This window comes from Syzygium oleosum, unplaced genomic scaffold (assembly GCF_021117445.2).
Source record: "Syzygium oleosum isolate NSW1041296 unplaced genomic scaffold, Sole_v2.1 Sole_v2.20, whole genome shotgun sequence".
NCBI classification, from domain to species: Eukaryota; Viridiplantae; Streptophyta; class Magnoliopsida; order Myrtales; family Myrtaceae; genus Syzygium; species Syzygium oleosum.
The window spans coordinates 3,374,890-3,446,825 of record NW_026607504.1 but is presented as its reverse complement, the minus strand read 5'-3'; the positions used below and the strand labels follow the sequence as shown (position 1 = coordinate 3,446,825).

Sequence of the window (71,936 nt, the reverse complement as noted above, 5' to 3'; positions counted from 1 at the left end):
ATATGTGGTGCCGCGGCTGGTTCGTGTGATTATTGTGGCTTGAAATAGACATGAATATGTTGATTTTATGCTCATATTAGTGGCTGTGATTGTGGGTCTAGTGGCGACCTTGCATGCTCGTCGGATTGTGGAATAATTGGTTGAAATGTGGACCCGTTTATATGTCCATGGGCTGAATTGGATTGGCTGGAAATTGGCATGTTTGCATGTCAATTGAGCATGTGAAATGTGTGAAGTTCGTGCGTGCATGGACTGATTTGATTGGTTGGGATTTGAGCATATTTGTATGATGTTTGAGCATGTGGATGGGTGAAAAATTTATGTGATATGTCGTGCGTGTGGTCACGGAAGTCCCTGAGGCGTGTAATGTAACGCGGGGAATTGAGCCGTCGTGAGGCGTGTACTGTAATGCGGGACGATGCTCGGTATTACCGGAAAACTGCCAACCTGATGCATTTACGCGGGTTATGTCGTAGGTGGAGGATGTTGAGCCTGAGGCGTGTACTGTAACGCGGGCAAAAGACATAGCCTGAGGCATGTACTGTAACGCGGGCTAAGGAGTGTTGTGAAAATGAGACGGTTGTTCATGCCGTAGGTGGAGGATGTTGAGCCTGAGGCGTGTACTGTAACGCAAGTAAGAGACATAGCCTAAGGGGTATACTGTAATGCGGGCTAAGGAGTGTTGTGAATTTGAGATGGTCGTACGTGGATCGTGAATTGAAAGTAGACATGAGGCGTAGATACGCGGGTCGTTGGCAAGTCTAATGAAAATAGTGTGGTGGTGCATGAACGAGTGTGTGTGAAATGCGGAGTTTGGAAATGACATATGTTCGATTTTGTTTTTGGGCATGAAAATTTATTTGGAATGTGCATGGGGTTGGGATTTGTGTAATTGAGACTAACGTGCAGATTGTACGCATTAAAAGTCCAGGTAAGTACAATTGTGTGCATGTTGTGTGTTTATTGAGTGATAATGTGTTTGGACTTGTCTGGAGGTACGTGTTAGCCTAGATGGGGTTTAGGGTATTTACTTGCTGAGACGTGTTCTTATGGTTGTTTAACCAAGCCATTTCAGAACCCCGGCCTGAACCATGAATCTTCCACCGCCCCCGCCACCGCCACCGCCACCGCCTCAACATTTTGGCATACCGATGCACACCGATCATGACGTGGTAGAGTACCCGATAGATGATAATATGGCTTAGATCAAGCATACCGCCGTAGTCTGGGTAGACATAGGATAACCCCTTTGGCAAGCCCACACTTATATCGCCTAGTGTTTCCGAGATGGTATGGACGAGTTCGGTCCTGTTAGAGGTTTTGATGTCCCTTTTGACGAAGTGGGAGATTGGGATCCGTCAGCTAGACCCCCTCCTGATGGTGAGATGACTAGTCTTGACACCAGCCTCACACAGTCAGGACATCAGCATGTACCTGCAGTACCAAAACCCATAGTGGCTGAGCCCAATCCGGAGCCGGAAGAGTCACAAGTAGGGTTCGACCCGATGGATGTGGATTTAGGTGCAGTGCCAGAGAAGGAACCCGAAGAAGAAAAGCCCGAAGAAGAGCCTGAGGAGGAACCAGAAGAAGAGCCAGAGGGAGAACTAGATGAGGAGTCTGAAGAAGAGGAATGACTTGAGGTTCCGTTAGAGTCGGGGGATGAAGACAACCCGATTGAGATCGAGGCGGATTCGGAGTCTTCAGAGGAGCAAGTGGCTCAGGGGGAATCAAATTCGGGTTCTGGGGAGTCCGACTCGGAGTGGACGCCGTCTAGAGGGTGTTGGGGTTAGTTCAGGGGTAGGGTAAACCTTTTGAAGTGTCCCATTTTTGGAGATAGAGTATACCCAGACTACTGATCTTTTTTTATATCGGTGGTGTAAACTTTAGAAGCCGGTGTGCATGTATATTATGTGTATTGTAAATGGTGTGTATTGTATAAGTTTGACTTGGTAATGAATGTATATTCTCCCTATTCTCCCTTTCTAATTATTGTCTGGGTGTTTGTTACTTCCGCTAGTGCTTTATCTCTGATGTGTGGGGTCGGCGACATCGTGGGACGTCACGATAATCGACCAAAGAGGTATGTCGCGAGCTCGATGGGGTTCGGGGCGTGACATCGTTAAAGAGATGAATTGAGAGTATCAAGATGATTCCTATTTCAATTAGTAAAGAAAGGACCATATTCATAGATTGAGACAAATTCTTTCTAATGAAGGTCTTCCAAATGATTGTCTCAAGCATTTCTTGAAAGATTGCAAGCAAATTTTCTCAAATACTTCCTTTAAAAGGAAATTTGGTTGTCAAAATGAATTAACATAAAGAATGCATGGTTTCAAAATCACCCAAGTTTTCAAATAGCTTTTGGTCAACTTAAAACCAAATTTTCAAACAAGTTTGTGATAAACTTAAAACCACGTTTCAAATAGTTTTTGGTTAAATTAAAACCAAATTTTCAAACAGTTTGTGGTAAACTTAAAGCCACATTTCAAATACTTTTTGCTCAACTAAAAACCATACAAAGTCCTACTGGTGAGGAGCCACTAGGAAAACTTCCAAGTCCTACTAGCGATGAGCCAATAGGCAAATCCTAAGTCTTATTGGCGATGAGCCACTAGGCAAATCCTAAGTCTTACTGGCGATGAGCCATTAAGCAAATTTCCAAGTCTTACTGGTGAGGAGCCACTAGAAAACTCTTAAGTCCTACTGGCGATGAGCTACTAGGAAAATCTTAAGTCCTACTAGCGAGGAGCCACTAGGCAAATTTCCAAGTCCTACTGACAAGGAGCCACTAGGTAAATCTAAAGTCCTACTGGCGAGGAGCCACTAGGCAAATTTTGAAGTCCTACTAGCGAGGAGCCACTAGGCAAATCTTAAGTCCTACTGGCGAGGAGCCACTAAGCAATTTTCTAAGTCCTACTGGTGAGGAGCCACTAGGCAAATCCTAAGTCCTATTGGCGAGGAGCCACCAGACAAATCCTAAGTCCTATTGGCGATGAGCCACTATGTAAATTTCTAAATCCTACTGGCGATGAGCCACTAGACAAATTATCAAATCCTCAGGCGATGAGCCTCAGGTACTCATGGTTCGTGGACATGTCCTTAAACCACAAGATCAGAATTCAAGTATCATAATCATCACCATCATCAATTCACACTTTTGAGATAATCAGCAAAGAAACGCTTGTAAACAAATAAGTTTTTCTTTCTCTCAATCATTAAGAACCTCTCATATGCATTCAAAAGAGAAAAAACTTGGGTTGGATCATGAATTTCAAGCAAGATTCCTAATCAGTTGTTGTGAAATTTTCATTTGTTTTGTCCATAGAGTCAACTAAAAACTCAGGTGTCACCTTGTCTTTGAGATTAACCTCTAACGAGCTCAATCTTAAAGAGAGGCAACTATTGACACTTGGTTTTTAGCCTATTTTTCAAATTTTTCCCAAAAATCACAAAATTAGGATTAGGAACCTATTTCTAAACCAAAAATAATTTTTTAGAATTTTTCCTTAATTTCTTTTGGTCAAAATAATAAAGAAAATGAAAAAAATAGTGAATATAGTCCAAAAATTCCATAAAAATAGTCATTAGTCTTATTTTAAATCTAATTTCATTAATACAGCATCAATTTTATAAAATTTCAATTGGGAATGTGCTTTTCCCAAAATAGGGTAAAAACAAGCCTAAATTGAATCAAAAATTCAATTGAGTCATTTATAGTTATTTCTAGGCTATGGTTTCTTCACGACAAATGATTCTGGAACCTTGAATTACATAATGATCAATCCAACTGCACAATTTACTAAAGGAATCGAAAAGCCCCAAAATCCAATTGGAAATTAGGGATTTTAAGCCCAAATTGGGGATCATTATCAATTCAAAATTGTTGAATCATGAGACCATTATTTCTAGGGTTAATCAGTCATGGGTAATCCAATTTTGGCATTAATTTTGCCCAATCATGTCATCTAGATATCAAATTGAATGAAAACCCTAGTGATCCGAATTTGCAATTTGAGAATTTTGGGTTTAATTGTGACAAAAATTAGGGCACAACACGTATTTGGGTACAAAATGTGATGGGGAATCCAATTTTGGGGTTAAAATCAAAAAATGGGGTTAAAATCGGGTCAAATTTGTGAATTTAGACCAACCCGGGTCTGTCGGGTCAGTCGAATCGACCCGATCCAACCTGGGTTGGCAATCTCCCTCATCCGACTCGCTTAAGGCATTCCAAACCCAGAAAAAATCAGCTCGTACCTACCTCTTTACCAACTTAATCTAGCCAAATGAGCACGTTTTACACTCCGATTCCAGTTGGAGAATCTCCGGCTGGCATCGGAGATTCGATCTAACTGATTCAAAGTCGGAGAATAACAAACTTTGGGTGAGAAAATCTAGCTAGAAAAACGGAGGAAACATTATCAAACGTAGACAAAATGCTTGAAAGAATTTTAGAGAGAGAAGAGAGAGAGAGGAGTGGAGATCCCCTGATCGAGTGATGAGCGTTGGTCGATTGAACGGCGCCGGCGAATCGATCAACTAGGGAGGATCTCCTCCTCAGGCAACTAGTGCAAATTTGACCGCAAAGCTCTGAAAATCAACCTCAGCCAATCGATCCAGAGGTGCTCTGGCGAAGCTGAAGCTATCAACTTAGAGTTTAAGTGTCAATGAACCACTTCACGATTGCTGGTTGGTCCATAAACTATGATTTGCTCTCCATTAAAGAAGGTAAAGTCAGTTTGCACACACGATTTAGCAAAATTTCCAGAAAAGGAGTTTGAACTCAATATTGTAGATCGTGTGATTCTTTTTATGATTTTGAGCTTCTTGATGCTTAAAAACATGTTTTACTCACATTTTGTATTGTTTGATTGCATTTGGGTTGTTAAACGGGATAAACCGAGTCAATCCGACATTGAAACCTCCTCGCCGGAAATCGGAGACATTCACCAGTGCGTCAAAATGACTTAGGCTATCCAAGTCAGTGATTCCCAACATTTGTTTGATGTTTTGAAGATTGTTTTGGATCGATTTAGACGGTTAGGGCGATGAATGTAGTGATCTGAATACTAGAGGAGCAGAGTTGATTAGTTTTCAGGTTAAGGTTTTTTGATCGGTTTTTCGCTGGCCGTCGGTGGTCTGTGTGACAATCTGAAATCTGACCCACTTGGGATTTATGAAATGAATGGTTTATGAACGTACTTGTAGTTATATCTCACCCGAAATTGATAACTCCTGGGATACTAACCGTTAGGGAAAGGCTAATTAGGGATTTAAATTCGCGTGACTAAAGAAACTCGATCGTGAATCGACTTTTGACCATAAAAATTGTCGATGTGACATTTTGAGCCAATGTAGGCCGATCCAAGGATAGTTAGGGATCAATTCGCCGTTGTCATATTAGTGGATCGCGGGTGATTCCGCTTGACCACGAGATGAACTGACGAATGACCCTAAACCTATACCAAACGATCGCGCCCGTCGAAACTAGCGATCGATCCTCGCGATTAAGTGACAACCGAGGTCGTCACGATCCGAGTGAACTTGAACGTGGCTTGATTCAATATCGGCCACGGGTCAAATATGCGAATTTCCCCAAAAGCCACCCGTTAGTTCGAGATATGCTCAAGTTACGTTAATTAAATTTGATCATTAATTAACGATCAAGATTGGGCCTCCGAAATTATGAATGTTACGACAGGATAGTTGGACGACGTTGTTATTGGCTTAGTCAGCCTTAGAATTGTCAAAATCCTTCAGAAAAATCTGATTTCGGCGAGAAATGGAAAATTACCGTTTTACCCTTGAGACTTTGTTAAGGCCAAGTGTAAATAGACAAGGGCATTTTGGTCATTTCACCCTTACTTTAGAAATGATAATTTTTGGACAATTTTACCCTTGGAAATTTTGTGAAATTCCAATTTTGCCCCTGGATATTTTTGGCAAGGATTAATCCGGACCGTTGATCTTAGGATAAGATCGAATCTTGGCCGTTGATTGGAAATGTGAGAGAGGAGTACGATGGTCATTTAGGCTGGGGCAAGACACCAATTATTAGTGTTCTTCATATTTATTTCACATTTCTATCTCTCCCTCTCATTCTCTCTCTCTCTTCTCTCGGCATCTCTCTCCCTCACTCCCCCTCACCACCGAGCCACCCCCTCCCCATCGTGACCGTGGCCATCCGGCCCAGCCAGCAGCCACCGCCGTCCTCCAGCCTAGCCGGATATGCCGCGCCCGGAGCCGCCGCCACCATGGCCACTCGCCTCACCACCGCCGCTCACCTCACCGCCTCACCCTCCCCTGTTTTCCCTGCACCGAATCACTTTCCTACCAGCCTTCACTCGACTCAGCTCAGCCAAGACAAGCCAGCAGACCGCCAGCCACCGTCGCCCATCGTTCAGCCACTCGTCGTTGCCGTCCACTGCCGTGTGGCCGCTAACTGCTGCCCCTTTCCCTTCAGCCGAGCTAGCCTAGATTTCCCAGTAAGTCGTCCCCTAAACCCTATTTAGGATATCAGGTACCGATGGACATAATTAAGGGCTGAATCGGGTTAATTATGGGCTGTTTTGGACTAATTAGTGGCTGTTAAGGGCTGTTTTGAGTGGACTGAATTAGGGGCTGATGTTGGCTAATTTATGGGTGAAATGGTGATGGTTTGGGACTGAATTGATGCCGACTTGGGTACTGGAAATTGTGGCTCGCATTGATGAGCATATGGCTCGATTTAGGGATTAAATTGTGACGGTTTGGTGTGTTGTGATGTGGCTGGTTTGTGGTGTTTGTTATGGCTTGAAATAAGCATGGAAATGTTGAATTTATGCCCATGATTGTGGCTGTGATTGTAGGCCCAATGGTGGCCTTGTATGTGTGTCGAATTGTGAATTGATTGATTGAATTGTGGACCTTTATATGCACGCATGGGCTAAATTGAATTGACTGGCAATTGGCCATGATTAGATGTTGATTAAGCATGTGAAATGCGTGAGGTTCGATGCGTGCATGGGCCGAATTTGATTGGCTGGTGATTTGGCATGTTGGTGCGTAAATCAAACAAGTGAATGAATGAGAAATTATGTGAAATGTTGTGCGTGTGGTCATGAAAATCCCTAAGGCGGTACTATTACGCGGGGAATTGAGCCGTCTTGAGGCGGTACTATTACGTGGGACGATGCCCGGTATTACCGGAAGACGGCCAACCTGAGGCGTGTACTTCAACGCGGGTTGTACCGTAGGTGGTGGATGTTGAGCCTGAGGCGGTACTATTACGCGGGCAAGATACATAGCCTGAGGTGGTACCATTACGCGGGCTAAGAAGTGTTGTGAAATTGAGGTGGTGGATGTTGAGCCTGAGGTGGTACCATTACGCGGGCAAGATACATAGCCTGAGGCAGTACTACTACGCGGGCTAAGGAGTGTTGTGGATATGAGATAGTCGCAGTGAACCTGAGGCGGTACTATTACGCGGGTCACTGGCGAGTCGGGTGAAAATAGTGTGATGAGGTAGGAACGAGTGTGTGGAATGTGGAATTGGAAATACCATGTGTTCGACTTGTGTACCGGGCATGAAATTAATTTGAAATGTGCATGTGATTGGAAATTATATAGTTGAGACTAACCTGCAGATTGCGCGAATCAAAAGCCCAGGTAAGTGTAATTGTGTGTATGATGTGTTTATTGGGTGTGTCGCGACCTACCTCTCGAGGGCCGAACTCGATAAGGCGGGTTTAGAGGTAAGTGTTCATGAAACGGTCCATACGGTATATCATAAAAGATGGTTCATCCGTACAGTCCATTATTCATGAACGTGAATCTTCCCTAATTCATACCTCGCGTGACAGCGGATCAATTTTATCTTTTTTGGGAGTCGCCACTAGCCTAGGTCGGAGGTCGGCTAGAATACCTAACCAATACGTGGGAATTTCATATTGGTTTCTACGAAAACCAGAGATCAAAGGTTCGGGGACTAGCTTACGTTAATATTTCTATTAACGCCCTTTCAGTACCGCTAAACTTAACATGGTTGTTATCTAAGTAATCATGCATTTGTTCTTTACCATTTTCATGTCAAAGTTTTAGCCCATAATGTGATCATGCATCTTGTTTTTTGTGTTTTCATTTAAGATTCTAAACTAATCCTATCTTAGTCTAGAAAAAGAAAGAAACAATCGATTGTATTAAAAAAACATTTCGTAAAGTAAACAATCAAAGTATTGAAAAAACGAGCTAATTCTAAGTACGAGAAAGTAAAATCCGCAACTCGTCGGGTATTTATTACAACACAAATTGAAAACCCGAGACATGATCGGGGATGAATGAATTGAATACAATTTGAAACCGGATCGGACATCGGTCTATCGCCACCGTCAAGTGAATACAAATTGAGACCGGATTGGACATCGGTCAAACGTCTTGATCTTTTTCAATTTTGGATTATCCTCCCATGGACCGCCTCTCAGGTGTCGGCATTTACATTCACAACATACATTCACAACAAACGATATCCAAAAGAATAACCAAAGAAAAACAATGGTGCAAACAATTCACTAATCAAACACAGGCCTCGGGATCGGCTTTTGTTTTTCATGCATTTCGATTCACCACCCACCGAATCATCTAACATTATTTGATTAATAGTCAATGATAATGGGCTACCATTTGCATTCACAAAACGGCAACTCATATCGATTAACCCCTAAAGTCGGGTTCTAAATGACCACAATGGGCTACCCACCGAACATGCACCGGGCCTAACATTCATCTAACAAACACATGCATAGCAATGGAATAAGCATGCATTCAGGCCCATGGGCCTTATATCAAAGCCAATCAAGCAATGAGAAGTGGGCTTCACATGGAGACCACTTATTCAATTATTATCTAATTCGGATTGCTTCTGTTCAGATGTGATTAACTAACCTAATGATGTCCAAATGAACTGATTCAGGAAAATGACAAATTCTCACCGATTTTTTCAAAATCCCCACCGATTTTCACGAAAATGACAAATTCTCCCTCAGTGACAGACTGGACCCGGTTCTGTTAGGGATTTCAAAATAATGGCGGGAAAAATAACAAACCTTATCAAAACCGCGTGAAAATTCTTAGACAGTTAGGATTCTCCGTGTGCAACAACTTTCATGTTTTGAGTTTTTGCTGATAAGTCCTCCAAAATTTTATAAAATTCGGTTTTTACGAAGGACTCAATCGCAAATCAAATTTTAATCCGAGGAGGCCTTATATGAAATTTTCAGCAAATTGACCCTCTAAAAATTGTTATTAGGCCCTCAAAATTTCCAGTCAACATAATGAGACCCCAATGAACAACTTTGTAATTTTGATTTTTTGCAAAGGAGGACTCTAACGTTATCAAATTCTGAAAAACATCTTCTGAATTCCAAAGGAATGAAAATCAGATCTAAACACAGATACTGATTCGATCATAAAAATTCCTTTTTAAAAATTCAAATGAACTCCGATTTTGATGAAATTAGTATCAATGGAAAGATATCGATCTTAGTGTGAACTTTTGTGAAGAAAATGTTTTCATATTTTGAACACATGAATTTATGAAAATCGAAGAACCCACGAAGGTCAATCAGAAACTAGCCTGTCACCAGATTTATGCATAGATGACGTTGCAGATCGTACAATTTTAACATGCTTGGAATTTTATGAAAATTTTATGATGAACAGATTAATATGTGTCCTACGACTTTCATGAAGAAAGTTTCTTCAAAAAACGATCGTAGAAAATCAGAAAAATTATAGAACAGCAGAACGTCAATCAGGAAATCATCAGAGCAGACTTGAACATCACATTCCAGATTCTGATCCTAACTTTCAAAAGAGTTTTGACATAGCAAACTAAGTCTGATTGAGGCATGCAATATATCAAATCGAAGCTTGAGACGTGTTTTACGATTCTCTAGTTCATCACTTCGCAGGATTTTGACGGTAACGAGCTGAAATCAGCATCCCAAACATGCAGGTTTCTCTGTACACGAATTTACAGAATGGCATCCAAGTGTACTTACCTTGTTTAATGATGCTTCGACGCGCAATCGAGCGATCCGGTCTCCGTATCCAGATCAAAAGAGGCACGGAGAAGCCTCGGAAAGCTCGACAAACCTATGAGAATAGATTGCACAAACTTTAGTGAGAATCGATTCGATTTCGCGCTAATGAACTAATAATGGAGAATCAAGTCAAAAGACACAATCCGGTGGCTGTTCAACGAGAAACCGGCCACCACAGCGACATGAAAACGCCGAAGAATGCTGCTGGAGTTTCGGGATCGCCGGAGGGAATGCCGATCGGCCGGTTCAGCCGCTTAAACCGGTTGATTGAATCACCGACGACCAAACCGGTGATGCTGCCATGGAGGAAATCTCGCCGGAATGAGGAGCTCCGGCCACCAGCAAGCTTGGCTGATCTTGCGACTGGCTTTGTGGCACCGTGGGGGACGATGGTGAGGCGGTGATTCGCCGGAAAATGGCCGGCGAGGAGGCGGGATGGCCGGTGGCCGAGAGAGAACGAGAGAGAGAGAGAGAGAGAGAGAGAGAGAGAGAGAGAGAGAGAGAGAGAGAGAGACGTGAGTTTAGAGAGAGAGAGAGAGAGAGAGAGAGAGAGAGAGAGAGAATTCAGATCTGAAAAATGAGAGTCCCCCCCAATTTTGGAGGGAAAAACACTATATACTCCTCTCAACTTTGAATCTGAGCCCTTAGATTAATCCAATGGCCTAAAATGCATCCTTAATGATTAAGAATATTCTTTAAGGGCTAAGGATTGGTGACATGGCATCATGGATGGACATGATCAATTTTAAATGAATGGCCATGATTGATTTGCTTATCCCCTAATTAATTTGCTTAATCCTTGAAGAAGGGCATTTTAGTAATTTTTCTTAGGGGCATTTTCGTAATTTTCATTTAAGGGCATTTTTGTCATTTTTTTGGGCTCAAAAGGATGTGGCCGGCCTTGGCTGGTCGGAATGGACCGTCGATCGCCGGATTTTTGATTGGAAAATGGCAAATCTGATCAAACCGTTTCAATTTGAATCAAACTGGGTTAAGCCGGTTAGCCTCGAATTTGGCCTGATTGAACTGGTTCAATCCTTGATTCCATTTGTTCCTATTTTGTACAATTTAATCTCTATCATGATTAATTGACCCCATTAATATCGAATTCGATCAAATTGAATTGAACCGATTTGAAATTCATGTACAAATTGATCCAATTTAACTTGTTTGGCTCAATTGTTCTTGAATTTGGGTAATTGCATGGCCGAACTAGACTAACAAATTTAATTGAAGTCCAATTAATCAAATTGAGTCTCAATTCATCAAATTGAATATTAGTCTAGAGTGGGTCAAGTTGAATTGCACTAATTGGACAAATTACTCTTAGACTTCTTAATCATTGGATCACTAAATTGATCAAATTGACTCAAATTCATGTGAATCTTCCAAAATTGATTTTGAATTTGGATTTGATATAAGAAATTAGGCTCATTCGTGCCTCAATTGCGCAAATCATGAAGAATTAATCCAAATCACTGATCAGGGCAAAAATTGGGGGTTTTTGTGTTTGGCTTGGAATCACAAAATTGGTTCCAAAATTGAATATAAGATGACCTCTAGATCAAATTTCGTGAAGAAAACTAACCTAAAAAATGACTAGAAATGAAGTAATTTCATTTTTGGCCGATTTGAACCAAATTCCGCAAATTGGGAAAAAGTTGATTCTAAATCGATTTTTGTAAAATTTCAAATGCCAAAGGTAAATTGAATGTAAAATAAGATGATTTTTGGATTTTTGGATTTTTAATTTTTTTGGTCAAAGGTTTGACCAAAAGTCAAACCCTAGTTGACTTTTCACTAGGAGCTTGATTTTATGATCAAATCTTTGAATTTTTATGAAATTTCCACTTCTAAAGTGAAATTAAACTTGAAAGGAATCTTTTTATGCGAAAAGCCCCAATTTGACCTGGGGTTGACTTTGGTCAAAGGGGTGACCAAAAAGTCAACGCGAAAGTCAACCATTTGACTTTTCGGGTTTTTGCATGAAATGAATAGAAAATTGTCTATAGAAGCTAGGCCAACAAACAGAATTAAAAAACGACACTTTTTGTTCAAGAAACGGGTTCCGTCGCGGTCAGAAATCATAATCTCGAATTTTCTACTTTTAATGACGTGTTGGCTAAAAATTAGGTGTCAACAGGGTGATATCATGTTTGGTCTTGTCTGGAGGTACGTGTTAGCCTAGGTGGGGTTTAAGGTGTGTACATATTGAGACGTGTTCTCATGGTTGTTTCAACCAAACAATTTCAGAACCCCGGCCTGAGCAATGAACCTTCCACCGCCGCCGTCGCAGTGTTTTGGGATTTCGATGCACACCGACCATAATATTGTAGAGTACCTGATAGATGAAAATATGACCTGGGTCAAACATACTACTATAGTCTGGGTTGACGTAGGACTACCTCTTTGGCAGGCCCACACCTACACCGCCTGGATGTTCAGGGACGGGTTGGACGAGTTTGGCCCCGTCCGTGGCTTTGACGTTCCGTTTGATGGAGTAGGGGATTGGGATCCGTCAGCCATACCCCCCCTCCTAACGGCGAGATGACTAGTCTCGCCCAATCCGGACATCAGCCTGCGCCTGCAGCACCTGAACCTCGAGTGGCCGAGCCTAATCCAGAGCCGGAAGAATCCCAGGCGGGGTATGATCCTATGGAAGTAGATCTAGGTGTAATACCAGAGGAGGAACCCGGAGAAGAAGACCCCGAAGAAGAGCCTGAAGAAGTACCGGAAGAAGAACCCGAGGACGAGCCAGAGAATGAGCCAGAGGAGGAGCCTGATGAGGAGGAGCGGGTAGAGGTTCCACTAGAGTCGGGTGATGTGGATAACCCGATCGAGATCGAGGCTGATTCAGAGTCCTCAGAGGAGCAGACGGCTCAGAGGGATTCAGACTCGAGTTCTGAGGAGTCGGATTCGGAGTGGACGCCATCTCGAGAGCGTAGAGGCTAGTTTAGGGGTTAAGTAAACCTTTAGAAGTGTACCATTTTTTGAGATAGGGTATACCCAGGCTACTGATCTTTTTGATATCGGTGGTGCATAGTTTAGAAGTTCGGTGTGCATGTAAATTATGTGGATTGTATATGGTGGATATTGTATAAGTTTGAATCAATATTGGATGTCTATTCTCCCTTTTACCCCTAGTTGATATTTTCTGGGTGTTTGTGGCTTTTGCTGGTGTTTTATATCTTTGATGGTTTGATTTGGGTCGGCGACGTTTCCTGGGACGTCGCACTAATTCGACCAAAGAGGGGTGCCACGAGCTCGTTGGGGTTCGGGGCGTGACATCCAGGTTTGATTTGGTATCAGAGCAAGGACAGCTCGATCTAAGTTGGTCGAAGCCTGGAGTGATAAGGAGCAGAAACCCTGGGGTAGTCATCTAGGTAGGCTTTAGTGAGTCATAGGGTGGAATGAGCTACGCGTGTCTCTAGACTGTTTGTTGTGATTGCTGGGTGAATTGATTGCTATAATGATTGGAATGTAGGTGCGTCTAGACCTGACGTAAGTGCACAGACCTTATTGATTGTGGCCTTGTGCTGTTCTGAGTGATTGCCTGCTGAGTGAATTATTGTGTTAATTCACTGCCTAGGACTAGACTGGTATAGTTGGCATAGGTCTCTAATTCCTGAGTGGAATTATAGCAGGTAGACTAGTGATAGAAATCGTGAGGATGAGTTCGCAAGGTAGAGGAACTAGGGGTCCATCCAGCTCACGAGCCCGACCTGCAGGAGATCCGAGAATGGATGCGGTCATGAGGACCCTGGAAGAGATTGGCAATCTGATAGGACAGCAGACTCAGGAACGAGCTGCCACTATTGCCCAAGCTGCCAAGGCCGCCGTGGCCGCTGCTGTCAATAATAATAATGGGAATCAAGGGCAGGGGCAGGTGAATGTGAATAGGCAGATGCACCAGTTAGTCGAGCAGTTTCTGACATTAAAGCCCCCTAAGTTTGATGGTAAGGGCGACCTTGAGGTTGCATCATTGTGGATAAAGGAATTAGAAAAGGCTTTTGAGGTATTGAGGTGTACAGATGAGGAGAAAGTGACATTAGCAGTGTATCAATTGCAAGGAAATGCAAGTGATTGGTGGAAAGCCACCAGAGGAAGGGTGTTCCCGGCTGGTACTGCCCAGACTTGGGTGATGTTTGTGGAAACCTTTAATGGTAAATACTTTTCTGACAGTGCCCGGGAACAAAAGTTAGCTGAGTTTATGAGGCTTCGTCAGGGGCAGAGGACAGTGGATCAGTATGAGGCTGAATTCACTCGATTATCTAAGTTTGCCCCAAAGATGGTGGAGGACCCGTTGGATAGGGCTCGGAGGTTCCGAGACGGCTTGAAGCCGGACCTTCGCAGCCAAATGATTTCATTGAATTTGAGAGATTATAATGAGATCTATGATAGGGCTCAAGCGATTGAGCGGGACTTGGTGGATAGGGCTGCCGCTAATGGGTCAAGATTTACCCAGGGTAGGGACAACCGTCACTTAGGAAAGAGGCCAATGACGGATAATCGACGTTTCATCCCTCCTATTAGAAGGAATATCGGGAAATTGACCCGTTTTCAGAATGGTCCATGTCAGGTGTGTGGGGAAACACATGGAAATGGACCTTGCCCAAATCGAGATGGAACATGTTTCGGATGTGGCGGATTTGGTCATCATATAAGGTTTTGCCCCAACATCAGACAGAATAGATTGCCTGCGTTGCCGCCACCCCGGAACGGGAACCAAATTAGAGCTGCCCAGACAGCTAATCAGAATAGGCCACAAGCCCAAGGACGGGTTTACGCCATGGCCAGAAGAGAGATTGAGAACGCGCCTGGGGTAGTCACAGGTACGGTTTCTCTGTGCGATCAAGCTTCGTATATTTTGTTTGACCCTGGGACGTCACATTCATTTATATCATAGCAGTTTGTTAAATTAACTGGTATAGAACCGTAGTTGCTTGATGTTGTATCGTGTGTTACAACTCCCTTGAATGATAAGGTGTTAATTTCGTTGGGGTGCCCGAATTGTAAGATCTTAATTGGTGATAGGGAAGAGAGAATTGATTTAGCGGTTTTAGCGATGTATGACTTCGATGTGATAGTGGGTATGGATTGGTTGACTCAGCAGAGGGCTGTTATGGATTGTAGTAGCAGGGTGATCCAATTTAATCTGATCGGACATTCGGAATTCAAATTTGTGGGAAATCAAGGGGGAACCTCGATCCCATGGATTTCGTCGCTAAAAATGACTAAGTTGTTGAACGAAGGGTGTCAAGGATTTCTAGCGGCTGTGGTTGATTCGACGGCTGAGGAGCCGAGGCTAGAGGACATAGCCGTGGTGCGCGATTATCCCGATTTTTTCCTCAGGAATTGCCGGGATTGCCACTAGAAAGAGAGGTAGAGTTTGTAATCGAGTTGGTTCCTGGGACTGAGCCAATTTCGAAGGCACCTTATAGAATGTCGTTGTCGGAGTTAAAGGAGTTAAAGGTGCAAATGCAAGAATTGTTGGACAAAGGTTTCATTCGTCCAAGCGCGTCTCCATGGGGAGCGCCAGTCTTGTTTGTGAAGAAGAAGGATGGGTCACTAAGATTATGTATTGATTACCGACAGTTAAATCAGGTGACGATAAAAAATAAGTATCCCCTGCCAAGGATAGATGATTTGTTTGATCAGTTCTAAGGGGCTTCGGTGTTTTCTAAAATTGATTTGAGAATGGGATATCATCAATTGAGGATTAGGAAAGAGGATATACCGAAGACGGCATTTAGGACGAGATATAGACACTATGAATTTACGGTAATGCCATTCGGATTGACGAACGCTCCTGCTACCTTTATGGACTTAATGAATCGGGTGTTTAAGGAATTCTTGGATCAATTTGTGATAGTTTTCATAGACGATATATTGGTATACTCGAAGAGCTTGGAAGAACATGAGTTCCACTTGAGTAAAGTCTTGCAGACCTTAAGGAAACACGCACTGTATGCTAAGTTTAGTAAGTGCGAGTTCTGGCTCAATCGAGTAGCCTTTCTTGGACATGTGATCTCGGGGGATGGAATTTCAGTAGATCCGGCAAAGATTGAAACCGTGATAAAGTGGCCGAGACCGACGACGGTAATTGAGGTTCGAAGCTTCTTGGGTTTGGCAAGATACTATAGACGTTTTGTGGAAGGATTTTCGGCTATAGGAATGCCGTTGACATGTCTGTTAAAGAAAGAAACGAAGTTTGAATGGACTGACAAGTGTGAAAGGAGTTTCCAGGAGTTAAAGCATAGATTAACGACGGCACCGGTATTGACTATTCCGTCAAGATCTGGAGGTTTTGAAATCTATAGTGATGCGTCGTTGAAAGGATTAGGATGTGTGCTGATGCAGCATGGGCGAGTAGTAGCCTATGCATCAAGGCAGTTGAGGCCGCATGAATTGAATTATCCGACGCATAATTTGAAATTAGCTGCGATCATTTTCGCCCTTAAGATTTGGCGACATTATTTATGCGGAGAGAAATTCCAAATATACACGGACCATCAGAGTTTGAAATATTTGTTTTCTCAAAAGGAGCTGAATATGAGATAGCGTCGGTGGATGGAATTACTTAAGGATTATGATTGTGATATTCCATATTACCCTGGAAAGGCCAACCGGGTAGCCGATGCATTGAGTCGGAAGTCAAGCATCGCACATTTGATGGTCAAGGAATGGACTTTGTTGGAAGGAGTGCGACACTCGGAGTTTAGATTCGAAGTAAGTCACGTCTCGAGCTTGTTTGCCACTTTAAGAATCGAACCAGAAATCCAGACTAAGATTAGGGCTTTACAGTCTACGAACCAAGAAATTCAAAGGATTCTGGAAATGGATGCTACCAAGAGAAAGTCGAACTTCCAGATATCCGAAGACGGGATATTGAAGTTCCGTGGACGATTGTGCGTGCCTAACGATGCGAAACTTAAGGAAGAAATTTTATCGAAAACGCATCGTAGTAGTTATAGCATCTATCCTGGTAATACCAAAATGTATCAGAATTTGAGACAGTATTATTGGTGGAATGGTATGAAGGTGGACATAGCTAAGCACGTGGCCAAGTATTTGATGTGCCAGCAAGTGAAGGCACAACATTGTAAGCCCGGAGGATTGTTGCGACCTTTGAAAATCCCATAGTGGAAATGGGAACATATTACTATGGATTTTGTGATGGGATTACCAAGGAGCCAAAAAGGCCATGATTCCATTTGGGTGATTGTCGATAGATTGACAAAGTCAGCACACTTCTTGGCCATGCGAATGGACTTTGCATTAGATCGGTATGCTAAGTTGTACGTACAACAAATAGTTCATTTGCATGGGGTACCAGTGACGATTACTTCAGATCATGATCCTAGATTTACCGCCAATTTTTGGAAAAGTCTGCAGACGGCATTAGGATCAAAGCTGCAGTTTAGTACAGCTTACCATCCACAAACGGAAGGCCAGTCTGAGAGAACGATTCAGACTTTAGAGGATATACTTTGGGCATGTGTATTGGATTTTCAGGGTAAGTGGGAAGAGCAATTGCCCTTCGCAGAATTTGCGTACAATAATAGTTTTCAGCAGAGCGTCGGAATAGCGCCATTTGAAGCGATGTATGGCAGGGCTTGTAGAACGCCCGAATGTTGGGACGAAGTGGGAGAAAGGAGTATAACTGGGCCAGAGTTAGTCCAACAGTCAGTTGAGGCAGTTAAGATAATTCGTGAGAGGCTGAATATAGCTCAAAGCCATCAAAAGAGTTATGCAAACAGAAGGCGAACACCTTTGGAATTCCAAGTAGGGGATCACGTATTCCTTAAGGTATCTCCCATGAGAGGGTTGTCCCGATTTGGTAAGAAAGGGAAGTTGAGTCCGAGGTACGTGGGACCCTTTGAGGTTTTAGAAAGGATTGGAGACTTAGCTTATCGCCTTGCACTTCCGCCAAATTTGTCGCAAGTGCATAATGTGTTCCACGTATCGATACTGAGAAAATATGAACCGGACCCAACTCACGTGTTGAATTATGAAGAGATAAAAATTGACGACAGGGTGTCGTATGTCAAGAGACTAATAAGGATCGAAGATCGAAAAGAACGAGTTCTAAGGAACAAGGCGATCCCGATGGTCAAGGTTGTTTAGGAGCATCACGGGACAGAAGGCGCGACTTGGGAAAGTGAGGAGCTAATACAACGTCAATACCCCTATTTATTTGAGTAGTTAGGTTGATTTGTAAATTTCGAGGACGAAATTTTTATAAGGGGGGAAGAGTTGTGACATTCTGAAATCTGACCCACTTGGGATTTATGAAATGAATGTTTATGGACGTGCTTGTAGTTAGATCTCGCCCTGAATTGATCACTCCTGGGATACTAACCGTTAGGGAAAGGCTAATTAGGGATTTAAATTCGCGCGACCAAAGAAACTCCATCGTGAATCGACTTTTGACCATAAAAATTGTCGATGTGACATTTTGAGCCAATGTAGGCCGATCCAAGGATAGTTAGGAATCAATTCACCGCTGTCATATTAGTGGATCGCGGATGATTCCGCTTGACCACGAGATGAACTGACGAATGACCCTAAACCTATACCAAACGATCGCGCCCGTCGGAACTAGCGATCGATCCTCGCAATTAAGTGACAACCGAGGTCGTCACGATCCGAGTGAACTTAAATGTGGCTTGATTCAGTATCGGCCACGGGTCAAATATGCGAATTTCCCTAAAAGCCACCCGTTAGTTCGAGATATGCACAAGTTACGTTAATTAAATTTGATCATTAATTAACGACCAAGATTGGGCCTCGGAAATTATGAATGTTACGACAGGATAGTTGGACGACGTTGTTATTGGCTTAGTCAACCTTAGAATTGTCATAATCCTTCAGAAAAATCTAATTTCGGCGAGAAATGGAAAATGACTGTTTTACCCTTGAGACTTTGTTAAGGCCAAGTGTAAATGGGAAAGGGCATTTTGGTCATTTCACCCTCACTTTAGAAATGACAATTTTTGGACAATTTTGCCCTTGGGAATTTTGTGAAATTCCAATTTTGCCCCTGGATATTTTTGGCAAAGATTAATTCGGACCGTCGATCTTAGGATAAGATCGAATCTTAGCCGTTGATTGGAAATGTGAGATAGGGGTATGATGGTCATTTAGGCTTGGGCTAGATACCAATTATTAGTGTTCTTCATATTTATTTCACATTTCTCTCTCTCTCTCTCTCTCATTCTCTCTCTCTTCTCTCGGCATCTCTCTCCCTCACTCCCCCTCACCACCAAGCCACCCCCTCCCCACTGTGACCGTGGCCATCCGGCCCAGCCAGCAATCACCGCCGTCCTCCCGCCTAGCCGGATCAGCCGCGCCCGGAGCCGCCGCCGCCGTGGCCACTCGCCTCACCACCGCCGCTCACCTCACTGCCTCACCCTCCCCTGTTTTCCATGCACCGAATCACTTTCCCTACCAGCCTTCACTCGGCTCAGCTTAGCCGAGACAAGCCAGCAGACCGCCAATCACCGCCGCCCGCCGTTCAGCCGCTCGCCATCGCCGTCCGCCGCCGTGTGGCCGCCGACTGCCGCCCCTTTCCCTTTAGCCGAGCTAGCCTAGATTTCCAAGTAAGTCGTCCCCTAAACCCTATTTAGGATATCAGGTACCGATTGACGTAATTAGGGGCTGTTTTGGACTAATTAGTGGCTGGTAAGGGCTGTTTTGAGTGGACTGAATTAGGGGCTGATGTTGGCTGATTTGTGGGTGAAATGGTGATGGTTTGGGACTGAATTGATGCCGACTTGGGTGCTGGAAATTGTGGCTCGTATTGATGAGCATATGGCTCGATTTAGGGATTAAATTGTGTCGGTTTGGTGTGTTGTGATGTGGCTGGTTTGTGGTGTTTGTTATGGCTTGAATTAAGCATGGAAATGTTGAATTTATGCCCATGATTGTGGATGTGATTGTAGGCCCAATGGTGGCCTTGTATGTGTGTCGAATTGTGAATTGATTGATTGAATTATGGACCTTTATATGCACGCATGGATTGAATTGAATTGACTGGCAATTGGCCATGATTGGATGTTGATTGAGCATGTGAAATGCGTGAGGTTCGATGCGTGCATGGGCCGAATTTGATTGGCTGGTGATTTGGCATGTTGATGCGTAAATCAAACGAGTGAATGAATGAAAAATTGTCTGAAATGTTGTGCGTGTGGTCACGAAAATCCCTGAGGCGGTACTATTACGCGGGGAATTGAGCCGTCATGAGGTGGTACTATTACGCGGGACGATGCCCGGTATTACCGAAAGACGGCCAACCTGAGGTGTGTACTTCAACGCGGGTTGTGCCGTAGGTGGTAGATGTTCAGCCTGAGGCGGTACTATTACGCGGGCAAGATACATAGCCTGAGGCGGTACTAGTACGCGGGCTAAGAAGTGTTGTGAAATTGAGGTGGTGGATGTTGAGCCTGAGGCGGTACCATTACGCGGGCAAGATACATAGCCTGAAGCGGTACTACTACACGGGCTAAGGAGTGTTGTGAATATGAGATGGTCGCAGTAAACCTGAGGCGGTACTATTACGCGGGTCACTGACAAGTCGGGTGAAAATAGTGTGATGAGGCAGGAACGAGTGTATGGAATGTGGAATTGGAAATGCCATGTGTTCGACTTGTGTACCGGGCATTAAATTAATTTGAAATGTGCATGTGATTGGAAATTATATAGTTGAGACTAACCTGCAAATTGCGCGTATCAAAAGCCCAGGTAAGTGTAATTGTGTGTATGATGTGTTTATTGGGTGATATCATGCTTGGTCTTGTCTAGAGGTACGTGTTAGCCTAGGTGGAGTTTAGGTGTGTACTTATTGAGATGTGTTCTCATGGTTGTTTTAACCAAACAATTTCAGAACCCCGGCCTGAGCAATGAACCTTCCACCGCCGCGCCGCAAAGCTGGGGATTACGATGCACACCGACCATAATGTTGTAGAGTACCCGATAGACGAAAATATGACCGGGTTAAACATACTATCGTAGTGCGGGTAGACGTAGACTACCTCTTTGGCGTGTGCCCACACCTACACCGCTTGGATGTTCGGGGACGGGTTGGACGAGTTTGGCCCCGTCCGTGGCTTTGACGTTCCGCTTGACGGAGTAGGGGTTGGGATCCGTCGCCATACCCCTCCTAACAAAGCAAGATGACTAGTCCGGATACTAGTCTCGCCCGGCCGGACATCGCCCGCGCCCGCAAGACTCGAACCTCCGCCGAGCTCGATCCGAGCCGGAAAAATCCAGTGCGAGGTATGATCCTATGGAAGTGGATCTAGGTGTAATACCAAAGGAGGAACCCTGAGAAGAAGACCAAGAAGAGCCCGAAGAAGTACCGAAGAAGAACCCGAGGACGAGCCGGAGAATGAGCCAGGAGGAGCCTGATGAGGAGGAGCGGGTAGAGGTTCCACTAGAGTCGGGTGATGTGGATAACCCGATCGAGATCGAGACCGATTCGGAGTCCTCGGAGCGAGACGGCTCGAGGGATCTCGGACTCGAGTTCCGAGGAGTCCGATTCGGAGCGGACGCCATCTCGAGGGCGTAGGGATAGTTTAGGGATTAGGTAAACCTTTAGAAGTGTACCATTTTTGGAGATAGGGTATACCCAGGCTACTGATCTTTTTTATATCGGCAGTGCATAGTTTAGAAGTTCGGTGTGCATGTAAATTATGTGGATTGTATATGGTGGATATTGTATAAGTTTGAATCAGTATTGGATGTCTATTCTCCCTTTTACCCCTAGTTGATATTGTCTGGGTGTTTGTGGCTTTCACTGGTGTTTTATATCTTTGATGGTTTGATTTGGGTCGACGACGTTTCCTGGGACGTCGCACTAATTCGACCAAAGAGGGGTGCCACGAGCTCGTTGGGGTTCGGGGCGTGACAGTCCGGCAACGAATGGTTAAGTTAGATTGATAGAGAATCATGAGGACTCAACATTGAACCAATTGGAATGGTCAAAACATCACCGGAAGGTCGCTAGAGATCGGTCCAAACCGGTGACCTTGATACGGTTATAACCTGGTTCATGCCCACTAGGTATTTGATAAAATGCCAAAGAGAAAAAACGTCCAAATGGCGCCGTTTTGGCACTGTGCCCGCCAGCACCGGTGCCGGCCGGTCCGACTCAATCGGATCGGTCTGAATTGGTTCAGCCCGGTTCAACCCCGGTAGGAAAATTTTAAAAATACATAAATAAATATATAAAAATAAAAAAAAATTCGAAAAATAAAAAAATAGAAAAAACAGAAAAATTATAAAAAAAATATATAAAAAGTTCTAAAAGATATTTTAAAAAATGAGAAATTCAGAAAATCGAAAAAGAAAATTAAAAAATAAAAAATTCAGAAAAATTAATAAAAATAAAAAAAAAATTGAAAAATCTCAAAATTTCATAAAAATTCAAAAATTTCAGAAAATAAAACAATTAGCTCTCGCGAAGGATAATTCTCAAAAATAGATTTTCAAAAAAAATCAAAAATAAAAAATTTCAAAAATTCACAGAATGACCCAAAAACATTGTGGCCAACCTTTGCAAGTGAAATTAGATTTTTTAGAAGTGCCTAACTGGTATTTTTAGAAAATCCTTAGTTTATGGGTTTTTACCCCTAAAAAATCCTAAACCCTAAAACAACACACATCATCAAATGAATAAGCCTTTAGGGCTTTACTAAGGTTTAGGTGTTTTGAATTGATTTTCATTTTAGAGACAAATTAGGATTGTTTTATTTGATTGCAATTGATTGTACTGCTTATATTGATTGATTGAGTTTCCACGATTAGAATGGTTAGAATTAGTCGATAGACCTCGGAAACTTGTGTGACACGTTAGACACATCATATCATTTTAGGTACCGAAAGGACGTTAGAGATCTCGATTCGGAATTATTAGCGTAACCAAGTTCTCATATTCAGAATCTCTGATTCGCAGGATCGTGCTATCTCTCTCGTACCCCGATTAGGTTTCTAGTCAACCTACCAATAATGACTAGTGGCGACTTCAAATCAAAAACGTAGATTGAATAGGATGATAAAAAATCATAATCCGCTATCACGTGAGGTATAGTCTGAGAGAGGCCCATGTTTGTCTAGTGATGGGATGTCTGTGGGACGTCTAGGCAAAATATCCGTATCGGACCTTAATAACCCATTCGGAGACAGTTTCCCCATTCGTGACAAATGGAAGCACCTCCTTAGCGTGCCCCATAAAAGGCGCAGCGCGACACTGTGTATGAACTTGCTGTGCTGTGGAGTGCTTAACTTATATATTGGATGATACATCATGTATATTCTATGCCACAACAAGCTGCTATGAGATGTTTGTCAAATATTTTATAAAAGTTGCATCATTTTGATTGCTGAAATTGCCGTGGGAAAGTCATAAGATTCCGCTTCATAGTTATTGTTCACATTCGAGCATGTAGTTGGACTAGTCTAATATGTTGTAAAATTAATGTGGAAACCGATAGGATCTTACAATTAAATCAATGCAAAATCACTAGAGAAATAAATGATGAACAATAAAGAACACCGGTGACTTACGTGGTTCGGTCCGAGTATTGGTACCTACTCCATGGGAAGAGGCAATAGTAAATAGCCTAAACTCACCGTGTTTACAAATAAACAATTCAATTTGAAAGTAAACTTCACAGCACAAATTACCGGCTGTTCAACACTGGTTCAACTGGTCACACTTGGATGATATTATCAACAATCCAATCTAACGGTTCTTAAGTAGAAAATTGGATAAAGAAAGATATAATCATTTAACCGCAATACACAATTAAGATCCCTTGTGTATATCCACTAGGACTTTCCTTGAAAGTCTCATTTAATATGCATCGGTCTGCATCTTCCAATCGGGTCAGGTTTAGTACACAAGCTCAAACTCGATACATAATTTAATAACATTCAACACCAACGAGGTGTTGATTTGAATGGCAAAAAATTTGCTTCTCTTTTTGTGGTCTTTAAATTTAAACCATGTCGCGAGCGCTCTAGGAAAAAAATCCTATATGCACTAAGCCAATCTCAGGATCGATCGGGGAGGTGGACTAGTCCAATGTACAGAAAAGCTAGCCCGGATAAAATTCCTGACCGCCAATCACACACCCAAAAAGAAGAAAGAAATAACATGCAACAACCTTGCGAAATTGAAGGAAAAAAAGAAGAAGATATCACCAAGATACTGAATCCTCGTAGTTGTGAGCCGATTTCAAGAGAAAGTAAAGTCCAATCTCAGAGACAGTCTGCAACACATGAACATTCGTGATATACCCAAAGTTAAACATTGAAGACAAACTAGCTCTTAACATTTTCAAACTAAAATATCCCAAAAGAGGAAAGTCTTCAGATTCAGTCTGAAGCAGCATTTGCCATGAATTACAATGTAGAGAAATACACACAGATAGAGATATGAAAGGAAATAGATAATGCACACATGAGCATATGAGTACTCTTATTATGAACATGAAAACATTCATTGCTGGAAGGTGATCGATCCGGGCCGGCGTAATTTTTCGTCTATTGCACGCTGGTACCGTCTTTCTGCAACAAGTAAAAGTTTTTGTAATTGGCCAGCAAAAGATAAATATGTTTGAAGAAGATGATGAACTTGGAAAACTGCAGTCTGCAACATCCATGGAATTTTCATCGTTGTTCATTTGTCTCCCTCGGAAATGGCATGATCTTAAATTGGATGTGGAAAAACCGAATTCTATAGGTGAAGATAAAACGCATATCAATAAACAATATATATAGCACTATTAAAGCCCGTCTTTCGGCAGATTAAAAGCGGTTTTAGTTTATCAAAATCTATCAATGAACAATATTTTCCAAATATTCAGGTAACATATAGCTTATATAAGCTATGTACCGTACAAAGGTCTTTCTTCTTTATTTGAGGGTCCGATTTTGTGAGAAACAACCGATATCGCTCTCTAAAATAATTATAGTATATATAAGAGTAAAGTTGCACTTTCGTTGATAATAATAATCATAAATTTTACCTCGGACACCAACTCCTTTGTTTTCACCAGTGTATCTTGGGGAACTATAACTCTCTTGGGAAGGTCTTCCTTAACTTCAGTAAGACTCACACTTTTCAAGCTGTTGATATGATCCAAGCCAATAACCGTCTTTAGCTTCTTGCATTGCTTGATTTCCAACTCTTCGAGATTACACAATCCCCCTTGCTTGACATTAAAGTCGACCAAATTAGTGAGCATCCATAGTCTTAGGACCCGGAGTTTTGGAAAACATGCTTTGCAATGCAAGCTTGCGCCGGTGCATGATCGAGCCAATAACCTGAGAACTATTAAATCTTTCAGGCACTGTACGACCGGCATCGGATCTTCCAGTTGCGACATCGACAAGGTGAGCACTTTGAGATTCACAGGAAGGACCGACGAGTCCTGTACAGACCTCAATGATCCGAGCAAGTACAAGTTTGAAAGAGATTTGACCCCACTCATATCACTCAAATCGAGGCTCGCAGGCTGACCGAACAGGTCCCTCGATCTCAATCTCAGGGACTCAAGACTGGTGAGTTCTGAAAGGCATTCTGTCACCTTCTTCACCGCTTCGGGACGGCATGTTACGCCCAGCTTCTTCAGGCTTTGCAGCTTCTTCAACACACCTATTGTCACGCCCCGAACCCCAACGGGCTCGCGACACCCCTCGATGGTCAATCATTGAACGCGACGTCCCCCGTGACGCGTCGCCAACCCAAACGAAACACCCAACGATAAAGGCAAGGAAGCGAAATTAAAACAACCTGCAGAATAAAATATGACAAAGGGATAGCACAAAACAATAATTCCAAATACACAACATCAAAAGGGAATAGTGGTGGGGCATCCTACTTCGCTTATACAAAAGAGGGCGCACAAAAATATGGGGTAACTTGACCCGTCCTCCATCCCCGAGATACCCTTGCGGTGTCCTCCAATCAATCACGGTAGCGCAGATCTGAAAATGGTTATATAATAACCGTGAGAACGAGTCTCAATAAGCAACCCCTATACCCCACATAGGCCAATGCGTACCCACAGACATAAGTCGTACATGCACCTACCCGATTACATATATATAATTCACATAAATGGACTTACTCGCCATCCAACCACATGCCCACACTGCACATTAGTCAAATCATAATAATGCAATATTAGTCAATGACACATCAAAATCATTTGAGCGCTGTGTTTTGCGCTTGCTTCTGTTGATTCTGGGCGCTCTGCTCGGCGTCGGGGCCCATGCCCCTTGATTCTTTGTTCGAGACAGAGTCACAGCTGCGCCGCATCTCATGAAGTCTGCATTCTTTTGCTTCCAGACAGAAAAATTCACGAAGAAAAGCGGGCATGTGACGTGTCAGAGAACTCTGCCCGGCGTCGGGGTCCATGCCCCTTGAGACAGAGTCAGGGCTGTACTGGATCTGAAGAAGTCCGGATTCTTTTGCTTTCCGACAGAAAAATTCATGAAGAAAAGCAGGCACGCGACATGATCGGTTCACTTCCGTCCAGTTTCCGCCGTACCACGTGAATGAAGTTCCATGCTCTCTAATTCGCCCGAAAACAGTCCTCCGCCGACCTCATCTTTCACACGACCCATCAGCACTGCTGCCCTGCCAACAACCCCTCAGCAGCCCATTGTCGGAAAAGCCTCCTTGTGGGGACCTCGTACTCTCACACGAAAGAGAGCCATATAAAGAACACGTGGCTTCATCATGTAAGGCAATTCCGATCAAACCTCAAGCTTTCTTATTTCACGATATCGTCAAGGGTGGAACGATCTCCAAGCCGGGCCACCCTTGATGAGGGCCTTTCTCAATTGCACACTGCACCCATAATCAACACTCGCCATGCAGTCATTTAAGTCACAATCCTTTCAGCTAGTGTCAGATCAGCTGGGGGAGTGCCCTCCATTGCATTCTGCTTAGAATTTTCATGCCATTCAGGATGGATCATCTTCGATTCACGAATTCGTCGATTAGAGTTACATCCTCCAGTGATGCTTACTTAGCAATTTCTTTGCACTCCGTAATTAAAGTCAAGTGAGGAACACATCCTAAACAAGTCTAAACCCAAGTCGGAGATCAGGCGTCCAAGTGGTCTGCAAACTTTTGCATTTCTTCATTTGTAGTAGTGACAATTACTCTGCTTCCTTTACTCGAATCAGCGAATGGGACCAAGAGCTTGTTGATGAGACTGGCCTCATGCAAATTATCCACAACTATCAAGTACCTAAGGTCCATCAACAATATATGAAGCAGCGGGAGCAGCTGCTCCTCTTGCTTGTGCTCCAAGTCTTTTGCCCGATCCCGGAGTGGGGCCTGTTTCAGTATGTCCACCAGGAGGTTCTTCATCGGGTCAGTCTCTGCCCAAAGGTCCGTGAAGCGGACCCAAGCACGACAGTCGAAGTGATGCTTGACTTTTAGCTTGCTGAAGACACTCCTCACCAGTGCGGTCTTGCCACAGGCACGTTCGCCAACCACCGAGATCACCCGAAGGTTGGAGTCGTCATCATTGATCAACCAGGCAAGAAGCTCTCTTACATATTCGTCACGGCCCACGATATCGGACTCTAGCCTCTGCCTCGTATTTTCTCGATTCCTCTTGCTCGATGATGGAGATGATGCCCTTTCATTCTCCGGCATGCCTTCATTAGCAGGAGGCCGGGATGGTGCGAACTTGCTGGATAACAATCTGACTTCCCTCATGAAATTCTTGGCCATCTTTTTCCTGGCACGTGCTCGGTTCATTTCTGTGAAGAACCGAACTAAATCAAACACCATGGTGAATCGACCCTTTTGCGATTTTGACATCTGATGTCGGAACAACTTGACGAGGAATACTTCTGCAATCTGCTCAGCTCCACGAGCCAAATGCAGAAGCCGTTCCTCGCCTTCCGGAGTTTCTTGGTTGCGGTCATCGTTGAGCTCGGTGTGTTCCCTGGTGTTCAGGATCCTATGAAGATTGCTTATGGAGTCAGAGATTTGATCTGTTAACTTTTGATAGGTGATGATGTCTTTGGACTTGGAGAGAAGATCATGAAGTCTGACTATCGCCAGTGAAACGGCCACTTCAGAGGCAGCCATGGGTCTGTGAACAGAGAATATGAGGGACAGATTAATAAACTAGAAAGGAGGAGCGTCTTTTTATTTTTTATTTTTTTTGTGAGTGTCTCAAGCTTTGATACTGAGGAACAAGCAAACAAGACATGTGTGGCCTAAGACCTTTATAAGCGTAAGAATAGAATTAAAAAGAAGAAAATTATCAATTTACTTATTGTCTAGGACTTTCACATTCATCTTTTGATTTGCTTGAATCCTTTTAAATTTGCTGAAAATTATGAACAAAAGATATGCGGATCTACAACGTCAATACAAGAACCTTTTCGAAGTTTTAAGCATTTTGCATTAGACATCGTTTAGAGTGAGATCATCGTAACGGCGGACTTAATAGTAATTCTAAAGGATGAGTGTATTGGAAGTCCAAACTTATTACGAAAATGCAATTGAGTCCTAAAACTTTTTAAAAGTGCAATTAAGGATGCGTTTGTTTGAAGGAAAGTGTTTTCTGGGAATTCATTTTCCGAACTTTCACCCGTTTGGTTCGTCGAAAATGATAAGTCAATTGAAAATATTTTCCAGTCAAGGAAAACATTCATGTATAAAATTAGGAAAGTGAATTCCCTAATCTAATAAGGTGAAAACACTTTCCAGAATTGCTCATTTTGAATTTGTTAACATTTTTTCTTTTCTTTTCTTTTCTTTCTAAGAAAAAAAAACATTAATGTATTTTCTTTTCTTAATAAAATTAATTTAAAATAATTTAAAAAATGCAAATTTTTTTGATAATTTTTACCATCAGATTTTCATCACAAAACAATGGAAAATACTTTTCAAGTTTTTTATTTTATATTTTAGCCCAACACCGAAAAACGAACTCATTTTCCTAGAAAATGACTTCCTGGTCTAGAAATCGTATATTTTCCGCGAAACAAACGCACCTTAAGTCCTCAAACTTATTACGGAGTGCAATTTAGTTCTAAAACTTGTCACGAAGTGCAATTGAGTCCTAAAATTGTCCTTCCATCGATTGTCTTTTTTAAAAATTTTAGGACTCGATTGGACTCAAACTTATTACGGAGTGCAATTTGGTTCTAAAACTTGTCACGAAGTGCAATTGAGTCCTAAAATTTTCCTTCCATCGATTGCCTTTTTTAAAAATTTTAGGACTCGATTAGACTTTCGTAATAAGTTTAAAAATTTTATTGCACTTTTGCGATAAATTTTAGAATTTTTAATATAGTTATCCCTGATTCTAAACAAGACTTCTATTATTGAAGGCCCCGTCATCTACCAACGCCAATCTGTCTTGTCCTTATTGACTGGAGTGGGACATGCAAGAGGACGATTCTCACGGGAAAAACGGCGGTCTTTGAGTGTTGTGCTGTCCTCATTCTATGGGCTGAGCGGGAGATATCCAGAACGAACTTGGTCGGCTAATTTTAATTTCCATTAGTCAAATATTAATTGATACGTGTCGGAATTATGCACGTTAAGGTAAAACCACATGCTCCTCTGCCAAACCAACGTGTCATTACATTAATCGTGTCTTGTCTTATGTATGGGAAGTGATGTGTGTGGTTCGGGGAACCTCTCTCGCAAATTACATAAATGCTTTGTATACACAACGGTCAAAAAGAGGAGTTCGAACCCTTTTAACTTAGTGCTTCTTTTGTTTAATCAAATACTTGAACCCGCATAATTATTTTAATTAAGTCACTCAAGCCCAAAATCCAAATCCGATTAGTTGGCACTCACTTGTCCATTTGAGCCAACAAAAGTTTTGACGCGAAAAGCTCGAGGGTCGGGTTGGTTTTGAAGAATCTTATTGCTCGAGGTTCGGTTGCGGTCTTCGTCTTTGGGGTTTTTAGACGGGAGTGGCAAAGAGCTTTCCCTCTTGAAGTCGGAGGGACTTGATTTATGGAGTGACGCGGGAGTGGCAAAGAGTTTTCCCTCTTGAAGTCGGAGGGACTTGATTTATGGAGTGACGCACAAGTACGAGGACTTGATTGGAAAAAATACACAAGATTGGGGATGCAAAAATGGATTTCTGCCTTGTAGAATTCCAAGTACTACGGACACAACAATATACAGATTTGAGGAGTAGTTATGCGTGATTCAAAAACTAGTAACAAAGATTAACTTCATCTTATTAGATCATTTATCCACCTGTAACTAGCTTCCATCTGATTTGATCTAGTAGAATTCTAGTAATTCATCGTCATCTCGGCCTTCTAATCTGTCGAAACAGTGTTAGCTGAAAAGAAAACAGATTTCCTTGATCGGCAAAACTTAAGAACTCAGCATGATTCGAGACGACTATGAATAGACCCCACAGTGTCTCGAGTTTAGTAGTCAGGGACTTCCCTGATGAGATATGGCGTTGGATGGACTCATCGAACGATGCTTCGCTCAGGTACAGATGTCGGAGGTTCTTTGCATTCCAAATGGCGCTTGTCACTTTGGTTATGTTGGTGTGCTTCAGATCTAAGGTTTCCAGGAGCAACAGATTCCCGACTGATTCCGGAATCGAATCCAGAACGGTCCATCTCAATCCCAAATACCTTACGTTCCCCAGTGCATTTCCAAAGTTCTTTGGGAGCACGGGCTTGTAAACACCCTCGAGATCAAGTACCCTCAGCAAATCTGGGCGTCCGTCTAAATTAAGAAGATCTTCGATCTCTCTCGCTTGCGTCCCTAGCTTACGGGTGTTAAACGATGCAAAAGACTGAAGGCATTGGACCTGGTGACCATAATGTCCTGTCGCTGTGTTTTGCGCTTGCTTCTGTTGATTCTGGGCGCTCTGCTCGGCGTCAGCCCCCGGCCCCTTGTTTTTTTTTTTTGAGACGGGGCCACCGCCCCGCCGCATCTCTTTTAATTTAGTTTCCTTTCTTTCCCCAACAAAAAAATTAAAAAAAAAAAGGGGGGATGTGACGTGTCAGAGAACTCTGCCCGGCGTCGGGGTCCATGCCCCTTGAGACAGAGTCAGGGCTGTACTGGATCTGAAGAAGTCCGGATTCTTTTGCTTTCCGACAGAAAAATTCATGAAGAAAAGCAGGCACGCGACATGATCGGGCACTTCCGTCCAGTTTCCGCCGTACCACGTGAATGAAGTTCCTGCTCTCTAATTCGCGAAAACAGTCCTCCGCCGACCGCATTCGGACCGACCCATCAGCAGCTGCCTCTGCCAACAACCCCTCAGCAGCCCATTGTCGGAAAAGCCTCCTTGTGGGGACCTCGGACTCCTCAGGAAAGAGAGCCATATAAAGAACACGTGGCTTCATCATGTAAGGCAATTCATCAAAGCTCAAGCTCACGATATCGTCAAGGGTGGGACGATCTCCGAGCCGATCAATGAGGGCCTCACAATTGCTCACTTCCGCAGCAGACAAAAGTCCTCCTAGCAGTGAGATCGCTGGGGGAGGACCATTGCATTTGCTTAGAATTTTCTCCTTGAGGATGGTCATCTTCGATTCCGAATCGTCGATAGAGTTACCTCCTCCCGTGATGCTTACTAGCAATTTCTTGCACTCCGTACTGGTCAGGTGAGGGAACAATCGGAGATCAGGCGTCCAAGGGTCTGCAAACTTTTGCATTTCTTCATTTGTAGTAGTGACAATTACTCTGCTTCCTTTACTCGAATCAGCGAATGGGACCAAGAGCTTGTTGATGAGACTGGCCTCATGCAAATTATCCACAACTATCAAGTACCTAAGGTCCATCAACAATATATGAAGCAGCGGGAGCAGCTGCTCCTCTTGCTTGCGCTCCAAGTCTTTTGCCCGATCCCGGAGTGGGGTCTGTTTCAGTATGTCCACTAGGAGGTTCTTCATCCGGTCAGTCTCTGCCCAAAGGTCCGTGAAGCGGACCCAAGCACGACAGTCGAAGTGATGCTTGACTTTTAGCTTGCTGAAGACACTCCTCACCAGTGCGGTCTTGCCACAGGCTCGTTCACCAACCACCGAGATCACCCGAAGGTTGGAGTCGCCATCATTGATCAACCAGGCAAGAAGCTCTCTTACATGTTCGTCACGGCCCACGATATCGGACTCTAGCCTCTGCCTCGTATTTTCTCGATTCCTCTTGTTCGATGATGGAGATGATGCCCTTTCATTCTCCGGCATGCCTTCATTAGCAGGAGGCCGGGATGGTGCGAACTTGCTGGATAACAATCTGACTTCCCTCATGAAATTCTTGGCCATCTTTTTCCTGGCACGTGCTCGGTTCATTTCTGTGAAGAACCGAACTAAATCAAACACCATGGTGAATCGACCCTTTTGCGATTTTGACATCTGATGTCGGAACAACTTGACGAGGAATACTTCTGCAATCTGCTCAGCTCCACGAGCCAAATGCAGAAGCCGTTCCTCGCCTTCCGGAGTTTCTTGGTTGCGGTCATCGTTGAGCTCGGCGTGTTCCCTGGTGTTCAGGATCCTATGAAGATTGCTTATGGAGTCAGAGATTTGATCTGTTAACTTTTGATAGGTGATGATGTCTTTGGACTTGGAGAGAAGATCATGAAGTCTGACTATCGCCAGTGAAACGGCCACTTCAGAGGCAGCCATGGGTCTCTGAGCAGAGAATATGAGGGACAGGTTAATAAACTAGAAAGGAGGAGCGTCTTTTTATTTTTTATTTTTTTTGCGAGTGTCTCAAGCTTTGATATTGAGGAACAAACAATCAAGACATGTGTGGCCTAAGACCTTTATAAGCGTAAGAATAGAATTAAAAAGAAGAAAATTATCAATTTACTTACTGCCTAGGACTTTCATATTCATCTTTTGATTTGCTTGATTTCTTTTAAATTTGCTGAAAATTATGAACAAAAGATATGCGGATCTACAACGTCAATACAAGAACCTTTCGAAGTTTTAAGCATTTTGCATTAGACATCATTTAGAGTGAGATCATCGTAACGGCGGACTTAATATTAATTCTAAAGGATGAGTATATAGGAAGTCCTAAAATTTGTTACGGAAATACAATCGAGTCCTAAAACTTTCAAGAAGTGCAATTAAGGGTGTATTTATTTGAGGGAAAGTATTTTCTGGGAATTCATTTTCCGGACTTTCACCAGTTTGGTTCATCGAAAATGATAAGTCAACTGAATACATTTTCCGGTCAAGGAAATATTTATGTATAAAATTAGGAAAGTGAATTCCCTAATCTAATAAGGTAAAAACACTTTTCAAAATTGCTCATTTTGAATTTGTTAATATTTTTTTCTTTTCTTTTCTTTTCTTTCTTTTTCTTTTCTTTTCTTTCTAAGAAAAAAACGTTCATGTACTTTCTTTTCTTAATAAAAATAATTTAAAAAATACAAATTTTTTTGATAATTTTAACCATCAGAATTTCATCACAAAACAATGGAAAATACTTTTGAATTTTTTTTTTATGTTTTAGCCCAACATCGAAAAACAAATTCATTTTCCGCTTGAAAAATGAAACCATTTTCCCAAGTTCAAACTGATTACCGATTTTCCAGGCTAAACGTTAAAAATTCACAAATATCCTTAAAGTTGTCCTTCCAAACGATTGTCTTTTTAAAAATTTTGGACGAAACATAATGCAGATCTACATGTCACTTTTTCAAAGTAGTTAGTGTTTTGCATTACACAACGATTGAAATGTTGTACTCAAAATCCGAAAAATAAAAACTTTTCCTTTCTCATCGATTGTCCTTTTTAAAAATTTTAGGACTCGATTGAATTTTCATAACAAATTTAAAAATTTAATTGTGCTTTCATGATAAATTTTAGAACTTTTAATATAGTTATCCCGGATTCTAAACAAGACTTCTATTATTGAAGGCCCCATCCATCTACCAACGCCAATCTGTCTTGTCGTTATTGACTGGAGTGGGACATGCAAGAGGACGATTCTCACGGGAAAAAGGGAGGTCTTTCAGTGTTGTGCTGTCCTCATTCTATGGGCTAAGCGGGAGACATCCCAGAACGAACTTGGTCGGCTAATTTTAATTTCCATTAGTCAAATACTAATCGATACGTGTCGGAATTATTCACGTTAAGGTAAAAACCACATGCTCCTCTGCCAAACCAACGTGTCATTACATTAACCGTGTCTTGTCTTATGTAGGGGAACTGATGTGTGTGGTTCGGGGAACCTCTCTCGCAAATTACATAAATGCTTTGTATACACAACGGTAAAAAAGAGTAGTTCGAACCCTTTTAACTTGGTGCTTCTTTTGTTTAATCAAATACTTGAACCTGCATAATTATTTTAATTAAGTCACTCAAGCCCAAAATCCAAATCCGATTAGTTGGCACTCACTTGTCCATTTGAGCCGACAAAAGTTTTGACGCGAAAAGCTCGAGGGTCGGGTTTGTTTTGAAGAATCTTATTGCTCGAGGTTCGGTTGCGGTCTTCGTCTTTGGGGTTTTTAGACGGGAGTGGCAAAGAGTTTTCCCTCTTGAAGTCGGAGGGACTTGATTTATGGAGTGACGCGGGAGTGGCAAAGAGTTTTCCCTCTTGAAGTCGGAGGGACTTGATTTATGGAGTGACGCACAAGTACGAGGACTTGATTGGAAAAAATACGCAAGATTGGGGATGCAAAAATGGATTTCTGCCTGCATGACCCATGCACTCGGTAGAATTCCAAGTACTACGGACACAACAATATACAGATTTGAGGATCGAGTAGTTATGCGTGATTCAAAAACAAGTAACAAAGATTAACTTCATCTTATTAGATCATTTATCCACCTGTAACTAGCTTCCATCTGATTTGATCTAGTAGAATTCTAGTAATTCATCGTCATCTCGGCCTTCTAATTTGTCGAAACAGTGTTAGCTGAAAAGAAAACAGATTTCCTTGATCGGCAAAACTTAAGAACTCAGCATGATTCGAGACGAAAATTTTTCAGAGTGGGGAATATTTATTGTTTGCCAATGGATACGAGTTCGGAAAAGTATCATTACGACGATGCATCAGCATACATAGAGAGGAGATTAATACAAGCACTTGAGCCACAATTCACGCATTATTTTGGCTGCTTATTCTCTGTTGTAGGCGTGATAACAACGCCTTTGACGCGGAGGCCGGACTTCCAATGCCCATCAGTTTGTGTGAGGGAAAAGCTTATCTCGCCGATGGTTTTGGGTGTCGTCTCGAATTTGCCGATGCTAAGAGGTGTCCACGTTTCCTTTTTCAAACTGTCCAATCTTGCCATGCGTCCCTGCTTGTTTCCATCCGGTAATTGGAGACTGAGGTTCACCGGAATTTCCCATCCGTGGTTTCGACTGCCCATCTTCACGAAGATAGCGACTTCATACATCGTCCTCGGAGAGAGCACGATTGTTTCGCATTTCCCTTTGATTTCTAGCCAGCAAACACGTCCTAGCTCGGCGACGGGCAGATTTTCGTTGCCCCAATAGCTGAAACTCAGAAATATTCATGCAAGCAAAGGATTGGTTTACTAGAGATGATGATGGTTAGCAACGATCTCATTTTCACGTAAGTAATTCAAAGTTTTTGCGGCAGAAAAAATTGTTTTAGTGCAGAAAAAAAGGTGCATATTCAGCAGCATCCTTTCAGCTGCATATCAGGAAATATGCAACGCCAAAATAAATCTAGAGACATGCCAACACAAAGGTACTCATTTAGGGGCAATAGAACGTTTCTCGCCGCCTGCAAGTCATTTTTGTTGAGACAAATTCATACGTTGTACCCAGACCGACCTAGATTCTTGACCATTAGATGAAAGTTGGACTTAAAAATGTACTTGTTTAGGATAGAAGAAGAAACGATACCATGATTCCCCCTCTTCTGGCCATGTCCAGTATCGGCGATCGTTACCCCAAGTGATCGATAAGGCCGGAGCCAGAACCATCAAGCAGTTCCTGTTGAGCTCCTCGTCAACCCAATACTTGTGTGTGTATGGCGGTTTCTGTAAGCCCAAAGCAGTGATCATTGAGTGAGACATAAACAAAATCAGAACAAAACTCGGCTCTTGTCCAATCAGAAGCTACCGAGCTCCCATCCGGTCCCTTATGACCTATTAATAGATCCACTTATCATCTGCAAGTGGTCTTGACTTACAGACTTTTCCTGCATATCATGCAGTTTTAGTTTCATGGCGGCATCACAGTCCGAGCCAAATGTTTTTTCAATATATCTGAGCAAAACAAGTTCATTTTTGTTCTCTGGAACTTGCCTGAAGCTCGCCGTTTTTCGCCTCGACCTGCTTCTTGTCGTCCTTCAAAAGCACTCCTGCATAGACTCGACGGCTCACCTCGTTTGCGTCGAGGGAGGCGATTTCGTCACCGATCGCTCTTCTCAACATCGCCAAGGAAATGACAGGAGGCCTAGGCTTTCTCGTTTGACTTGTGCTGTTTCGGGCGTCTCCTTCATCTGTTGACGGTGACGAATCGGGTGCATCTCCTGCTGCACAAATCTCTGCCATCTTCTTCCAGATATACTCGTACCTACCATAAATGTACACAAAAAAAAAAAAATCAAAGGATTGAGTTGGTCTAACGTTAAGCTAAACGAAAGGTTGATTTATTGGTCCAGACGTTCGGACTGTGCCGAGAACCTCTTGTTGCTTGCAGATCCTGCTATGACTAAAGAAACAGAGACGAAGATATGATGGTGGGTTCTGATTTTACACATTTTCATGGTTAAGTAGAGACAAAGCGACCCCAATATTAATAACAAATAAAAAACGTAATAATTATGATGATGTCACACTGAAGATGCGTACCTTCATTATTGTGATATCTCTGATGTGATGGAAAATGGTAGAAAAAATGTTACAAATGATTCATGAACCTTAATTTAATGTGCAATAAGATTCATAAATTTTTAATTTGTTCAATACTGTCCATAAACTTTAGTTCGATGTGTAATGTTGTTCTTGAACTTTTAAATTGTTCAATATGGTCTCTGGACTTTTCGTACTTGTTCAATTTAGTCCCTAAATCATGTGAAAGTTTTCAATGTGTTCTTGAACTCAATTTAATGGAATGACTACATTGAACATTTTCATATAATTCAGGGACTAAATTAAACACGTACTAAAAGTTCAGAAATCACATTGAACAAATCAAAAATTCAAGAACAACATTGCACATTGGAGTAAAGTTCGGGGATCATATTGAACAAATTAAAAGTTCAGGTCTTCTTACCTTTTTCTTTTCTTGACCCATCCATAAGGGTTCATCAAAGTTCTCATACATTATCTTGGTGTTCTTGCCTTAGCTGCCAGCTCTATCGAGGTCCATATTTGGTCGTGGCTTTCCAATAGCAACGTATCCCTCCGAAATCATCCAAGGGCCCTATTGCAGTACAAAGTCGTAGTCATCAATGCTTGGGAAATTTTTGCAATGATAAAAGTAGTTTCCCATAACCATGGAATTTTGAGCTCAGCACATTAAGGTGCTAAAACATACGCTTGTTCTAGGAACGCCCTAAAACGGATTAATAATTTTCCACTTATAGGGACATTTCCGATGCCCATCGACACATTTTGATACACAACACATGTTAGAACAAAACTGGTGTTCACTATGTTGACCAGTGCCGACAAGCCAAGCATCCATTTTTGTAAAAATAAAAATAAATAACAGTAAAAGAACAAAAAAATAAAAAAATAAAAACAGAAGAGAGAGTCCATTTATTCAAGGACGTGGACTGGCCCATCTCGCCCCAACCCAGCCCGTTGGCATCAAGTCCAATTTCGGTTCAGCCCGGCTCAACCATCAACACCAGCACAAGCCGAACCCATCAAACCAAGCCCGAGAGTCCGGCTCAGCCCAATTAAATTTTTTTTTTTAAAATTCGAATTTTTAATTATTTTTTAATTTTCTTTTAATTTTCTTTTTTCATTTCTTTCCTTTTCTTTTCCTCCTTCCTCTGCCACGACCGGCTGGCAACGGCCACAGGCTAGCTCGAGCTCACTGGCCTTGGCCGAGCCACGAGCTTGCCGGCCTCAGTGGAGCTTGGGCTCGTCTGGATTGGCCGAGCCTCGAGTTCGCCGGCCTCGGGCGAGGTTGAGGCGCGAGCTCGAAGGCTAGGTTGCAAGATGGCGAGGTCGAGGCGAGGTCGAGGCGTGAGCTTGCCAGAAATGGCGAGGTCAGGCCTCGCCAGCCTCGGCCGAGCTCGACCTCGCTGTGGCAAGGCTTACGAGCTCGGCCTCGCCTGAGGACGGCCGTCGCAAAGGCCAGCGACCGACGAACGGAAGAAGAAGGACAAATAAAAAGAAAGAAAAGAAAAGGATAAAAGAAAGAAAGAAAGAAAGAAAAATATAAATTATTAAAAAATTCAAAGATGAACAATTTCGGAAAGTGTTTTTACTTTCTTGAATTAGGGAATTCACTTTCCTAATTTTATACATGAATATTTTCTTTGACCGGAAAGTATTTTCGGTTGACTTAACATCTTTGGCGAATCAAACGGGTAAAAGTCCGGAAAACGAATTCCCGAAAACACTTTTCTTCAAACAAACGCATCCTTAATGTACAATATAAAAACCATGTCTCATAGCTTGCGCATCTCCATGAATAGAATAGAGTGTTCGAATTGTTGTTTGTGTATTCGGTTCTGCGATCAATCTTTCTCTGTTTTGTTTCCCTTTCCATCTTTGTATTCTTTATATTCATAGCGTGCTTTGGTCGTGTATGTATGATGGCTGGCAAGTGATGGTGGGAATGCTGCGGTGGTCGGAGACGACCGATGGTGGGGTAAAGCATGTGTGTCCCGTCCTCGGTATAAAGTGTGCTGTGTATGGTTCTCTGGTGAGGCGTGTGTGATCTCCGTTGTCCGATTTGTAGAGTACGTATCAGTATTTCGGCTGATAACAGAATAGTATTAGTATGTGTTAGTCTAGACATGGCCACGGTTCGGAACCGGCGGTTCCGGTTTGTGGCCATGTATGAACCGGAACCGGCGGTTTCGGGCCGGTTTCGGTTCCGGCCCGGTTCAGAACCGGCCGGTAAAAATTAAAAAAATAAATTATGAAATAAAAAAATAATGAATTATCAAATTATGAAATAATGAATTATTCAATATAAAATGTAATTAAAATGTATATTGTAATCAAATTTGGGGAAAAAAAGAGAGAAATTTTTTTTTTGGAACCCGAACCGGGCCCGTAGGCCACGGGCCGGTTCCAATTCCAAACAGCGGGCCCGGTCAACGGGCCCGTGGCCATGTCTATGTTGGTCTACACGTAGCTGAACCTTGGGTTCGGACTTTGGAGAGTCTGGAAGAAGAAAAACCAGTGAACGAAAGGGGTGACGGACTAAGAAATAGGAAAGAAATAAATAAAACAATAATAACAAAAAATATATATAAAAAAACGAAAAACGAAAAAAAATTGGTAGGAAAATGCAAGTCTCGAGTTGTTAGTTATCTTTTAAGAGTAGTTCTAATTGGATTTCATTTTATTCATAATCATCTAGTTTGGGGAGTTTTTTTTTTTTGACGAAAAAAAAAAACCATAGGTCGTGCTTGTCTTAGATGAAATGGATAAGAAGATAAATGATGCTGATAATAATAATAAAATAAAAATGACAAAAAAATCTCGCTAGGATCGCATTTAGAGAGATTACTTCGACGAATTTTTCTGTTTAAATATCACTTAGTACATTTTGTTTAGTAGATAATTCTCTTTGGTAGAAATTATATTTTGACTTTGAGTTAGAAATTAGTTCACGGGATTTATGTCCCGGGGCTCAAGCAACGAAACCTTGCATATTTTTTCCCGACTCATATCGGGTTATATTTTTTGCGTTTTATTTTCGATGTCTTTATTTTTGTGCTTCATATCGTTGAATGTGTGATTTTCATTATTTTTTGTTCGATATTATTTTGTCTCGTGTGATGGATTGAAAAACCATAAATGAACATTTAGTAGGGCGTACTTGGAGACTTAAAATGAAAAAGACCACATGACTCATGTTTTCAATAAAAAGCCGTGCTTAAATACCGAAAAGGCACTAATTAGACTATTAGAATAACCAAGTCCCAAATCCTAAATCTCTAGTTTATATAGGAAGTGGCCTCGCAACGTTACCCTTGGCGCCTAATTAGTTAGTGGTGACTCCTACCAAGTAAAATCCTTTTGTTAGTCAAATTAAATCAATCATCGTAGCGCGGTAATGGTTTGCGAGAACATGTGTGAACAAGAGCGAGCACCCTGAGTAGGCGATCCCTCATTCCCATTCAATATACTGCTGAACCCACTCTGGCTAAACCCGCTCTCCCTAAATCCGAGAAAAGTGTCAAAAAAGTCCCAAACCTTTTGCATTAGTACCAATTCAGTCATAAACCTATTGCAATGGTGCCAATTCAATCCTAAACCTTTTTTTAGTGCCAATTCAGTCCTAAACCTTTCGTATTGGTGCTAATTGAGTCCTAAACCTTTTTTTGGTATCAATTCAGCTCTAAACCTTTTGCATTTGTGCCAAATCAGCCCTAAATCTTTTGCATTTGTGCCAATTTAGTCCTAAACTTTTTGCATTTGTGCCAATGCAGTCCTTCGACAAGTGAATAGTTATTAGCCGAAAGGACTGAATTGACACAAATACGAAAGGTTTAATACTGATTGGCACAAATGCAAAATGTTTACCATTGAATTGATACCAAAAAAGGTTTACGACTGAATTGGCACCAATACAAAAAGTTTATAACTGAATTAGCATCAAAAAAAGGTTTAGGACTAAATTGGCACCAATGTAAAAGATTTATGATTGAATTGACACTTTTCTCTAGCTAACTGCCCCAAGCAAGGAGGATGAAGGATGAGTCCCATATCGTGGGTCGTGAAGATTTTGTGAATGAACTCGTGTCGCAATTGATCGATAAAAGAGACAGCTGTGACAACCTGGGAGTGATTTCGGTGGTCGGTGAGGGAGCCATCGGCAAAACAGCTCTAGTGAGGAGCGTCTGCAACCGAGCAGACATTGAGAATCATTTTGACCGCTGTGCCTGGGTCCGGGTTGGGCCGGAGCCTAACCTGGTTCATCTCATGGTCAACTTGCTCAAGCAGCTGAGGGTTCGGGAATTGCGAAACGTGGAGCGTATGCACGAGGAAAAGCTGTCCGATATGATCCTAGAAGTCCTGCTGGAGTGGCGTTATCTGATAGTCCTGGATGACTTGTGCGATCTCCATCTCATGGACAAGCTCATAATGGTGCTCGTGGACTTGAGGAACGGGAGCAGAGTAATCGTCACGACTCGTAACCCCGACATACCCTCTTCCATCGATCCGTGGTATTCCACGCATCTCAAGTTGAGCCCCCTCAACCGAGAACAGAGCGAGAAGTTATTGGAAAAATGCAGCCTGGCTTTCGATGTGGTCGATCCGCCCGTGGAACTCCTCCATCTCAAAGAGAGGATTCTTAGTAAATCGGGCGGTTCTCCCCCAATGATCCTTCTGCTCGGAGGACTTTTATCTGCCACCACGTTGGACAGATGCACCGAGCTAGCCAATGGGCTTCCCGATCGTCCCACACTCCAAGATGTTGTGCGTTTGAGTGTTGATCAACTGCCAGACTGGTTAAAGCAATGTGCTCTGTACCTGACTCTGTTCCCTAAGGAATCTGCGATTCCCACAAGGAGGCTCTTCGGACTCTGGTCAGCTGAAAAGCTAGTATCTTCAGCGTTGGAGAACGAAGTAAACAGAGTTGATCCAGAGAAATGTCTCGAGATTCTGGTGTCTAGAAACATGGTCCATGTAGCACGATGGAAATGGGATGGGAGTGCCCGAACGTGCCGCTTGCCTGGAACGTTGTACGATGTCTTTTATCAGATGGCTAAGAATGAAAGATTCCTCAAGATCTATGACTGTTCTATTCATGATAAAGGAAAAGTTCGATGCCCCGCGTGTCACCATACATAGGGATATTTCTGGAGGAGGAGAAGCAAAGGCACAAGTAAATGTGCCAGAAGCAGCAAGAGAGCGATCAGAAACAAATGCACAAGAAGCACACGTGAAGATCACTCCTGCCGAGCCACATCAAAGAATGTCCACCTGCGACAATTCCATGCCGTGCGGCATCCAACAACTTTGTTGCTATGTGTCATTCAACACCATGAAGCTAGGAACAAGGGCCAGAGAGATAGCGGTGTTACTTAAACCGCTAGGAACAAGGGCCAGAGAGATAGCGGTGTTACTTAAACCGCTAGTGCCAAAGAGCGACTCAAGTTTGCTGAAGAGGGACTCGAGTTTGCTGAGGGTACTTGACCTCGAGGGTGTCTACAAGCCTTTGCTTCCGGAGGAGCTTGGCAACATATTGCCGAACCTAAAGTACTTGGGACTGAGATGGACTCTTCTTGAATGGCTTCCGGAGTCAGGTGGCGCTATTGTCACACCTGGAAACTTTGGATCTGAAGTACACTAACATACCTATCTGCCGGATTCAATCTGGGAGGCAGAGAATCTGCGACACCTATACATGACCGAGGTTGTCTGGGATGACGCCGCTTGTCATCAATTGGAATCCAATAAATCATTAAACTGCAACATCCAAACCATTTGGGGCTTAGTCATAAAAGATGATAGTCCCATGTTGAAAGTGCTGCGCGAGTCGACAGGCCTAATGAAGCTGGCTCTCACGTGGGATGGCAAGACGGTATCAGGAGCAACCAAGCATATTTTGCATCTGGAGATGCTTAAATCCCTCAGATTGCGAAGGAAGAAGCCAGCCTCATTTACTCGGATGGAAGATGAAATGAGTAACATGAGCGGGCTCGAGTCTCTTTCCAACTTGTACCTGCTCGGATATTTGGGCATGGAAAGCTTGTTGGAGTGGTACATCCCACCGAACCTGAAAGTACTTACCTTGTCCACGTCGAGACTAGACGTCGATCCGATGGGAGTCCTGGGGAAGCTGAAATGTTTGACCACTCTCCGATTATTTGCGTCCTCATACGAAGGCAAGACATCGAGCGTCTCAGAAGGAACATTTCCGAGCCTCCGTGTATTGAAACTGTGGAAGCTGGAGAACCTGACCGAGTGGACTATACAGGCAAATGCAATGCAGTGCCTCGAAGACTTGGAAATTAAGGACTGCAAGGAGCTGAAGAACATCGACGGACTGCAGCATATCAAATCCTTGGAAGTAATCACATTGGTGAGAGTGCCGGATGAACTTGAGCTAAGTGCATGTCAAAGTAATGCAGCCGAAGGTGCCAATCATAGCAAGAAGGAATTGGTAATATGATTGCCGCAAGCAGCTCTCTCTCTACTTTTGCTCTACATGTTTGCTTATACATTTGGGTTGCCATCCACAGGGAGCATCTCTTTGACTGTGCAAATAATAATTTGCTTGATTTAACTCCCAGTGCTTGTTGCGTTATGTAGAATCTGGAGAGGTGCTTCTTTTATAGCTATACGGTGTTCATGTTATTTTGCTCAGGGGGTGTGGGAGGGGTGGGTTTTGGTTGGGGGTGGGCGTGGCGTTAACGCGTGCGAATAACAAACAGTCGTGGTACGTGCGTGTGAGCGTGCGTCGGGTTTTCCCTCATAGAACGTAGTTAAGCTTTTATAGTGTTAGTGGCGATGGATTATTAGTCTTAGGGGTGAGCAAGATGGACCGCCCAAATCGGAATTAGACCGGACTGACCGGTTTGGGCCGATTCTCGGGAATATCGGTTCGGTTCGGTTCTAAAAGTGAAATCGATTCGGCGTTTGATTCTCGGTTCTAAGATAATTGACGGACGATCAATAAATATATATTTTCTAATTTTTCATATATATAATATTTAATATATATGAAAAATATTTAATATTGGTCCCATTGGAACCGATTGTTCAATTTTTTCATATATTATATATTTTTCCAATTTTTTCCATGGCTTTATTATGGGATCAAATCAGTACTATAAAGGAAAAAAACGGAATAATCATTTCCCGGTTCACAAATAATATTTAATATTGGTCCCATTGGAACCGGTCCACGGTCCCAAGACTAGCCGAGTCACATGAAGACAAGGAGGAAGGAAAGAAAATACTAATTTCCCCATCTTGTTTGGGTGTGCGTTGGGAGAAATGTAGACCGTAGAGAGCTAAATGAAAATTCACTTTAATTAAATAAAGAAATCCTTTTGTGGGTATATTACTTTAAAAGAATCAATGTAGTGTACACAGGCTTATGTAATTACAATCATCGTGGCCTTTGTCGCACGAATTAATATGACATTGTTGACACTTGATCATGAACAGGATGAAAAATGAAGAAGACGAAGATGACCATAGTGAATGACTCTGCATCCCGTCTCGAGGAAGATTCGGATGAATGGGGACCAAAAGTGCGCGAAGGTTTTTTCATCGAGGACGTCGACAAGGAGAAGAGTGAATGCCAAGTTAGGAAGGACTCGATGAAGGCCTTTGCATCCATAAGAGCAGGTGTCAAACAGAAAATATGATGTTTCAATGCCAATGTATTTTTATCGATGACATCAATAAAATATGGGTGTCATGTAAGACTTACAAATTTTTTTTAAAAAAGATTATGCATATCGTTCAAATGGAGACTCGATGATGGTCTTCTTCAACATTTATCGAAATATACAGAATTCTATGACAGTACAGAAAAAGAAGAAGAAGAGATACGTCTTTATAGAAGCACGACGAATATTTTGGTGGGAATAATTCAAGTCAGGAGTCACATGAAGACAATGAGGAAGGAAAAGAAAATACTAATTTCCCCATCTTGTTTGGGTGTGCGTTGGGAGAAATGTAGACCGTAGAGAGCTAAATGAAAATTCACTTTAATTAAATAAAGAAATCCTTTTGTGGGTATATTACTCTAAAAGAATCAATGTAGTGTACGCAGGCTTATGTAATTACAATCATCGTGGCCTTTGTCGCACGAATTAATATGACATCACTAATTATTTACATTTATCTATCTCCATGATGCATGTCCGGCATTCTTAACTATGTCAGGTAAAGGTGCCGCATCAATTTAGGAGTATATTATTGGGACAACACAACATGGATAGTAAATGCAATAATGGCACATCAGTGGGGATATTTTTATGAATGCTCGAAATACCACAGGATTGTCCACCTAACTAATTACGAAATATCAAACATGGCAAGCTTTCTCATAACCTTAAATTCACGTGAAGAAGGAAAGTGGTGGGGCTCAATATTTTGATTTTGTGATATATGGTGATTTAACGATGCCAAAGGTTGGGCCTGCGAGGCTTGCCCCGATGTGGGTGACGCCTCACCAGCCCTCGCACGGGACCAACGCGGCTCGCCCAGATCTGGGCACCGCCTGCTCTTGCCAGGGCCTAGCGAGCCTCGCTAGCCCCGAGTGAGGCCTTGCCGACCCTAGGCAAGGGCCGACAACGCTCGCTAGGCCTCGCCAGCCCGAGTGATGGCCGAATTCGCCCAGATCTAGGCGAGCCTCGCTCAGGCCGGCGATGGGCAGCGGCGGCAATGCACTACCGGTGAGGCTTGCCCTTTTTTTTTCATTATTGTTTTTGTAAATAAAAATTTATTTTTTTATTTAATTTAAATAAGATTTAAATGAGAAAATAATAATAAATACCATGCAGGAGAGAGAAATTGATATAAATATGCCACGTCAGCATTTTCCATTAGAAAAATTGACGGTGTTAACTTTAGGACTCAATTGAACTAAGTTGACAAGTTTTAGGACTTGATTGCACTTTTTGTAAGTTTTAGAACTCAATTATACTTTGGTGATAAGTTTTAGGACTTTTAGTGAATATATCCCTAAAATATTTAATGTAGTGCAAATTCATGTGAAGAAGGAAGGTGGTGGGGGCTCAATTTTTTTTCCCTAAATGTGGGACCAAATTTGGATTTTGTGATATGTGGTGATTTAATGATGCCAATGGTTAGGTAACAAAAAACATGGAAAATTAATAAAAAAGTTCTAAACTTATTATATGGGTCCTCGGCGTCCAAGAGCAGGTCTCTAGTGCCCAAGCCCGGGTCCATAGAGGCCAGGCCTGTCCCCCGGTGCCAATGCCCAGATTCCCAGCACCCGCTCCGAGTCCATCGAGGCCAAGTCTAGGACCTCGATGCCCGTACTTAGGCCCTCGATGCCTGTGCCCAGGTCCATCGAGGCCGGGCCCGAAGCCCCAGCACCCGGGCTTGGGTTCACAAAGGTTGAGTGCGAGATCCCGGTACCCAAGCTTGAATCCCCAACACCCAGGCCAGGGTCCACAAAGGCTGTGCTCGATTCCATTGAGAACTGGCCCGGGACCTCGGTGCCCGGGCTCGGGTCCATCGAGGCTGGGCTCGGGACCCAGATGCCCATGCCCCAATCCTTGGCACACTGGTCAAGGCCCATTGAGGTTGGACTCGAGACTCTAGTGCCCATACCCGGCTCCCCGGCTGCCCATTCATAAGTTACTAATACCCGAACAATATATGTCTATTTAGAAAATTTTAATTAGATTTTCCATACCAAATGATAAAATAGATTTTTCAGTTCATTTTTAGATTCAGTCAAACACCGGAAAATATTGTTATTTTCTTGTAAAATGACTTCTTGGAAAACCATTTTAAGAAATGTCATATTTTTCGCGAAAAAACAGAACCTAAGCTACGTCATACACTGCTATACTTATAGACTCTAATTGAATTTTGAGAGAGAGAGAGAGAAAGAGAGAGAGAGAGAGATTTCTCACATTTTTAACTAATTTCTTTTGCCAAACATATTTAACTTGTTGAACATTGAAAAAATGAAGAGACACGAAGTTAAGGAGACGAAATTAAAGAGCGCAACGGTTTGTTTCAAAACTTTAAGCCGTTAGACTTCTAGTGTTCCAAATTTTTTTGAACTCTTAATTTATTTTCCGTTTGAAACTACTTCATACCCTCCAATTTTAGGTGGAATCTTGGCTGCTATTATGCCTGAGAGAGTGCTTGAATAATAAATATATCTAAGGGTGCTAGTTGATTAGTATTATGAATAAACAACTAACAATGAAAAACTAAGCAATATGACTTTAAGCATTAAGAAAAGAGAACAATACAAATGAGATTGATTATTTGTTTTTTTTAATGATTAGAATATGAATAGTTCAGGTCTTTTTTAATTATAAATTTCAAACTTCTGACCTTTTCCACGTTATTGGGCTTTCACGAACCACAATGCAGACTCACTAGTTCTTGATGCGTATGTTGAAGTTTCTGCGCAAGATTCGAGGACAATTAAGAGGTAAACATCTTTGTTATTATTATTACTAGCAAAAGCGCACACGCATGATTTGTTTACGAAAAATTAACGTCTAAGAATTCTTAAAAATTGTCTTTGAAAGAAATATTTGAATTATTAGTTGATAGAAAGAGATTATTAACAGAATACGAAGCAATTGTGCACATATATGAAAAGAGAAAAATATCTCGATATCTGAATTTTTTTGTAAGGTAGTTAATTAAATTAAAAAGATTCACAATTTAAAACTGAAGTACGTTAAGGATGAGATAAAATTATTAATTTACACATTTAACTATTGATAGAATATTTATAAGATAATTAAAGAGGATATTTTTGGAAGAAAAAACGATGGTGATCCTGTAAAAATAAAGTGTCGTCTTTATTATAAACGATTATTTTTTTAGACCAAAGACCTAATTGACTTTCCGACATGCAACCTGAGTGCAGCAAATTGTGCATTCATTTAATTGGGAAATGAGTGACCTTATTGAGCCGTAGCCGGAATGATTCTATTGTTCAGTTTGAAAGACATAAACATACTCGATGTCAATAAATCTTTAGAAACATTGGTTCATCGTAAATGCTGTTGGTTTACAAGAGGGTGCCTAGAAATTTATTAGTTGAGTAAGTTATTAGTAGGTCACCAATTCGGCTGTTAAATCACCAATATCTATTTGATTGTCTACAAACAGTTCCAATAAATTACCAACTTTTATCCGCATAACGCACCAACATATCAAAGTTGCCCACTTAATTTGAGTGAGTTACCAACTTTCTGCATAAATCTATCAATTAGTTTTTTATTATCAATTCTTATTTAAATCGCTTACCAACATATATTGTTTGATCCATTTCAAATTACCAACTTTTCCTATAACTTGCTAGCCTTTATAGAATTTTTTTAACTCTTAATCAAATTGGGAAAATTACCAAGAAAGTCCTAAACCTATTGCACTTGTGCCAATTTAGTCCTAAACCTTTCAATTTGGCCGTAAATAATTGACGTAGACATCGGCCATTCTACGTGGCACGACCGACGCTAACGTAGATAATTTTTAGAAATTTTCTGTAATTTTTCTGAAAATTTCCTTTTTTTTCCTTTTTTCTTCCTTACTTTTTTTTTTCCTGTCTTCTTTCTTTCCCTTTTCTTTTTCCCAGTGGCCGGCGACCGGCCACTGGCCATATGCAATGGTTAGCAAGGGCGGCAAGGCCGACCCCTCGCTCAGGCGAGGCTCGATAAGGCTGACCCTCGCTTAGGTTAGGGTAGCCTCGCTTAGCCTCACCCTCGCCACTGAAAAAGAAAAGGGAAAGAAAAAAGAAAGGATTAAAAAACATCATAAAAAATTTAATTTTTTTTTTAAAATTATCTACGTCAGTGTCGGTCGTGCCACGTAGAATGGCCAGCATCCACGTTAGCAATTTCCGGCCAAAATTGGCCTAATAGACTAAATTGATAAATTATCAAAAGGTTTAGGACTGATTCGGCACAAGCGCAATATGTTTAGGACTTTCTTGGTAATTTTCCCTAATCAAATTACCCCCTTTATTTAAGTTACTTATCAACATTTTTTCAATAAAGTTACCAACTAGTCTGTTATTGTAGCCATTTACCAACATTTATATGATCATCCGAATTACTAACTATTATAATAACATACCAATTTTTGTGGAAGTTGTCCATTCTTATAGGAAGTTACCAACTTTTTCGTAGACGAAATTAGTATTCATTTTTACATTACTAACTTTTATTTAGACACTTGCCGACATATTTAAATCGGTTTCGGCACTATAAAGGCTTATAGCTTGCCCACTTTCAAATGACGTACTCATCATTGTGAGGAAATTGGTTTACGGTCTACTACACATACGCCCTCTCTCTCTATCTGTGGTTTTGATTTGTCACGAGACAGTTTGTGGTGAAGACAGTCCATCCGTCCATCGAGGGCAGCGTTTTTAACCGCTCACCATGCTAACGATTGGTATGTTGCAATTCAACGAGAACTAGAAACGTTTAATGTAGTGATACTTTTGAAAAAACCTGAAGAAGATGTTGACATCCGCTCAGTATTCATTCATTCACTGTCTCTATTATGCCTCCTTCGCATAGCTAAGCCATGAGTCGCATTTTGCTGGTTAACCGATACATCGTCCATTCGTCCTCTAATGACTGCCATAGCCTGCGAAAGCTTGCCGTGTTTCCTGCTTGAGTCATTACTTTCCCTCTCTCCATTAGCCCTTAGTTCTCATCTCTGAATCATTCGGCATCAGCTTATTTGTTACCGGCAACATGTCTTGCAGTCATTACTGGCTTGGTCCTCATGAGGGCGCGGAGGCTGTCGGAGGTGCTCTTTTCTTCGAGCGACGTGTGGAAGGAGTGGGAGTTGAGAGGCGTGGTCTTCTTGAGCCTTGCCCTCCAAGTCGTCCTCAGGCTTGGATCGGGGTGGGTCACCTGGTCGGCCTACCTATTGGCCGATTCGGTTGCGATCTACGCGGTCGGCATGATCTCCAGCAAGATCCGGGAAATCAAGGCCGGCAAATTGTTCAGCAAGATGGACCCACACACGGAGCTAAGCGCCTTTTGGGCACCGTTTCTGCTGCTGCACTTGGGGGGGCCCGACACAATCAGTGCCTACGCGATGGAGGACAACGAGCTCTGGCTCAGGCACTCGCTGGCGCTGGTGAACCAGGTGGGCTTGACAGTTTATGTCCTGGGAATGGCGTGGACTCATCCTACCCTATCATTCCTTGCCATTCTGATACTGCTCTCGGGTTTCTATAAGTATGGTGAGAGGGTTTGGGTCCTCCGCGCCGCCAACGACGAGTACTTCGAGGACTCCCTCGCCGAGTCCCGACCCAACCAGAAGGATCCCGACAAGATTGTGGAGGAATGGGAGTTGAAGCAGCGGATTGGGTACGACGTAGTGCCTCATCGAGTAATCGACATAGATAATGATGATGTTATTATGATCGATTTTGCGATCGCCGAATTTTCATCTAAAAAGCTGAGTTCCCGGAAAGACTTGGAGGACCAAGTGTACAAGCGTGTTGTGGGCACAATGCTATCAGCCAGCCGCTTGCTCGACACTAGTCAGCGACTTTTCGCGGATCACTTGGTCAGTATGGAGGAACACGACAGTCACCTGTCGATACTCAGCGGCAAGCACTGTGCAGAGAATTTCGAAGTCATTGAAATCGAACTGGGTCTCATCTACGACCAGTTCTACTCGAAGGCAAAGGCGGTCTATACGAGATGGGGCTTTATTTGTAGACTCGCCATCTTATTCTCGATCTGTGTTGCCGTGGTGCTCCTCTTTTACTGGCAAGCGATCATACTCAAAGCCGGATCTATTCTTAACCTTTCTGTTGCTAGGAGCGGCCATTTTTGTCGAGTTATATGCATTGGCTCACATTCTTTTCTCCGACCAGCTCGCCTGTTGGCTCTTTAAGAACAAGCAATCAGTCTTCTTTTATTTTATCAACCGAATCCGACCGTTGTTGAAAAGGCGCAGGTGGTCTAATTCCATGGGCCAGTACAACCTGATGTCCTTCAAAGAAAATGACTCCTGCTGGTGGAAATTCCTAAAGCTATTGCACATCGAAGAGATGGCGGTGAAGTTTCTCTACCAAACCCACGCGGACGTGACTGACGATATCAAAGTCCTAATTCTCTCGAAGATCAAAGAGATGGAAGCGAAGGACGCGCAGAAACTCCCCTTCCGGACGATAGACAGGGTATCCCATGCATTGAGCACACACAAGTTGCTGGGTCAGTTGAAATGGAGCATCGAGCTGGACTTCGACGTGGGCATCATAGTCTGGCACGTAGCCACAGAGCTCTGCTATTACCTCAATGACGGGCCGGACAGCATTAAGGAGAAGTCCTTGATGAGTTTGCACTTGTCTCGGTACATGCTATATCTCCTAGTTATGTGTCCTTCGATGTTGCCAGCCAAAATTGGAAAAAGTATCAGGTTCCGAGACACTTAGAAAAGGCCCAACAAGCGTTTCGACTTGCGTAAAGTCGCTCAGGATAGACCTGCTCGTGGCCACAATAGGAGAGAGCGCAAGCCCGACATCTCGGAAGAACCTGAGAACGCAGAGGCTTGTAAAGCGTTGCTTGCTCGTAAAGCTTTGCTTGACCAAATGAAGAACTCAGCCAAACGGAGCGTGCCGAAGGACTTAGCCAAACGCAACGAGTTGCTTCGCCATATGATGAACTTAGGCGGACGGAGCATGTCGAAGGAGGACCAATTCAACGACTTGCTTAGCAATGGGTGCCAGGTGGCGTTGGAGCTGGAGAGCGTCCCGTGCGAGTGGAAATGGTCAGTGATCAGCGAGGTGTGGTTGGAAATGCTAATCTACGCGTCCCACAAGTGCAAAGTGTCATGCCCTGAACCCTATGGCACGCGACAACCCTACCGAGGTCGATTCAGTGCGACGTCCCAGGACGCGTCGCTGACCCGAAACCCAAAACAGAGAACAATGCACAAGCGGAAGCAAACAAACACCCGTACAAATTAAAATCACATGACCAAGGATAGCAGTAATACCATAAATACAACTTGCACTAATAACGGGGATTTACAATGTCTATTACAACAGAATAAACATATAAAAGCCAAAATGGGTCAACAGCCACCAACGTCAAAAAGGGGGTACGTGGCTCGGCGGTCAAGCACTATATCTAGCCGGGGCTCCTCCCAAAACGTATTGGTATGCCTGCCCTCCTCAAGGCTGGGGGTTTGAAAAGTGGGGTTTAAACAACAATGAGAATAAATCTCAGCGAGTAAGCCCCCTAAACCTAAACTAGGCTAACATGCACCTCCTGACAAGCACTAATCAACACCCAATCAAAAATATAAATGACTTAGGCCCTCGGGCCCAAACCCAATACTCAATTGACCCTGTAGGTTAGGCACTTTATAAATTCACAATGATAACACAGAACCCAATCGTGGCACATGCACAACATCACTTGGTCACAACGCATGTCATGCATATGTTTATGCTCATACTCGTGCTCATGTCTCATCAATGCACTCTTGCACACTTGCACTCTTGCACACTTGCAATTTACCAATTCTCCTCCGACCCGCGTAAAACGCATCGGGTCTATCACTTCGAGATCGATATCTGGCCCGCGTAAAACGCATCAGGCTCATGACACAAAACCCGCGTAAAACACATCAGGTTAGCCATTTTCCGGTAGTCCGGGCATCGTCCCACGTAACACGCCTCAGGACGGGTTCAATACCCCGCGTAAAACGCATCAGGGCTTTATGTGATCACACATTCACAATCACCAATTATTATCTGAACCCCGCGTAAAACGCATCAGGGTGTTTTAGGTGATCACACGCTCATGCCGTTCGTGCACACTCGTATATGCACATGTTATGCCAATGCTTGAGACGCACACTCATGGCCACAACATCACACTCGGCATTCGTGAATTCCATACTGGGCACTCAACATGATTTGGCTACATACTCAATTCGCATCACAATATGCCCAATGAACCAACCAATCCAAATCAGTCACAACATATACTTTAGCACCCAAATTCACGCAATTAAACACCAAAACCACACATGCCGAACGCCCATCAAGCATCTCATAAATTGGCCACGCCAAGCATATCATAGGGCATTACACAATCACAATCAAGCCATACTTAAATTAGCATCCTCACGGGCCGATCACCGTTCCCTAAGCAATTCACTCTAAAACCTTGATTAATCAATTATAGCCCGAATCAACCCAACACCAAATCAGCCATAAACAGTCCACCTTAGGCCATTAAATCACCTCCCAATCATCACATTAGGCCACAAGATTAACCATGAAAACAGCCACCATGCGGTCCACAAATTACATCCGCCAAGTTCACATTTTTGCCCGAATCAAGGCGCCTATGCTCAGCCACCCATCTGGTCATTCTAGGCCATTTATTCCACTCCCAAATTAGTATATTACGCCACTAAATCACCCCATAGTGAGCCACTACTCGGCCCTCATAATGTACCCACAATAATCCACCTATTAGCCCAAATCAAGTCCACATTTAATAGCCACCAACCAGTCCATTATAAGCCCTCAAAACATATTTAAATCATCACCTTAGGTCACTAAAAATCACCACATAACTAGCCACTCCACGGCCCAATCATTGCACCCGATATAGCCCGCATTTAGATCACGATTAATCGACATAATAATTCGATCGAGCCTACATTAGTCGGTCACCAACCATATCACCTTAGGCCACTAAATCACCATCAAATCACCACATTAGGCCACAAGAATCACCATGAAAACAGCCACCACTCGGTCCACAAATTACACCCGCCTAATCCACATTTTTGCCCGAATCACGGCTTCCATGACCAGCCACCACGCAGCACCTCATAGACCACTAAACCTCATTTAAATTATCACACTAAGTCACTAAATCAGCCACAAAGTCAGCCCTTAACATCCTCCACAAGTTAACCCCTAAATTACCCTAAGTAACCCCTAAAACTCATCTAGAAATGTACATTAGCCTAACTAGGGTTTAGGGTTGTACTCACTTGGATTCCTAAGCTCCCAACAAGGCTGAACAAGTGGGGAAAATGGGCGGGCTTAGCTGATTCCACGGCGGCGCAAGCGGCGGCGACGGGCGGCCTCCACGGCGGCGCGAGCGGCGGCTTGCGGACGGCGGTCCACGGTGGGGGCTAATCACGCGGCTGAGGAAAGGGAGAGAGAGAAAGAGAGAGCTGGTCGGGTGAGGGGTGGTGATGAGGACGGCGGCACACGGCGGCGGCTCCTCCGGCGATGGCGGCGGCGCGCGGCCGAGAGGGAGAGAGAGAGAACGCCGGCGAGAGGGAGAGGGAAATGAGAGGGAGAGTGAGCTGACTTGGGGAGGAGGAAAAGTGAGAAGAGAGAGAGAGAATGGGAGAGATATAGGCTTGAGGAAGATAGTGGGGTGGTTGACCAACTTTGCAATAATGACTATCTTGCCCCTAATCCAAGGGCTAGAATCAATTCTAACAAAAATACCTAGGGGCATCTTGGTCCAAGATTCTAACAATAATAATAATAATAAACAAGACCATAATATCCACTAATAAACCTCTAAAATTCGGAATCCAAGCTTAGGGGCCCAAAGGCAAAATCGTAATTTTCCAATCCCGGGTCAAATTTTCAATTTTCGACTCCATCGATCCCAAATATGACTGGCCACATAAAAATGACGTCGTCCTTGCAAAAATAGTCGCGTACGCCCACGAAACTCGATACCGAAGTCCGGACTCAATTCCATGATCGATCTCGCTCGATTTGCGATTTTAGCGTCTCTCACTAACGGGCGGCTGTTTAGGGGTTACGCGTATCGGCCTAGGGCTACTCGAGTCGTGACAGTCTCGATTTCCCAGAGAGCACGAGGATTTATCACTAGTTCCGGAGGTCGCGATCGTTCGAAATAAGTTTGGGATCGTTCGCCACGCGTATTCTCGGTCGTACGGAATCACTCGCGATCCAATCGTACGTTGTTGGCCAAACCAATCCGTCACCCTCCTTGGATCGATCCCCATTGGCCCAAAATATTCCCTCGTCGCATCTCGGAATCGGACTCAATTCACGGTCGAGTTCTTGGGTCCACGTACTGTATTCCTAGTTAGCCATTCCCTATTGGTTAGTATCCCGTGAATGATCAGTTCCGGGCGAGACTTACTAAAATGAAATGAGGAATAACCATCTATTTTATTAATCCCGGAAGTGGGTCGAATTCAGGACATTACACAAAGCGAGGGCTCATGCTCACGTGATGTGGCGGGGCAGCGAGCTCGTAACCCATGTAGGGGTGAGCAAGATGGACCGCCCAAACTAGGACCGGACCGAACCGACCGGTTTGATCCGGTTCTCGGGAATATCGATCCGGTTCCCGGTTCCTAAAAGTGGAACCGGTTTCCGGGCGGTCCGGTTCCCAGTTCTAGTGTGGAAACCGGACCGGACCGGACCGATAAATATATATTTTTCTAATTTTTTCATATATATAATATTTAATATATATATGAAAAATATTTAATACTGGTCCTATTGGAACCGATTGTTCAATTTTTTCACATATTATATATATTTTTCCAATTTTTTCTATGGCCTTATGGGATCAAATCAGAATTACAAAGGAAAGAACGAAACAATCGGTTCCCAGTTCATAAATAATATTTAATATTGGTCTCATTGAGACTGGACCGACCATCGGTCTGGTCCGGTCCACAGTCCCAAGACTAGCTGGTTCGGTCCTCGATCCTAGAAACTGGGAACCGATCTTCTCGGTTCGGTTCCCGGTTCTTGGGTTGGACCGGATCGGATCGGGAACCGCTCATCCCTAAATCCATGTCTGGCTTCTGATGGCTCATTACGGGCTAACCGACCACTACCAGAGACCGCACTCCCCGGCAATAGCAGAGATAATAGTGAATACCTGGTGAACGGTGGTGATTGATGATCTGCAAATTAGACAGATTTGTGCTTTATGGATTGTTAGTGTTTCAAATCCCCACTTTGAGATGAGAATTGTTATAGTCATTGTCTCGTAGATTTACGCGAAAAAAATTAAAGAATAAAAAAGCTCGACACTTCAATAAATGAATATTGTACATCAATACCATCTATGAAATTTTATGGGATGCTGCTAACCGTTTTATATTTAAATATTTTACCATTTGAGAAAAGTGGTGATTGAGAATTACAAATTAGACGGATTCGGGATTTATGGATTATAAGTGTTTCATATACCACCTTTGAGATGAGATTGAGAAAAGTGTCAAAAAAGTCTTAAACCTTTTGCATTGGTGTCAATTTAGTCCTAAACCTTTTTTTGATGTCAATTCAGTCCTAAACCTTTTGCATTGGTGCCACTTTAGTCCTAAACCTTTTTTTGGTGCCAATTCAGTCCTAAACCTTTTGTATTTGTGCCAATTCAGTCCTAAATCTTTTGCATTTGTGCCAATTCAGTCCTAAACTTTTTTTTGGTGCCAATTCAGTCCTAAATCTTTTGCATTTGTGCCAATTCAGTCCTTCCGGCTAATAGCTATTCACGTGTCGAAGGACTGAATTAGCACAAATGCAAAAGGTTTTGGAGTGAATTGACACAAATGCAAAAGGTTTTGGATTGAATTGGCACAAAAAAAAAAGGTTTAGGACTAAATTGGCACCAATGTAAAAGGTTTATGACTGAATTGACACCAAAAAAAGGTTTATGACTGAATTGGCACCAATACAAACGTTTAAAACTAAATTGGCACAAATATAAAAGGTTTAGGACTTTTGTGACACTTTTCGTCAGTTCGCTTGGTAATGAAGCTACACTGCTCCTCCCGGCATTGAGTGGTGAAGTTTCAACTTCTGGAGCCGACATCTTGCCCGTCTCTCTGTTTCCTCGTCGTCGTCTCCAAGAAGACAACGCGCAGACCCAAGACAAAGTCTTTGCCAGAGGATTTCGCGGTCCCAGTCCCTCGGATACCTCCATAAGGAACCGATCGAAGGAACTCTGCGCAACACGAGGGGGCTCAAGAAAACGAGATCTTGCACCCGGGAAATGGAGGCTCACGGCGCTGGCCGTTCAGTTTCGAGGTGTTCAAGCCTCAAGAAGTGTGATTTGCCTATGACATTGGACATGGCCAATTCAGGGGAAAAGATGAGGAAAGGGAAAATTGGAGTGTCTGAGCTCGAATGATTGGGGAAGAAGGGTTGTATTGGATGGTGAATTGGCCGGCACCAAAGCAAGCATTTTATAGTCGTGGGCCAATCGCCACCAGCTTCTAATTAGTAAGTACGTCACCTCTCTAACTCTCATACGATCGCACAGTAAACATGTAAACACAGAACACGACGTCGTACACGACTCGACGGACCTCCCTACATCTACTATTCGACCTCAAACTTTTACCCGAGAAACCCAAGCAAAAAACCCATCAGCATAATGTTATATCAGAGTGTAAGAAGCAAAGTAGTGAATTTCAATTGTCAATGTGATGTCCATGAAAGGCCCACGAACATTTAGCCTCCATTTATTTCACAAAAATAAATGATTTTCAAAAATATTTTCTAAAAAATAATCGCTTGAAATAATTAGCCAATACATATTAATTTTATTATCGAAAATAATTTACTTTTAGACAATTTCGTAGAATATGGAATTATTTTTCCTTCGTTCATTTTGTAAGTAATTCAAGAGATCATTTTCTGAAAAGGAAAATTTCAAATTATTTATTTTTTTGGCTAAACAAACACACCATAAATGAATTTTTGCTTACAATTTTCAATCTCCACTTTTGTGAAATAATTGAAGTCACCCAAAAGTTTCCTATTCCTGTGTGTACACGGTTGGGGTGTGCAACCGGACCGGGTTTACCCGGGAATAGACCGGCCCACCCGGAAAACAGGTTCGGGAACCGGTTCCTGTTTGAATCAGTCCAGGAACCGGTTCTATATTTTTGGAACCGGTTGAAACTGGTCCGGTTCCCGGGTCTAAGTGAAAACCCACCCGGACTGGTTTTTAGAACCGGTTTTAAGTTATTGAAAAAAAAAGTAAAAACCTTAACATCAGACTCTCACTTCTCAGTCTCGAGTCTTGACTCTCTTCCAGTTTGCGAGCGATTCCCTTTCCTTCTTGCCCTTCTCAGTCTGATCGCAAGAGCTCGCCGCTCGTTGCCGCGGCTTGGCTCGTCACCGCGGCTGCTTGCCGCTCGTCACCGCGGCTGCTCGCCGCTCGTCGCCCGCGGCTTGGCTCGTCGCCCGTGGTTGCTCGCCGCTTGTCGCCGCGACTGCTCGCCGCTCGTCGCCGCGGGCTGCTCGCCGCTCGTCGCCCGCGGCTGCTCGCCGCTCGTCACCGCGGCTGCTCGTTGTTGCAACCCAACTCATCGTCGCGGCTGATCGCTGTCTCAGTCCCCGCAACCCAGCTTGTTGCCTCTCGTCGCCTCTCGCCTTGTTGTGGCCGACTCCGACGCAACTATGTAGAGAAAGGTGAGTTCACAATTGAATTTTTTTTGGTACTTTTTTGTTAGGTGACGAGGTTTTTGTTGTAAAATTTTTTGGACGGAGGGGGGAAAAGGGACTAGGGGTTCAAACAAATTTTTGATAATTCTCGTTGTAAAATTTTTCGGTTTGATTGTGCTGCATTTGAGAGGAACGAAGGGAATGCTCCTTGTGAGTAGTATAATTCTTGCGATTTTCGAGTTCTTGTTCGATGTGTTTTGGTGCTGTGTTTTTGTGGTGATTGTTGTTTGCTTGTGGGGGGGTTGTGTTCGGGATGGTGGGCGACTGTATTCTCTTGACTTTTTGGGCCATTGTTCAAGCTGTGTGTTCGTTTGGTGGGGGTAAGCTCTAGGGTATCCATGGTGGTTTGGTCGGTCGGATTGTGCTGCATTTGAGAGAAAAGAAAAAACATGCTGCTTTTGGTGGGAGCATGCCAATTGCTGGATAGTGCTTGTGGATTGTTTATTTTGCTTCAAATTTCTAAAACCAGAAAAAGGAAAAAAAAAAACAGGTTATCGGGTAGATATTGAAATCAGACCGGAAAAATAGGGTAGGTTCCAAAATAGGGTTTAGGGAAAACAAGGTTGGTTCCAGGTTCAAAAATTGAGAATCGGTTATAACATGGTAGGTTCTAGGTTCTAGGTCTGGACCCTACCCATCCTGGAACCGATCACCCCTAGTACACGGCCACATACAACATTTCTTATTTCTCTCTCTCTCTCTCATCCTACAACAATTTTCAATCTTCTTTTCCAAATTAGGAAAAATGAAATCTTCGACATTACGTCTTATTTTTGCACACTCGAAAAATTTTATATTTCTTTCAATTTGGGAAATCTTTTGGTTGGTAAATTCAAGTCATTTCAGAAATTTTAACATATGCACAGTCGTCCGAGAAACCGAAAGTCATTTCTTAGGTCGACGTAATTCTACGCATAAATCATACAAAAGAACAAATAATCATCAACGTGATTAACAGTAACGATTCCTGTGGCGTGTTCTGCGCATCATGAGAAGTTAAAAGTACTCGAAATTTTCAGTTAATTCAACCAACAAATAGAATTCTACTATCGGGAACATCAAAAGCATGAGGGTTCGTCATTTCCCGGATGCAAAATTTTGCGACATGGGTCCTCTTTAAGCGGGTATTTGGTTCAATTTTCAAATGTAAGTGTTGTTTTTTTTTTCTTTTTCTTTCATTTTTAACGTCAAACGTGTACCATCTTTTACACGATACATTGAAATTTTTCTTACATATATTTTATTATGAATATTAAAAGTCAGTCTCAATTTTTCCTTAATTTCTTCTATAAATTAAAATATTATCCTCATTTGTGAGTAGTGAGATACGAAGCGAAGTGTATTAATAAAAAAACACAATGACATCTCAAGAAGTAGAAAAGATGGCAAAAGCTCAACTCGACAAGAGAAATTTTCTTGATCTGTAAGAAGCTGAATTTGATCGATATGTGGTTTTATTTTCATGACTCGACGAGAGAAATTTGCTTGATCTGTAAGAAGCCGAATTTGATCGATACGTGGTTATACAACATTTAATCCGGTGAACACGGGGATGGTAAAGAGTGATTCCATGTTATGCTTTTCCTCTCCCAGTGATCATGAGGTCAGTCTTTAGTATATGCATTAGCCCTTTGCTCCCACCTGAAGAATGTAGAAAAGAACTTCGAAGAGTTTTTACTATCAGTTCGTATGATCAACGCAGGCGACAAATCTTCTTCATTCAGAGTTATCGGGATGGGCCAGCTGATTCAAATATATTAAAAGGAGATATCATGTCTCTCTTTTTCTTTGTTCTTTTCTTTTCCGGAAGGCAAAGGCAAAGTATAATGTGAGGAATCATGCGTAATAGTGCAAAACGGAGACAGATTTCATCTCTCTTCACCTTTTGCTTTTCTTGGATAGACCTTGAAACGTACAAATGACAGATACAAAGCGGACAACAAGGTTTTAGATTGACGAAAGTGAGAACGGTTAGTTTTAGTGCTGTTGTAGTTAGATTATCGAGGAAATTAATAGAAGGCATGAGATGTCAACAAGGCATTGACTGCAATTTGATCTTGTGGGAATAATAAGTATTATGGTAGGCTACAAATTCTCTCAATCGAGGAAGTAAATCGACTTGATCTGCAACTAAGGGTAGTTGTTCTAAAGAAAAGAAGTGTGTAATTCATGGGGATATTAACATGGGACGCAACTCCAAGCCGACCTTTGTGACAATACTTATCGGCTGTTAAAGTAAGTTATGAATCCTCTCGAATAAGGGATTAAAATCGATTTAACTTACGATCAATGGCAGTTGCCCTAGGGGAAAAACTGGCTATAATGTGGCAAAGTCTCAACTTCTATGGAGTGTCCACAGCCCAACCTTTACACACGGCCCATTATGGGCTCCAATCCGCTAAGTGTAGGACTTTGTCAGAATTTCAAGGCCCAGAAGGCGTAAAAACGAAGTTGGACCAGTACATTTGATGAAATCCTGGTGGAATGCACACGGTTTTTACCATTGTAATGGTCCATTTTCGAATAGTACATACGCTACACTGAGGTAATAATTTCTCTCTTCGCAAGATACAATCAATCTCAATGCTAAAACTAAATCTCTCTTGCTGAAACTCGGCAATCAGCATGGCAATTTGACCATGAAACTTTATGGAAGGTGGGATTCAAGTGTGTACGCATATTATAGCGCTGCATTTCATGGGCATCACAGTCAGTTAACATGGATCTTCTTTCCGTGTTTGTGTTTCCTAAGCTTGTTGTCGAGGGAATTGAGGAAAACTTGTGAGGGAACTTTACAAAAATAAAATAGCTTCAATGTTGTGAGATTGAGATTAATAGAGAGAGGGAAAATAGAGTGACGGTGTTTGTAAGAGCGACTTGCTTCTTTAGTTGTTCATCCATGGTCAGTATTCTCAGCCTTGGAAGGAAGATGGAAGCGACTAGTACAGAATTCGGTGAAGGTTCGTTTATCTATTTGATGAAAGTTACTGCCTGTCCATAACTGTGTTCCTTCTACAAAAGCACATTCACGTGTCCTTTGCGGAAAAAGATTGTGAATTTTCTTAAGACAATCAATCCATCCCCTCTTGATTGTAGTGTTAGTCATTTCAAGCATCGCTTGGTGATACAGGCTAACACCGATGAGCGTGCAAGTTTATAACATCCCAAAATCCCATTTCGGATGTGAGAGACCTTATTGAGTGATTCATATTTAAATACTAACCTCTCAGATGGTCACCACCTTATGTGATCACCTGGAGTACTCTTTTTGGGACGTTTGGCCCACGTGGACCGAGCCAATTACATACATATTAGTCGAAAGAGCATTATGAGGCCTATTATTAGTGGTTTACAAAGTTGGTATACTAAGTGAGATGGGATTTTTGCAAGTGGCCAGCCATTTAAACAAATTGGACATATTTAATATCTAATAAGAGTCCGTCATATCACTTAGTATATCAAATTTGTCGGTCAATCTTAATATGCATAGCATTTCGCTGATTGAAATATAGAGAGACATGACTTTTTGATGGTCAGCTTGTTCCTTTTCGCATAGTATATCCGTCCTAATCATCCTAATCATCATTTTTATTCTCAAATTTGAGCCTGCGAGACCATTAATAATTTGTCCGTGTGAATATAATAAACATGGCCAACAAAAGTGCTCGTAACAATAATGAAGCTCAGGAGACTTACATTTAGCCCATTTCCAGCTTAATCTGGCCCAACCTGTTTTTAGATTGATTTGGTCCTGTATTACTTTCTATTGAGCTGATTTATTTGGAGTCACAAGCCCGAATCGAATTCTTAGAGTATATTAAGGTATAACTAAATCTAACACGAGCAAATCGAGCTCTTGCGCATTTTGGCTGATTCATTGAACAAAAGATACACACATTAATAGGGCACCGGCCCACACACGTGACAACACCTTACAAAACACTTTCTAATGTACGTCGACGTTGTCAGTTGCTTTGAAACAGAAAGTGTTTAAATGAAGGAAAGCATGTAATATATAAAATACATATACTGGTTATTGAGATGATAATATAAATTTCATTTGCTAAATGTGTTTATGACCATTATTCTTGCGATAAGACAGGAACTGTCCTATATAGGTGGAGAAAGGAGGTTACCAAAAAAAAGTAAATGATCGATAAAATTTAGGCTAAACATTTATCTAATAACAATGCTATCACTAATTTAACGCTAAAAATGCCAGAGATGTATATTATGATCGATATACAAGATCGATGTTTACATAAAATAACGTGTCATATTCTCTTATGAAGGGTTTGTATATAACTCACTTCTTCTTTAGCCAAAGAGGGCCTCGGCAAGTTCGTGACGGACCCGAAGAAGACATGCCAGAATTTGAAATCGGGCCTCGTCCTCAAGGGCCTCCTTGATCATCCCAAGGGTTAAGCATCCAGGGCAGTGCACAGTGCTAGGATTTAATACATTTATGTCTCGTTCCATTTATTTATTTTACGGGTTGATTTTCGTTAATCGTATTTCCCGCTCTTCAATTCACGTGTCGTTCTTTCCTTTGGTTAGCAAACGAGAAAGCGTATTCAAAGTAAATCTCATATTCTCCTCCTGCTAATATTTGAAACAACTTGGTAGTTATCATTGGCCCCATGGGTTTCATTTCATGTAAACACCGTGATTGTTTAGCTAGAAAAGTTGCACAGACAAGGCCATCAAACCCAATTTTGTCTTTTACCTTACATTAGTTTAGAAATTCTAAACTATAGAAGTCAACAGTAGAACCTCAATAAGCCAACGGCCTCACGTGTTGAATAAGAGCTGGCATTGCATGATCTATACAGATCATGCGAACTAAATTTATGTTTAGACTGTTGATCATATCAGCCCCACGATGAATACGAAGAGCTACTTCCATGTGGTCGGCCCGGGAAAAAAGGATTAATTTAATTAATGGGATTAAAGAAGGGGAGAGCGTAGATAGATCTTGTTATATAACATATAAACATTTGCACAATATGATCATGACGTATTGATGAGACGTCACTCCTTTTTTAACTGTGGTCGTCTTCAATTCGTGCTTTAAAATTATAAGTTAAAGGGCAGCCATTTCCATGTGCATCGAAGCCTTCTTCTTCGTCTTCCTTTGCAAGTTGCAAAATATTAAAATCCCCCAGGATACAGAAACGACGGAAGGTCAATTGTATCTTTGGTCTTAAAAAATGATCATGTATATAATTATATAAAGTAAAGAGAATCTCCTTTTTTTACAAGATCACAATCTTTTTCTTCTAAAAATATTCTAACTTAGTACTTTATAAATATTCTATCAACATTTAAATGTGCAAATTAACAATTTTATCTCATTTCCAACCTATTTCAATTTTAAAATTTTTTGAATCTTTTCTATCTTATAACAACCTTACAATAACAATTCAAATATGGAGATATTTTATTCATTCCATATACATGTGCACAGTTGCTTCATATTGTGTTAACAATTTCTTCCTGCAAAATCTTTCAATTGTTAATTTTTCACACACGCGTTGCTTTTGCTAGTAATAATAATAGCAAAGAAATTAGCCTCTTTAATTGTCATTGAATCTTGCACAAAATTTTCAACAATGTGTCAAATGGCTCAAGAAATAGTTTGCACTCGTTGTGGCGGTTCATGAAAGCCCAATAATATGACAAAGGTCAAAACTGGAAATTTGGAATAAACAAAGACCAGAAAGTCTTTTTTTAGATCAATCAATCTTTAATGCATAAATAATAACCAATTAATCGGTCTCATTTGTATTTTTCTTTTTTTTTGGTAATGCTTAAAGTTTTCGCTTCCTAACTGTCCTCGAATCTCGCACAAAAAATTCAACATATGTGTGAAATAGCTCGAGAAGTAGTTTGCACTCGTTGTGGTGGTTCACGAAAGCCCAGTAACATGGCAAAGATCAAAACTAGAAATTCGGAATAAACAAAGACCAAAAAGTCTTTTTTTAGATCAATCAATATTCTATGCATAAAGAATACCCAATTAATCAGTCTCATTTGTATTTCTCTTTTTTCGTAATGCTTGAAGTTTTCGCCTCCAAACTGTCCTCGAATGTCGCACAAAAATTCAACGCATGTCAGAAGTGGCTCAAGAAATAGTTTGTCCTCGTCGTGATGGTTCATGAAAGCCCAATAACGTGGCCAAGGTCATAACTTGGAAACTTGGAATACACAAAGACCAAAAAGTCTTTTTTTTATATCAACTCATATTCTATTAATAAAAAATAATCAATTAGTCAATCTCTTTGGTATTTCTCTATTTTCTTAATGATTAAAGATATTAGCTTCTTAATTATCCACCAATCTCACATAAAAATATGGACATATGTATGAAGTGGCTCAAGAAAAAATTTGTCCTCATCGTGGCAGTTCACGAGAGCCTAGTAACATGGGAAAGGTCAGAACTTGGAATAAACAAAGACCATAAAGTCTTTGTTTAGATCAATTCATACCCTAATCATAAAGAATAGCCTATCAATCAACCTTATTTGTAATTTTCCTTTTTTGAAAGCTCAGAGATACTCGCTTCTTATAGGTCCTCGAATCTCCCACAAAAATTTCAACACATGTCAAGAAATAGTTTGTCCTCGTCGCGGTGGTTCATGAAAGCCCAATAACTTGGCGAAGGTTAGGCCTTGGAAACTAGGAATAAACAAAGACCAGAGAGTCTTTTTGTAGTTCCCCCGACAGTTATCATTGGCCTCATGGGATTCGTGTTCACACACCATGATTGTTTAGCTAGGAAAATTGCACAGACAAGGCCATCAAACCCAATTTTGTCCTTTTCCTTACATAAGTTTAGAGATTCTAAACTATAGAAGTCAACGTTAGAACCTCAATAACCTAACAGCCTCACGTGTTGAATAAGAGCTGGCATTGCATGGTCCGTAGATCATGTGAACCGAATCTATGTTTTGACCGTTGATCATTGGCCCACCGGTGAATCCGAAGAGCTACTCCCATGTGGTCGGCCCGCGAAAAAAGGATTAATTTGTTTAATGGGGGTTAAAGAAGACATGAGGTGGATCGATCTGGAGAAATTTTCTTATATTACACGTAAAAATTTGCACGATATGATACACCACATGTTGATGAGACGTCACTAATTTTTTAACTGCCCTTGTCTTTGGTTCGTGCTTTAGAATTATAAGGGAAAATGGAGATTGGTTGGTTGGATGGAATAATGTCACATCGCTTGACTATGTATTTATTTACTCTTTATTTATATATGGTCTCTCTCCATCTAACAATTTGAAGTTTTTCGATTATACATTCTAACACGGTATGCATGTTATTAAGTTGCTGACGTGGTACACCAGACTTTCCATGTGCATCAGCAAGCCTTCCTGCTGGGGTTTACTTGTTCTTCGTCGTCCTTTTCAACTTGCAAAATATTAAAAACCTCCGGGATATAGAAAGGATGATAGCACGTGTCTTTCCTTTGATCCCTCTGTTTTTTCTTCTGCCCATTGCCAGAAGAGCTTTCAATGGCTCACTGAACTACCTTGTGATAACTCGAAGAATTCGATCTTCCTTCTCGAAGCGAAGCACACCAGCAGAATCGGTAAATGAGATTTCCTCATCTTTTCTTGTCCTTCTTGTGTATGCCATACACTTACTAATATGTACTGCGACAGGTACTCTAAATCCTAAAAAGAGGATGGAAGCGGGAGCTGCAACAAATGGTGGTTTGACCACAGCTGATGAGGAAACTAATCGCCAGAGCAGAAGAAAGGAGGGAGGGCCTTCTCTCAACAGTTTAGCCATCATGAGAAAAGCAACCACACCAACCAACATTTCGTCCGTGGAAATCAAGGATTGGCGTCGCGTCGTATACGAAGGAGTGCTCCTGGAAAACAATACACAGGTAAAGTCCCATACAATTTCCCTTTCAACTCCATCTATATATCTATCGGCACTAAATGCAAGTTCTGTGGTCAGCTCGGTCTATCGATCACATGTGGTCTCGAAGGACCTTTCACACAATAGATTGAATCAATCCAAGACTAATTAAATTCACGGCACACCATATTCCAAAAGGAAAACAGGGTTAGCGGGAATTCGCATAATGATATCAATGGCATAGATTTTGTTCGATTATATGGTTTCGTTTCTTTAACTTGGAACGGCACACCTAACAAATTTGCATAGTAATAAGGACTCTTACCACCAGTAATAGTGATTTTCTGGGGAAAAAAATTCACCTCACTGTGGATTTAACAGAAGTTTTGGGTTGACGAAAAGCTTCACAAGAACTGCTTCCTGGTGCTTCCCAAGGCATTTCACATTGCTGGGGGCGATGAAGAAAGTTGCTGGAAGTGGATCACCGTCAAAGAAACCTGGTACCTCTTTCAATAATTTAATCGATCACAAGGAAATTAGTACACTAATCGATGTGGCATAACGGTTAAAGCCGTATGTTACATCTGGTTCACGTGTCACATCGTGATCTTGTAAATACTAAAATTCTCTAATTCAGTTTTCGCAGCCCTGTCGACATACCCGTCCCCAGATTAGTGCAGTTATCCTGGGTCTATATGCAGGGAAAATTCAGAACAAGTGCGCTCTCCCCCAACACGACGTATGAGGTCGCATTCGTGGTCAAACTCAGTAGAAATAGCTACAAATGGCCTCTGCCAGTGAACATCGAGCTCGACCTGCCGGATGGGAACAAACTGATCCGCACAGAGAATCTGGAGAGGAAACCAAAGGAGAAATGGATGAAGCTCCGCGCCGGTGAATTCATGATGGACCCGAAGACGGTGGGGACGATTGTTTTCACCCTCCACGAGACGTGCCAAATGTATAAGTCGGGCCTCATCCTCAAGGGCATTCTTATTCATCCCAAGAATTAAGCAATGCATACACTAGGCTGATACCGTGGAGCACAAGTTCTTGTTAGCTATATCACATGATCCTTAATTATGAAAGAGATCTTTTGTTCGCTGAATGTGACATGCGCTCAGGGAGAAAAATCATATCCTTTTGAGCTAATAGCGATACTTGGCTCAGCGTGTTTTGTTGTGACGGAGTTTTTGGATTTGGGAATTAGATGTTGGGGTCTGTGCGTGATTTTCCACAAATTACGGGCTTCTTGGTAAGAGGGGATAACTTCAAGTTGTCCAGCTATGGGAACAATAGACGATCTCAATTCAAGTTGAGAATAATCTAAGCATGGGATTTATCTCATGTACACCTGATATCGTCTTTGAACTTCTGAGATTTTATGGACCGCTACCAATAAGTTGGTAGTTTAATACATATAACTATTCGAATACAACCTTTTATGAGTAGGCTGAACTTTAAGACTTATACTATATTATAAGGGAGGCAAATAAGGGGCCTATAAACATTTGAACCCAAAACTTCATGTTCTGATTCATGTTAGAAAGTTCAATTCAAAAGCTTAAGCCAATATATAGAGAGAGAGACTACATTATAAATAGCATGTAAACCCCGTAAACAAGTAATGTAGGATACTTTAATACCCCCTCTCACGTGTAAGTCAAATTATGAATGATACGCGAAATTTCATGAACTAGGGGTCGTACACGCGCAATTAATATGGGCAAAATACGGCTTTGATATTGTGATAAGAAATATGCAGAAGAAATAAATGTGTAATTTATGTATATTACACTATGAAGAATATATAAGCCTATGTATAAACTTTACAAGATACCTATCTACCAATAACAAGATATTACTATATCAATTACAATTAATTAGAATCAATAAAAAAATGAACAATTAAATGAGATATACGACCAATCTTGAGAGATATGACAAATCAAAAGAGATGCAAAATCAAATGAGATATATGAAATATCTGAGATATATCCCTAACATCTCCTCAAGCTTAATGTGACATAAAAGAAGTCAACTAGATTTGAAGAAAATATCTAAAAAAACACTTGGGTGGATGTGCCTTAATGAAGACATCAGCAGTTTAATCACCGATGAATTGGAAACGAGACAATTAGTGCCACAAAGCCGTGATGTTGTATGAAATGATAATCTATTTTAATGTGTTTGGTGAGTTCATCAAAGACATCATTATGTGCTATTTGGATTACACATCGGTCGTCGCAGTAAATAACCACAACTATAACAGGCTCATATGTTTTCTAGTAACCATCGCAATCACAATAGTTTCGATGTAGTATCAACAAGAGCATGATATTTTGCTTCCATACTAAATTGATTGACAACAATATATTTCCTATTAACCCAGAAAGAAGCAGTGGCCAGTAGTGGGGTGACGATCAAGAGGGTCACCAAAGTAGTCAGCATTATAATAAACCGTCTGTTGAGAAAACCCTTCTAATAGATTTTGAAGTTGACAAACTATTCATGTGTTTCTTATAAGTCTGATAAATTCCTTGAAATAATTTGATTCAGGAAGTTATTCTTAAAAGAGAAGCATATGTCAATCTTGATCTTGTTCAGATTGTGGAATTACTTCAAGTAAAAGAGATTCGGACTTTATACTGGAGATGAAGAACTTCAGACTCAAAAAACTACTTGTGTTCCCATCCTGACACAAGTTTAGAACAAAGTCCACAACGTAACACAAGTTTAGAACGTGACGCAAGTTCATAATGTATATAATGGCTAGTGATCTAGTTTGGATTTCACATATAGAATAAATTGATTGACTCAATCTTGAAGATTGTTTTTGCAACGGTTTAATATGCAAAACATCTTAAATGATTGGCAAATCAATCTCGAGACAAATTACCTTCTAAGCGAAGAAGCTCTACTTATGAAAACCAAAACTTTGGTTGTATGGGTAACCAAAATCAGCGGAGATTCAGATTTTGTTCTTCAATGGCTACTCAATTTTCTTCATACAAATCTGTCCAACATGAAGATTGGAAGATGATCCTTTAAAAACTGTCGAACGGCTAGATAATTGAGTAATAATTGATTAGATTTTTATTCATATATACTTTCCGAAGTTCCAGGCCTAAAGCTAACCGTCAATTATTTTTCACCCCAATATTAGTCAAAGGAGTACCTTAGTCTTCTTACCGAGATGATATCCACACATGACAAATGTGTCCATCATAATCGATATAGGTAGCTACTTATATCAACAATCCCGTGAGTCTATCCAATCTTCTCGCTGGTAATCGACTTGCGAACTGTTATCCATTGGTCCTCCCGCGTACATGAATGCTCAAGACTTTATTCGGTTGTTTATTTTATCATAGTACCTCCAAATCTTGACAAAATTTCCATTCTCCTAGACTTGTTCTCCCTCTATCAAGTTCCATATAGCTTTTATTCGTCTTTCCATGATGTCCTTTGGATTTCATCAACGGCGATTAAGCATCCTTTTTATCAACATTACCTAAAATAATACTTCTACTGGATTTGTCAAATAATAATGAGAAATATATGGTTTTCTCAGCTTTAAAATATCATAGGAGGTTTTCCCAACACACGTCAACGTGGACCAGGAGCCATCCAATCAATCGACACGCCAGCATGAGACACCCCAAAATGTCACTTGCGCATGTGTCTTTTCTAATTATATTCTTTATTCAGTAATAGCATGCGGAAACTAAATTAAATTTTTCTTCAACAAAATATCATACAAGAAAAATCGCACGAGTTAAACATGGATATTAATTTTATTTATGTTAAACATCAATTTTACAACTTAACTACATCATCCAAGTAAAATACAAAACACCAAAGTCCTGAAATAAAGGTCAAGGTAGCCTATCTCCATATTTCATTATACTCCAAAAATCTGTCTGTACATAGGTAGACTTTACATCATGGACCGTCTATCTTCCCCAACGACAAGTCACAAACATCACTACCATCGTATCAGTCAAACATTGGCACTCATAGTGTCTAGGAAAACCAGCAAGCATTGGCAGCAAATTGGCCATTCCTACACGTTTGAAAAATAAATGAATGAGTCGAAACCCAGTAAATAAAATATGTAGTTTTAAGTTAGGAAAATCATCTTACCACTTTACCTGGTACAAACAACGTACATGCATAACAACCAGTGTGCAAAGAACTTGAATAAATGTTATTCCTTTTCCATTTAGATATGCCACAATAATCTGATCATTTCATTATTTCACAATATTTTCATTCAGACGCAAGCATATGATATATAGCACTCATACACATGCATTAGATTTGTTACTTCTCCTCCCGAATACTCCCGGGGCATCTCAACTCTGAGGCATCCCAGTACACCCTCCGAAGCATCCCAACCTATAGGGCATCTCGACTCTCGAGGCATCTCAGTATAGGCATCCAACCAACGGAGCATCCCGACATACGGGGCATCGTCACTGTTGATCTGTGGGTGACAGAAAATATATTATTCTCATGCAAGCCATAAATAATAAGTATTTGCATAGATATACTCATCATTTTTTTCCTTTCTCATCTTCCACATTCATATCATAATAGTAATAACACCATACTTATCTCTTCCATTTTGCAATGATAAGTAAACATTTACATGCATTGGACAAACATTTATATATGAATCAATATGTGATTAGACTCAAGAAGTAAATCTATTCAAGTTCAGAAAGTAAATCTACTCAGCTCATAAGGTAAATCTATTCAAATTCAGAAAGTAAATATACTCAAGTTTAGGCAGTAAATATATTCTGATTTTAAAGTAAAATCTGTTCGGGTTTAGAAATAAATATGTCCAGATTTTGAAAGTAAAGTCTATTCGAGTTCAGAAATAAGTATGTCCAAGAATCTGAAAGTAAAATTTGTTTGGATTATTTTGAAAGTAAAATCTATCCTAGTTTAGAAATAAGTATATCCAGATTTTGAAAGTAAAATCTGTTTGGGTTTAGAAATAGACATATACAGATTTTGAGAATAAAATCTACTCGGTTAAGAAATAGATATATCCAGATTTAGATTTAAAAATAAGTATAACCAGAATGAGAGAGTAAAAATCTACTCGGGTTAAAAAATAGTTATACACAGATTTTAAGTGTAAAATCTACTCGGTTTAGAAAATACGCATTCAGATTTTGAGAGTAAAATCTACTCGGTTCAGAAAATACACATATCCAGATTTCGAGAGTAAAAATATACTTGAGTTCAAAAATACATAAATCCAGATTTTGAAGGTAAAGTCTACGCGAGTTTAGAAATATATATATATCCATATTTTGAAAGTAAAGTCTACTCAAGTTTATACATATATCCAGATTTTGAAAGTAAAGTCTATTCGAGTTTAGAAATGCATATATCCAAATTTTGAAAGTAAAGTCTTCTTGAGTTCAAAATTCAATATGTCTAGATTCATTGAGTAAAATCTATTCCGGTTCATAAATCAATAGATTTTATGAATGACGGTTAAGTCTGAACCTACAAATATGACTTTTCTAAATTCTAATTCATTATTTCTACTCACCAAAAGTACTCCGCTTTAAGTAAAACGATTATTTACCTTTTAAACATGCATAAGACCAGCAAGACAAATTCTACAGTCACCTCAAGGATGACATTTC

General features: G+C 41.7%; 4 protein-coding genes and 1 pseudogene across 4 annotated transcripts; 2 read left to right on the top strand and 3 right to left on the bottom strand.

Moving 5' to 3' along the window:
• Window positions 1–24,280: 24,280 nt before the first annotated feature.
• LOC115667612 (disease susceptibility protein LOV1-like) lies at window positions 24,281–28,200 on the bottom strand (annotated as a pseudogene).
• A 2,194-nt stretch (window positions 28,201–30,394) lies between these two features.
• On the bottom strand, window positions 30,395–32,829 carry LOC115663200 (probable disease resistance RPP8-like protein 4). The gene is made up of 2 exons (XM_056320583.1): window positions 31,145–32,829; window positions 30,395–31,044 (listed from the first exon to the last, which is right to left on the bottom strand). Exons 1-2 carry the CDS (start codon window positions 32,736–32,738, stop codon window positions 30,395–30,397), a joined length of 2,244 nt encoding a protein of 747 aa, XP_056176558.1. The 5' UTR covers window positions 32,739–32,829.
• Window positions 32,830–35,032: 2,203 nt separating this feature from the next.
• LOC115693339 (protein PHLOEM PROTEIN 2-LIKE A1-like) lies at window positions 35,033–36,803 on the bottom strand. Its single transcript, XM_056320621.1, has 3 exons — window positions 36,729–36,803; window positions 35,944–36,618; window positions 35,033–35,568 (listed from the first exon to the last, which is right to left on the bottom strand). Exons 2-3 carry the CDS (start codon window positions 36,114–36,116, stop codon window positions 35,175–35,177), a joined length of 567 nt encoding a protein of 188 aa, XP_056176596.1. The 5' UTR covers window positions 36,117–36,618; window positions 36,729–36,803; the 3' UTR covers window positions 35,033–35,174.
• A 4,125-nt stretch (window positions 36,804–40,928) lies between these two features.
• Window positions 40,929–42,537, top strand: LOC115693338 (probable disease resistance RPP8-like protein 2). The gene is made up of 2 exons (XM_056320582.1): window positions 40,929–41,864; window positions 42,001–42,537. Exons 1-2 carry the CDS (start codon window positions 40,929–40,931, stop codon window positions 42,535–42,537), a joined length of 1,473 nt encoding a protein of 490 aa, XP_056176557.1.
• A 23,528-nt stretch (window positions 42,538–66,065) lies between these two features.
• On the top strand, window positions 66,066–67,437 carry LOC115693343 (protein PHLOEM PROTEIN 2-LIKE A1-like). The gene is made up of 3 exons (XM_030620319.2): window positions 66,066–66,289; window positions 66,646–66,764; window positions 66,902–67,437. The coding sequence occupies exons 1-3, from the start codon at window positions 66,083–66,085 to the stop codon at window positions 67,275–67,277; spliced, it is 702 nt and encodes a 233-aa protein (XP_030476179.2). The 5' UTR covers window positions 66,066–66,082; the 3' UTR covers window positions 67,278–67,437.
• The last annotated feature ends 4,499 nt before the right edge of the window (window positions 67,438–71,936 follow it).

What these genes read in the sequence shown, in the direction of transcription:
- LOC115663200 (XM_056320583.1), bottom strand. Translation starts at nt 32,738, where the DNA reads ATGGCTGCCTCTGAAGTGGCCGTTTCACTGGCGATAGTCAGACTTCAT. An exon ending in CCCTGACTCTGTCTCAAGGG is followed by an intron (nt 31,045 to 31,144) that starts GCATGGACCCCG and finishes CTAAATTAAAAG; the next exon opens with AGATGCGGCGGGGCGGTGGC.
- LOC115693338 (XM_056320582.1), top strand. Translation starts at nt 40,929, where the DNA reads ATGAAGGATGAGTCCCATATCGTGGGTCGTGAAGATTTTGTGAATGAA. An exon ending in TTCTGGTGTCTAGAAACATG is followed by an intron (nt 41,865 to 42,000) that starts GTCCATGTAGCA and finishes TTCATGATAAAG; the next exon opens with GAAAAGTTCGATGCCCCGCG.
- LOC115693339 (XM_056320621.1), bottom strand. Translation starts at nt 36,116, where the DNA reads ATGTCTCACTCAATGATCACTGCTTTGGGCTTACAGAAACCGCCATAC. An exon ending in CCAGAAGAGGGGGAATCATG is followed by an intron (nt 35,569 to 35,943) that starts GTATCGTTTCTT and finishes TCTGAGTTTCAG; the next exon opens with CTATTGGGGCAACGAAAATC.
- LOC115693343 (XM_030620319.2), top strand. Translation starts at nt 66,083, where the DNA reads ATGGAAGCGGGAGCTGCAACAAATGGTGGTTTGACCACAGCTGATGAG. An exon ending in TCCTGGAAAACAATACACAG is followed by an intron (nt 66,290 to 66,645) that starts GTAAAGTCCCAT and finishes TGGATTTAACAG; the next exon opens with AAGTTTTGGGTTGACGAAAA. An exon ending in ATCACCGTCAAAGAAACCTG is followed by an intron (nt 66,765 to 66,901) that starts GTACCTCTTTCA and finishes TCTCTAATTCAG; the next exon opens with TTTTCGCAGCCCTGTCGACA.